General features: G+C 49.8%; 2 protein-coding genes across 3 annotated transcripts; one reads left to right on the top strand and one right to left on the bottom strand.

The window, feature by feature from the left end:
- The first annotated feature begins 41,643 nt into the window (after positions 1 to 41,643).
- Foxf1 (forkhead box F1) lies at positions 41,644 to 45,604 on the top strand. Its single transcript, XM_051201647.1, has 2 exons — positions 41,644 to 42,888; positions 44,246 to 45,604. The coding sequence occupies exons 1-2, from the start codon at positions 41,913 to 41,915 to the stop codon at positions 44,404 to 44,406; spliced, it is 1,137 nt and encodes a 378-aa protein (XP_051057604.1). The 5' UTR covers positions 41,644 to 41,912; the 3' UTR covers positions 44,407 to 45,604.
- A 9,133-nt stretch (positions 45,605 to 54,737) lies between these two features.
- On the bottom strand, positions 54,738 to 66,671 carry Mthfsd (methenyltetrahydrofolate synthetase domain containing). 2 transcript variants are annotated; one of them, XM_051201649.1, is made up of 8 exons: positions 66,591 to 66,671; positions 65,338 to 65,441; positions 64,005 to 64,118; positions 62,686 to 62,799; positions 61,004 to 61,094; positions 59,663 to 59,775; positions 58,870 to 58,995; positions 54,738 to 56,661 (listed from the first exon to the last, which is right to left on the bottom strand). In XM_051201649.1, the coding sequence occupies exons 1-8, from the start codon at positions 66,604 to 66,606 to the stop codon at positions 56,215 to 56,217; spliced, it is 1,125 nt and encodes a 374-aa protein (XP_051057606.1). In that variant the 5' UTR covers positions 66,607 to 66,671; the 3' UTR covers positions 54,738 to 56,214. The 2 variants fall into 2 exon arrangements, with proteins under 2 accessions (XP_051057606.1, XP_051057605.1); XM_051201648.1 differs by lacking the exon at positions 64,005 to 64,118 and adding an exon at positions 63,861 to 63,974.
- Between the last annotated feature and the right edge of the window lie 4,266 nt (positions 66,672 to 70,937).

Genomic DNA, 70,937 nt, shown 5'->3' with positions numbered 1-70,937 from the left:
TGGGACATACAGAATGAAAGAAAGACCTCAAGGCAAAACATAGATGAATAGTAACAGGTTAAACTAAGTTAAAAAGAGCTAGTGGAACAAGCCTAAGCTATATAATTAAAAATAAATCTCTGTGTCTTTATTTGAGAGCTGGTTATTGGCCCAAAGGAAATGCCACCCACAGACCCCTTAGCCAGTGCTGGTTGGAGTGGAAATGGATGCAGCCAGTGTGGAGGTTTCTTAAAAACCTAAGAATAGAATATGACCCCACTCAACCACTCCTTGGCACACCTCCAAAAACACCCTACCTTTACCATGGAGATATTACCCCAACCATGCTCATTGCTGCTCTGTTGACACCAATAGCTGGAAATGCATAGGCACCTAGATGTCCATCAACTGTTGGATGGATGAGACTGTGGTACATATACAGGATGGAATTTTATTCATCTTCAAAGACAAATAAAACTGTGACAGTTTCAGGATGGAACTGTGTGCTGGCTTGTTTCATGTGAACTTGACACAAGCTAGAGTCATCTGGAAGGAAGGGACCTCAATTAAGAAAATGCCTCCATAAGATCCATCTGTAGGACAGTTTCTTAATTGGTGATTGATGTGGGAGGGTCCAGCCCATTGTGGGTGGGGACATCCCTAGGCTGGTGGTCCTGGGTTCTATAAGAAAATAGGCTGAACTACCCTTAGAGAGCAAGCCAGTAAGCAGCACTCCTCCATGGCTTCTGCATCAGCTCCAACCTCCAGGTTCCCACCCTGTTGGAGTTTCTGTCCTAATTCCCTTCAATGATGGACAATAACATAGAAGTCTAAACCAAATTAACCCGTTCCTCTTCAATTTTGTTTTGGTCTTGTGTTTGTCTTAGCTAGGGTTTCTATTGCTGTGAGGTGACATCATGATCATGACAACTCTTTTAAAGGAAAACATTTAATTGGGGCTGATTTACAGGTTCAGAGGTTTAGTCATCATGGTAGAGTTCAGGCAGACATGTGCTGGAGAAGGATTGGAGAGTTTTACATCTGTATTGGCAGACAGCAGGAAGGGGTTGGGGTGGGGAGACACTGGACCTAGTTTGAACTTCTGAAACCTTAAAGCCCCCCCCCAGGAAAACACTTCCTCCAACAAGGCCACATCTGTTATGAACTATTACTTTAACTAGGTAAGATGAGTTACATTTGTTTATGTTGTGGAATATTACTTTAACTATGTGAAGGTGTGTTACATTTGTTTACGCTGCATTTGTTTAACAATATAAAGATATGTTGTTGTCTCACCTTGCCTGCCTAAGTCACCTGATTGGTCTAATAAAAAGCCAAATGGCCAATAGCTAAACAGTGGAGGGATAGGCAGGGCTGGCAGGCAGAGAAAATAAATAGGAGGAGGAATCAGTGTCAGAGAAAGGAGAGAATGAGGGAGAAAGAGAGAGAGATGCTGAGTCAGCCATCCAGCCAGCCACCAGCCAGATACTGAGTAGGACATATAGAATGAAAGGTAAAAAGCCCAAGGCAAAATGTAGATGAAGAGAAACAGGTTAGTTTAAGATATAAGAGCTAGTGGGACAAGCATAAGCTAAGGCTGAGCATTCATAACTAACAATAAGTCTCCGTGTCATGATTTGGGAGCTGGCTGGTGACCCAAGGGAAGCCTGCCACACACACCTCCTAAGAATGCCACTCCCTATGAGGCCATGGGGGCCATTTTTGTTTATACCACCTCAGTGTTTCACCACAGCAATAAAAACCTTAACTACAACAAGTTGGTGCCAGGATAGTAGGGTATTGCTGTGACAGACCTGACCATGTTGTTTAGGGAGAATTATTGAAAGACTTTGGAACTTCGGGGAAAAGTCAGTGAGTACTGAGACCTGAGAGCAGTGTAGACGATGGAGATCGGGCTTGAGAAGTTTCAGAGGGAAGCAAAGACTCTCCCGGGCCTTTTATGTGAAGATTCCATAGTGTCTTTTCAGCTGGAACTGAAGAATCAGCTGTGATTAACAAGAGACCAGAAGCACTAAAGTCAAATCTTTGTTTTGCTTGGACAGTGGGTGCTGGTCAGCTGGGGCTGGAGAATCCACTGTGATTAAGAAGAGGCCAGCATCACTGAGGTGACGTTCTCTGGGAAGTGTTTCCTCAGGGTCAGCACACAGAAGCTGTGTTCCAGAGGTGGCCAAGGTTGTACCTTGTGCTGCCAGCCAAACTGGTCATGTGTCAGAATCATACAGGAGGTACTGGTTTTACAGGTGTGAAGGGATCACGGAGAGCAGCTGAGGCTTGCACTGTGTGTCAGGGCTGGAGCTCCTGAAGAGAGAGCCCAGGAGAGGCACTTAATGGTGAAAGTGCAACCTATTTGAAGCAGAAGACCCTAGCATTTTGGAGATGTCAGTACCATGGGATGAGCACCAAGGACAGAAGTAGATATGCATTGGAGCTGGCCTGAGCCCAGGGGACAAGCTGTGTGTGCTGCAGAGGACAGGGCTGGAGAACTGACACTTTGGAGGAGCCCAGAAGATCATGAGTGGATCCAGATATTGGACATTGACTTACTTACAATGTTAGAGTTTGGTTTGGTTTGGTTTTGTTTAGATTGTGACTCTGCCCTGGTTCTTCCCTCTTGAAGAAAGTGTTTAACTTAAAAAAAAAAAAAAAAAAAAAAAAAAAAAAAACAGGAGCCCATAGTTGAGAGACAGAATTTTTAAGAAGATTTTAGGGTGGTTTGTTTGTTTGTTTGTTTTTATTTTGTTTTGTTTTTCCCTCGGGGGGTTTCCTTGTGTATTCTTGGCTGTCCTGGAATTCACTCTGTAGACCAGATTTAGAGATCCACCTACCTCTGCCTCCCAAGTGCTGGGATTAAAGGCGTGTGCCACCACCTCCCAGAGGGATTTTAGATTTCAAAAGAGACTTTGGTAATGAGACTACTTTTAAAATGTTTGAATTGGTAAAGGCTATGGAACTTTTAAGTGTGTAATGTGTTTTACATTTGTGGTATTTATTAATCTGAGATCTTGGGGATGAACAATAACAAAACCCAGAAAGGTTATGGCTTAACAGTGATGTGTTTGTATGCCAAGCTGAGAGAGGGGGGTCGATTGTCCTGGATAGTTTTATGTCAGTTTGACATAAGCTAGAGTTATCTGAAAGGAGGGAATCTCAATTGAGAAAAGGTTTAAAAAAAGGCCTCTGTAAGACCTTGCTGTAGGGCATTTTCTTAATTAGTGATAGATGGGGGAGGCTCAGCCCATTGTGGGTGTTGCCATCCCTAGGCTAGTGGTCCTGCGCTCTGTAAGACAGCAGATTGAGCAAGCCATGATGAGCAAGCTCATAAACCACCCCTCCATGGCCTCTGCATCAGCTCCTGCCTTCAGGGTCTTGTCCTGTTTGAGTTCCTGTCTTGAGTTTCTTCAATAATGGATTACAATATGGAAGTGTAAGCCAAATAAGTCCTTTCCTCCCCAACTGGATTTTGGTCATGGTGTTTCATTACAGCAACAGAAACTTTGCTAAGACAAACTGGAACACATTAGGCTGTGAGAAGATCCAGGCCCAGAGACACAAACACTATGTGTTCTCACTCTTGTGGGTCTTAACTTTGAATTTTTAGATTTGTGTGTTTAACTGAGAGTGTCTGCAGAGGTCAGAAAGTGAGAAAGAGCCTGTGAGTGTGGGAGGAGATAGTAAAACATGTGATAAACTAAGGGGATGGGGAAGTAGAAGCTAAAGTGTTAAGCCTGGATGGATGCTGGGAAATGGGAGAGGAGAGGCAGTACTGGATATGTTAACTAAAACCTAAGGATGTGTGGAAGGCCTTATGGAAAAACCACTGCTTTGCAAAAATATAATTTAAAAGGGGAGTCTGGAGATGGAGGCATCCTACATGGATGGACAATGCCAGTCCCAGAAGACATGGGTTATTAAATGGAAATCTCAGTCTTAGGGGTTGGATACCTCCCTACAAGTTATTGGTCAGGAAGCTCCCAAAACAACAGAGTATTGCCATTGCTTAGTTACCCACTATACTAGACAGTGAGACCCTATTGCTGATTGCAAACCATGGAAAAATCAATCTGGAACTGACCAGGATATTCCCTCCTGCTGGGTGGCTTTCATAGTTCCAGAAGGTGCTATGCAGTTTTCTGGGAAAGAAAATAGGTCAATGGCCTTACCCAGTGGTGGAGCCTACATGCTACAGCACTTATAGGTCAAGCAAGTTGGGTCTACCACTGCAATAGTGGCATGATACTTGTGGGGATAATCAACTTCTTTATACTTGGATCCGAGGCCTGTTTCACGGGAGGGAATTCTTGCCTGGTACTATACATCTGGTCCATTACTCAGAAAGTCATAGGTACTAGGGTAGAAACCTACTATAGTTATTTTGCTTAAGAAGAATGTTGCCAAACGGCCTTGTAAATGTTTCTACCCATAGATTAGTGCTGCTCTCAACCTTGGTCAGAGAAATTTCTTTTTGCAAGGGGCAATAATTAATGCAGACTCACACGTCATCAAAGAACTAAGAAAATGGAACAGTGAAGTTCAGCCATAGACAGGACATCTGTATCAACCCTCTCGCTGCCCACAATCCAGGGAACATCATGGAAGAGGGCATGGCGCGAGTGTAAGAGACAGAGGATGGGGAGGAGAACTGTGAATCGCTGTCTTCTGGACACCACATGGCCGTGGCTCTCGTGAACTCTCACTGCACAAGATCAAGCCAGACAAAACCCCAGCATAGATAGAGAGGGGCTCATGAAACCCCACTCCTCGATGAGTGTTTTGACAGCTGAGAGCTGCTAAGGGAGGGAGAGGCGCTGTTCTCTGGGGCATGGGCGCTGGTAGGTTGCCCGTGCTCTGGTGGATGCCCCCCACCCATGCACATTTGGGCAGCACTAAAAAAGGAGAGAAGTACAGAAGTTGGGAAAGGGACACATGGAGGAGGCAGAGGGAGATGGATATGCTCAGAATACATTGTATACATGTATGGAATTCTCTAAGAGTAAGTTTAAAAACATATAGTAAGTAAAGTTGTGGAGACTACATAAAGGACACACAGTAACTTAATGATGTCACCCTGAGTTAATGGGTAAGATAAAACACAGATTAAAAAATAAACATGGCCTGGGAGATGGGCGGAGGAGGGAGGCAGCAGATCCCAGCAGCTTTGGTGCCTGCCGTGTGTGTGTGTATGTGTGTGTGTGTGTGTGTGTGTGTGTGTGTATGTGTCGGCAGATGACTTCCTGAATCCAGCTATATTTTAAAGCCTCAGTGTCCGCTGAGGTATTCTTCTCACTTCACAGATGGGGAAACTGAGGCTTATCAAGAGTGTTGGACATGTTCACAGTACTTCCTCTGAGGTCATGACAGGGATGGAGGTTGAATGGCCTGGGTTTTCCTAGTGTATGAAGCGACTCAATTCCCCCTCCTCCAGCTACTACTGAGCCAAGAACACACTCTGAACCAAATCCTAGGCAGGTTCAGCCCACCCTTTAATAAGTTTCTTACAAACTTGGGGCCAAGACTCTGGGTGACAAGGATGTGAATGGCTCCCACCATGTCTGAGAGATATGGCCACTCCAGGAGGCTCTGTAGTAACTGGGATGTCAGGGCTTCATTCAAAAGTGTCAAGGGGTGGGGAGCTCTTGGAGGAAGGGCCATGAGTCACCACAACTCCTCCCCACCATAGTAGCAATGCCAGCCTCCGCCATGCCAAACCAGGGGCAGGCGGGGGCTACGAGTTCAGTTTATGGGTCTCTTGGGCCACTTTCGGGTCTGTATCGTCAGCAGGCAACAGGTCAAATCTATTATGACTGGGCCTTTTCCAGCCCTCAGTGGTTGGAGGCAAAGCCAGCCTTACACAGCCACTCGTCCCATGTCCCCAGCCAGCTACAGCTTTCCTCGATGACACTCACCACTTTCTGATGTCCATCTGCCCAGTGAGGGGGTGCCATGGCCCCCAAGTCTTGCCTTCCTAGTCTCCTAATTGGGTGGGTATGGATGGTGCTGAGGGAGATGATGGGTCTTTCTGCACCCCATCCTCACATTGGGGGTTGTGGGGGTTAGTACAGCACAAGTATGCCCAGGAGTTTAGGCCACAGGGGGACCCAGGAGCTTCTCCATAAGAACCAGCACCTCCCTGGCATTAGTGAGAGATCCCAGTGAGAGCTGATTTGTGGCTCTGTTCGCGGTTGTCAGGAGAGGAGTCAAAAGTGAACTCTCCACTGTCAGCATACTTCCTGTTCAGTAAACATGGGATGTGGCCAGGAATTGCTATCATCGTTTATAGTTATTTTTAATTAGTGTGCAAAGTAATGGGTTCTGGAAGATGAAGTTCAGTGTTAGAGGGCTTGCATAGTGTGTGTGAAGGCCTGAGTTTGACACCCACTACTGAAAAAAGAAAAAAAAAAAGAGCAGTGGGCTTTGCTGTGGCATTTCCATACAAACGTCTTGGTGATACTCTTCCCAACTTACAAAACTCTCTCTCAACAGCTTCTCTAAGCCAAGGGCTGCAGGCCTGGCAACCCTAATGATGCACAGATTAAGATACACAGGACAAGGGGGGGGGAAATGGGTTATATATTTTATTCTGGGAGAAGTCACTTACACCAGAAATCAATGACCAGCAAGTTCCTGCTCCAAGGATCCACACCCAGGCTGCTCTCCATGACCCAACTGGAACCAAGAGATCGAGTTGTGGTCCGACCCCCGGCCCTAGCCTCCCACAGATCATGTTTGCATCTGTGCCCGTGTCCCACAGGCGTGGTCATCGCAACAGGTGTGGGCGGGGTGTATATCTCACTATACAACCCAGCTATTCTAGAGGCTGAAATGGAAGGACACAGAGTTCAAGGCCAGCCTGAACAACCATAGGGATTCAAACCAACCCAGGCAACCTGAGCCTGGATTGAACTGTGTTTGCTGCCCACCCATGTCACATTCTCCCCACCCTGCAGGGTCAGCCTAAATCATTCCCAAGGCCACTGCAGGTTCCCTAGGACCCACTCAAGCCACACAGGATCCATGTCAGAGCTCTGGGATGGAGATGCTTGAGGTCCCCTAAAGCCAGCTGCTGAATGACAGCCCACAGGGTTCACTGCCTATACCTGGGAGGGAGCCAAGCACTGCCTTCTGCAGTTTTTACTCTAAAATATTCCCAGCTGCCAACAGTCTCCGTAGCTGTCCACAGCCACTAATGTGGCTCATGCCCAGATGCCTATGTGCAGGTGGTCTCTGGAGTGGCATCTGGGTTCTCTCCTCAAGTGGTCCATAATGGGACTTCCTACCTGCTTCTTGCTTGACACCTGGAGACCCTGACCAGGAGGAGCCAACCCAGCATCCCATCCATGGAACTGCACTTTCTACCACCAAAGGGAGAGAGACTTCCAAGGCCCGCTGTGCCCATCAGTAAGCAGAGGGGAGGCTGCAGATATGTTGGTGTTTTAGGATTACCAGATGCTTTGGGTGGCTTGCAAGCACCAGGCCGGGTTTCTCATAGTGACATTGACAGAGCTGGAGACCTGGGAGATCCTGGTGGGGCAAACAAAAAGATGTCAAACCTTTCCCCTGGCCAGGGCAGGACCTGACGTAATCCGGTGGGGGACATTTGATTTAAATAATGACATTTAGATGAAAAAGACACAACCTCACCTCTCAAGAGAGTATCGTTTAAAAAGAAAGAAAGAAAAGCAATTGTTGTTTATTAAAATCAAAATTTCAACGATGGAGAATGTAGCTCAGTGGATATAAGGCTTGCCCAGAATGCATGAAACCTTTGGGTTTTATTCCCAGCACCACAAACAATACTGGGTATGGTTGCACATGCCTGTAATTCCAGTACTTGGAAAGAGGAAGTAGAAGGATCAGAAATTCAAGGTCATCTTGGGCCACATGGTGTGCTCGCGGCCAGCCTGTGCTACATGAGATCCTGCCTCAAAAAGGATTAAGTCAAAACTGTAAAACTCCATAACAAGCAAAATATCAAATTTTTTAGAAGCAAAAAATGTGATCCTGACTTTATAAAACCCTTCCTGGCTGGTCCATCCTGATTCTGGCCCAGGGCCTAATAAAACTTTATTTATTAAAAAAAAAAAAAAAAAAAAAAAAAAAAAAAAAAGCTGACCAATTACAGCAGATAATGGTTTAGCACTTTAATTTTTGCTCCTATGCTAAAATACCATTTATCTCGATCACCTAGATTTTGAGTATACTTCTGTTTGGTTTATTTAAGATTTGCTGGAGACAGAATTCAGGGACTTGTCCATGTTCAGTATACACTGCTACCAGACTGCACCGTTGGCCCTCTATTGCATCCTGCAGGTGGCCCTGCCCTGTGCCCCACTTTATGGATCTTCCTGGCTTGATATATGCCACATTTGAGGCTCATGAGAAGCCGGGCTTGGATTTAGGGGTACAGCCATGGTCTTCTAGGTTCTGTCCTGATTGGTGAGCCTGCATATTGGCAGAGAACATTCTGGGGTCCTTTCTGCTGACAGGGCACAGCCCTTGCCAGGGGTACTGGCATCAAAGTCTTTTCAACTTTAATGATGTATGACATTTTGGAGACAAAATACGGTTGGGCTAATCATGTTTTAATAGCCCTACCTTTCTGCGCGGCCCTCCTGCCCTGCTCACAGTGATGTTTTAATTTCCCAGCTCTGATGAGCCTCATTCCAACTAGGCATTCAGTTTCCCCACTTATAAATTTCTCTCCCAGATGTCGGATGCCAGGGAACTCTCCAGAACAACTCTACAAATATAATATTTAATATTGGATGTCAGTTTGGGTGTTCCACTCAATTTCCTGGAAAGAGCTTGAACCTCCTCTCCTTTGGGTGGGACATCCAATCAGCTCCGTACTCCCAGGCTAGCAGAGTGCCGTGTGATACCATGGAACCTAGCGCTCTCATTTCTGAAAGGCAAATTTGGAGCAGATGTGAGGAAAGAGTGTCATTTATTTCCAAATGCAGCCATTATCAGGCAAGCAGGCAGGAGGCTCAGCTAGCAGGGGCCAAGCTTGTGAGCCCCTCTCCTCCCCAGTACCACAGGCTTTCTGAGCAGCCCACCTACCTCAAAGGAAAGGCAGATAAAGGTGGCTGGCATGGCATCCCACTCTCTGCTCTGGAGGAGGAATGAAGGTAAGATGCAGAGCCTTGGACAGGTTTTCCACTGGACTTAGGATTTCATTTTTATTAAGGAAAAGGTCTCATATAGCCTAGGCTGGCCCCAAGTGCACTATGTAGCTCAGAATGGCCTTAAACTTAGGCTCCTCCTGCCTCTGCCTCCCCAGTGTTGGGGTTACTGGCACACACCTTCACACCCAGCTTATGCCATCCTGAGAATGGAACCCAGGGCTTCTTGCATGCTTGGCAGGAAGTCTATCAAATGAGCCACATCCCCAGCCTCTGACTTGTAGTTTTAGAACTACATTATTGGGGTACAGATACAGGGCAGAAATCAGTAGTCTCCCAAAGCCACCCCAGCTGGAGCCCAGGCTCACAAATGTCCTCTGTCCAACTGTCTCTTCATTTCTTGAGGTCACCCAGTTCTTTGAGCCTCAACGTTTCTGTTCCTGGCAGAAGTTCCTTGGTAACTTTCTGCTGTAGTAAGCTAGACATGCTGGAAAGAGAGCCCTGGGGCAATGACATGAGTGGAAACACAGCCTCAGACATCCAGGGCCAGAGAAGCCTGGGACCAGAGGGGACAGTGTGCCAAGTGCAGGAGGCAAGATGCCAGCAGGTACCTCAGACGCCCCATCCCATGAGAAAATGAAGGATCCCTGTGTGGGGTCCTCCTCTGTTACAGACAGATACAGAGTGGCAGAATTAACAGAGCTGGGAACTAGAACCTCACAAGAGGACAGGGAACTCTTGAGCCCTGCATGCTTGCTCTGGGCCCACACATAATTGAGGCAAGATGACAACAGAGCCTTCCCAGGAAGGCTGGCTCTAATGTGGAAATAAGTGTCGTGAAGTCAGAAGGTTAGGGTCTAGTCCTACCTCTCCTGGGCCTCCGCAGAAGGCCAACTGGGCCTCAGTTTCCCCAGGGTCAAAACTAGAAGTGGGACAGAGGAGCTTCAAGGTCCTTCTTGGAGTGCAGATTTCTCCCCCTTTACCTTCGCTGAGGACAGAGAGTGAAGGTGGGGTCCTTTGTCACCTTCTTGCCAGCACAGATGGCAACCTGAGTCCTTTGCATGTGGTGGCCCCAAGTGGGACTTAAGGAGCCATCTGGGGGAAATGTGTGGGTGGTTCCTGACCACCTCCTAACTTCTTGGTCTGGCTGAGTATGCAGGAATGTGTCTGTCCCTCACAAGGTTATAGAGCCCCCCCCACCCCATCACAAGTGACTGGGCCTCCCATCTGCTGGTATTTGCAGCAGGCGGGGTGTCTATTGTTTATTGAATCATAAAAGATGACCCCCACCTCACAGTTGTCTGCAAAGCAAAGCAAATGGGCCCCAATGACTAGAGTGGGTGAGCCTGTGGTGGGGTTATCTAAGACATTCTCTGCAAAGCCTAACCGGTGTTGGAGGGGGTGGTGGGATCCTGATATGACCCAGGCAAAGCTGGGGCAGAGTCAGAGAGCCCTTGGCTTCTGGGAAGGGCAAGCCCTCTCTGTAGGCCGCATGCCCTCATCCTTGCCATGGTGAAATATGTACTATTGAGCCATCTCAGTACACCCTGACCCATCACACATCATTGGACTAAGCAGTGAGTCCCAGTGAGCCCCATGTCAGTCTCTCTGCTACCTGTACATCTGTCCACTCATGGGTACCCTCTCACAGTCCTGGCTCTAGGATGAACACCAGGGACACACAGGAACACACACACACACACACACACACACACACACACACACACACATCCCCAGAGCCAGGCCTATGGATACCTAGAGGTAAAGCCACATTTCCTAGCCTCCCTTGCTGGTAGCTGGTGTTATTTGACTGCACTATAGCTATTAATATTAAGCTAAGAATGTGGTGACCTTATTATCCCCTAAAGCATCAAACAAACCCCTGCAGCTGACTGGAGCCCCGTTCTTTCTTCTGGGTAGTCCTCCTTCCTGCTGGCTGGAATAGAGGCGTGTAATGGAGCTGAAGCAGCCCTCTGTGTATGGGGGCACAGGGTCCACACTGCAGAGCAACAACATAACTGTCTGGTGGGTGTCACAGAGGAGAGGTGCCACAGCCCTGTGGTCTTGGTGTGAGAGACAGGGGAGTGGGTGGGGGGTGTCTTAGTCTTTGCTTCTGTTTGTTCTTGTGTTATCTTCACCTGGAGAACCCTGAAATCCGCCAGAGGACACAGTGGGGAGAGAGGCTCTGGCTACACACAGGGTGCTGCTGTAACTGCCCTGTGGGGAAGCTAGGACTACTAGGGACCTGAGGGGTCCTGCTCTGCCTTATGAAACAGACCTGAGACACTTGTCTCATGTCAAACAGAAAGGTTGTGAGCCTCTGATAGAATGCATGTCATCCTGCTCAAGATAGTGAAGCCATCTGGCCACAGCTCCAAACCAGGGGTACAATGTCCATGGTGTAGTACTCACTACACAGTGCTCATCAATAGTACTCACTGCACAGTGCTCATCACATAATACTCATTGCATAGTGCTCATTACATAGTGCTCATTGCACAGTGCTCATCACACAGTGCTCATTGCACAGTGCTCATCAATAGTACTCATTGCACAGTGCTCATCAATAGTACTCATTGCACAGTGCTCATTACATCCTCACTCAGAGGTTCTCAGCTCAGACCCTGGACTGGTCCCTGAATCCTGAACCCTGAGCTCATATGCTCCTTGGCCGCTAGTCCAGCCTCTTCTCTCCTCAGGTCCCTACTGTATTCTGGATAATCAATGGAAACTACTAAAACTATCTCAAAATCAAAACTAACAGGACAAGGCAGGGCTGCTCAGTGGTGAAAATCAACTCTTGAAAGTTGCCCTCTGACCTTGACACATAGCACACAGAAGTGTGTGGGGGCTGAGAAATAAATTTAAATTTTTACTTATTTGTCTTATTACATAGGCGTGTTGCCTGTATGTGTGCATGTGCACCACATGCCTGCCTGGTGCCTATAGAGACCAGGAGAGTTACAGATGGTTGTGAGCTGCCCTGTGGGTGTTGAGAATCCAACCTGGGCCTCTACAAGAGCAGCCAGTGCTCTTACCCTCTGAACCCTGCGCTGACTTGTGTTTTTTTTACTTAACAGTCAGGACCATGTGGATGATCCCAGCAGGCACTGGAGGTTGATAAGTGCTACAGTTACTTACTTCAGCATCCCCAAATGCTGCTGTGGGAGACCCTCCACCGTAGACTTTGCAAAAGACAGCGTTGCATAGCATTCCCACACCGTGAAGAACAAACTATTTTCTTATTTGGGGGGAAAAGTGTCCTTTTATGGGAAACAGGCTCAGCCCTGTGTATGTTCCTCACATGAAAGCCACTCTGCCCTCATTTGTGGCCTCCTGACCACAAGACAAGATCTTTAATTAAAGTTGGTTTGGTTGTGTGTGTGTCTTTCAAAGAAAACCATGGAAATAGTGTTTGTGAGTCAAGACCTAACAGACGCTACCCCAGTAGCCTCCTCATTTAGCCCATCCTCCATGAGACACTGAATGGTTGGGAGGTGGTGCCACTGTGGCCGTGTGGGCCTGGGTCTGGCAAAGCCCTCTGAGCATATGTGCCCTGGCCTTCACCAAGGGCAAGAGGGCATGGCACAGGAGAGTGCCTAATGTATCCGAAGGGCAGGCCTAGCCCACGGCTGGGGAATGCCTGGCTCTGAATGGCTAGAAGGCCAGGGCCAGCCCAGGCAGATTTGTTCATTATCCACACATGGCCAGGGGGAATGTAGAATCACATGGCTTTTGGGAACTGTTTCTAGCCCAGGAATGAGCCTGCGGAGACCCGCGTGCCATCTAACATGTTAGTGAAATTAATGCTTAGCCATGTTTTTGGGAATCCTGTGGTTGGGCGTTCCATGTTTTTTCCTCTGCCAACAGCTCTCTGTGCTCTTGAGCCTCCTGATGCTGCAAAGAAAAGCCAGGGCTGCACATGACAGAGTCCTGCTCAAGCAAGACCTAGAAGCTCCAGGCTTTGCTAGCAGGCTCACCCATCCCCTCTCAGTGCTTTCCCTCCTGTTCCCAGGGGTGGCTCCTCCTTACCACAGACCTTTTCAAGTCTGCAGCATGGATCTGGACTCTGGCACTCACACATGTGTGTGGCATCTCCCAGTTCCCAGTCATCCTCAGTTGTGCTGGATTAGCTACATACGCCCAGGTGGACGTCTATGCCACTGCTACAAAAGAGTGAGGGAGCTGCTTTCCAGTGGTGGGGGAGGAGCCTCAAGATCTAGGGGTAAGGGTAGAGTCCAATCATGTGGCAGGATACACAAACACTAACTTGGGGAGGGAGGTAATTATACACCGTCAATGATAGAATTTGCATTTTATCTTGCTAACCAAAGAAACTCTGGAATAATAAAAGTGAGTTTCCAGAAAAGTGGCTGAAGGGGATGCTAAAAGTTAGACAGGTGGGATGCAGGTGGCAGTGTGTACAACACACACATGCTGCACACTATGTACATGGAAGTATGTCTATGGTGTGTTAGTCATTATGTCTTTGCTATGACAAAATTCTTGACAAAGGCACCTTAAAGAAGGAAGGGTTTATTTTTGGCTCATGGTTTGAGGGTACACAGTCCATCATGGTGAGGAAGGCGTGGGGGCAGGACTGTGAGGCAGCTGCTCAAGTTGCATCCACAGTCAGGAAGCAGAAAGAGGTGACCACTGGTGCTCAGCTCATTTCCTCCTTTATTCAGGCCAGGACCCAAGACCATGAGATGGTGCTGCCAGCATTCAGGGTGGATCTTCCCACTTCAGTGAACACAACCTAGGAACGTCTTGACAGGCATACCCAGAAACTTGTTTCCATGGTGATTCTGAATCCCATCGTGTTGACCTTCAATATAGATCAGTCCAGGGATATGCACTTTATATAACTGGAGCTATTTAAATCTCACCCTCGGCTGATGGAATAAATGAGCAAGATAAACCAGTAAAATTACAAGGCTGGCACAATCCTACCCATGGTCTTGACCTCAGGGAATTCACAGAGTAATCACTCAGCAGTTGTAGATGATGCCTCATTCTTTGTGAGTGCATAAGAAGCCTACACCAAGACAGAGCAAGACATTGTCACATGTCACAGAGAGCTGAATGTACGGCTGGTTCTCTGGCTGCAAGGGGAGCTGTCTAGAGAATTTCAGGATAGCTGGAAGTTAAGGAACAAAGCCAAACCAAGACCTGCCACTGGTGCCAAAGCGACATGACAGTTGTGGGGTAAACCAACTGCTTTCCCATGGGATCTGAGCTCTGTTTCATAGGAAGGAATTCAAGTCTAATACACCTGGCCAAAAGCTGGAGGCCAGGAGGCCATGGGCCATGGGGGAGAAACTACTACTGTTTGTTGTTGTTAAATGGAATGTTATCAAATTGCCTTTTAAATATTTCTGTTTGTATCCATAAATCAGCACTGTTCTCAGCCTTGGTCAGAAAAGCTCCTCTCTGCAGTGTAGTGGTTAATGCTGAGACTGCTGAGAACTAGTGACTGCTGAGTGCTCTGCCCTAACTGGGACATCTATATCCATCCTTTCCCTGAAGGATGCGGGACATTGTGGACAAGGTATCAGGGAGAATTTAAGAGCTGGAGGCTGGGGGAGTGCTGTAGAATGCTGTCTTCTGGCATGACATGGCCATGGCACTCATGAAGTCATAGCAGCTGTGGTGACCTACACAGAATTAAGCCAGCCATCACTCCAGCACGAATAGGAGAGAGGTTCACAAAATCCCATCCCTAGGTGAGAACCTATTGATTGACAACTGATGGCTGATAGAAAAGGGAGGTCAATTTTCCTTAAAGGTGCTGCTGCTGGTAGGTTGCCCATGTCCCTTGAATGGCTCAATACCCACATGCATTTGGGCAGCACTAACTAGACTCTGTTATTTTAAAGAAAAGTAGGAGGAAAAAGGAAAAAGAGGAAGAAAAAGAAATATTGAGAAAATCTAGGGGAATAAGAGGAGTGTTGACATGGATATGATCAACATACACTGTGCACATGTATGGAACTGTCAAAGAATAAAATAAAACTATTGGCAAAAATATTCACAGCTCACAGAAGCAAGCACAGAAGAGAGATCGTTCCAAGACCAGTGGCAGCAAAGAATAGCAAATTCTAACTTGCTGTGTGGGACTAACATAATCCTTGGAGAGAGAGCTTTGGTTGACACACCATGTCAGCTATGAATGACTTTCAAGTGGGTGGTGTGAGCATCTGTGTTAAGGAAGAGAAGAGGGAGCAAGTTAAACACAAGGCCAAATGAAGGGTTAGCAAAGGTGAGAAATAGTAAAGGGCCAGGGCCAGCAAGATGGGGCAGCAGGTAAAGGAACTTGGCACGAAGACTGATGACCTAAGTTCAGTCCCTGAGACCTATATGGTGAGAGAACAGACTCCACAAAGCTGCCCTCTGATCTCTACATGCATGTGCTGGCATGCAAGCCAACAAATATAATAAATAAAACATTAAAAATAAGAAAATCAAAAGAAGAAGAAGAATGGAAGGCCAAAGCAGTGTCTTTGAAGTTAATGCAGGTGATGCATCTCTGTATCAAATAACCAAAAAAGAAACAAAAAACACAAGTCACAGATAGTGAGGACAATGGATGAGACATCACTACAGATCTTATGTTTTCTTTTTCTTTTCTTTTTTTTTTTTTTTTATGACCCTCAAGACATGGGAACAGGTTTACATCAATAAGTTCAATGAGAAATAAAATGTAGAAACACAAACACTTGAGAAAAGCAGCAATAGAAATAATCTCTCAACAGCTCTGAATCCACTGAGGTTAGACACAGCTTCCATCCTCCCTTGGCTCTCAGGCCTTGGGTAAGCCTGGGCCCCAACACCCACACCTACCAGGTGGCAGCTGTAGTTCATTCACACTGGGCTCTTGGCAGACACCCTTACGGCATACCCTCTTTCCATTCTTATCTCATTGAGAAAAGAAGACAACAGGGGCCTGAGAGAGAAAGGAACTCTCCCAAAGCCACACAGCTGTACCAGGGCAGGCTGGCAAGCTTGGGTAGTCCCAAGGCAGCATATGCTCTAACCTCTAAATTCTATAGTCTCCTTCCTTCTTCTAAATATGATTCTGGCTAGCCAACCTGACCCACAACAAAATTAAGCCTATAGGAGTCCTGCTGGTTAGCAAACAAGACATGCTAAACGGGTTAAGTGACCCACTCACCACCACACAGCCAGGATCTGCATCCTGGTCATGGAGACTGTCCTTTTTGTAACAATCTATCAAGTTGTTCAGACAGTCAAGCCACCCAGAGTTAGACATCACAGGGTTCCTGGAGGAATGGTGCTGGCCCTGGCATCATGATTCCTTGATCAATGAGAATAAATTGTCCCAGATGACAAAGGCAGCACCTGCTGCACCAAATCCACCTGCCAGTCCCTAGCAAGTCTCACTCTACCCACATAAGCTGCCCAAAGGTGGCAGGTATCATTATGTTAATGTTGCCCCCAAAAAGCAGCTCAGAAGAATGTAATTAACTTGCCTGAGGTACACAGCCATAATAAAAACAATTCTATAAAAGTACCTTTAGGAAGCGCTAAAATTTGTGCCAAACTTTTACAGATTATGAAGGAGCAGAATCCAACCCACACTCCCTTCACATCATTTCCAATCCCTTCTGGAGTGGGTCTTAAATCTCCTGTGGCGGTCTGAAAGAAAATGGCAGGCAAAGGGAGAGATACTATTAGAAGGTATGGCTTTGTTGGAGTAGGTGTGGCCTTGCTGGAGGAAATGTGTTACTGTGGGGGGTGGGCTTTGAGGTCTCCTATGCTCGAGCTATACCCAGTGAGACAGTTCACTTCCTGTTGCCTACAGATCAAGATGTCAGACACTAAGCTCCTTCTCCAGCACCTCCTGAATGCCAGCATGTCCCACCATGATGATAAGAGACTAAACCTCTGAAACTGACAACCACCCAATTAAATGTTTCCCTTAATAAGAGTTGCCATGGTCATGCTGTCTCTTCACAGCAATAGAAATCCTAACTAAGACATCTCCTGTGTGGCTTTCTGGGTAGAGCCATGAAGCAGCTTCACCGTGGGCCAGTCCCCAGGCTCCAGGGGGAAGACTCTACTTCTACCCTACTGCTTGAGGAGTTTAGATATTTGAAGTAATTTCTGTTCATTTTAGAGGGGCCAAAGCAGGCCAGGCAGCAGGGATATGCTACATAATGCTGGCTCTGACCAGATCCTTTTTCCCAGGTGGTGAAGCACAGGAGTTCAGTCACTGCACTTTGGGGACACCCCCTTCTCTCCCACCCTCCATCTTTCCTTCCCAGAAGCCACCAGTCAGAGCAAGCATCTCACCAAGGCAGCAGGGAAGGCTGCCCTTCCTCCTGGTCTGGGAGCCATTTTGTATGGGAAACGGAAGAAGCACTTTCATCCAAGGGAAGGGACAGAGTAATCGCCAAGGGCACACAAAATCATTTCTGTGCTGGGAGCTGAGCCGCCAGCACTCAGCTTAATTACACAGTGGGTCATGCTCTGCAGAAAGCAATTACACTGCAGAGCTGCCCCCAGAGCATGCTCAGGGGCACACAACATTCAAACTTGGGAGGTTCCAAGCTTCCTTTCATCCCAGATGCCTGCCCTCCCTCCCTCAGGAGCATGTATCTGGATCTTTCCAGGGTGAAGGAGTATTTCAATGGGCAACTTGTCACACAGCTGTCTGATCCAGAGTCCATAGGACTCTTGTCTGTTTCCACAAGTGAGCTCAGCTCAGAGGCTGGCAGCCTCACTTGTATCTTTCAGGAATCCAGTCATACCATCTACCCATCCTACTATGTCTGGTCAGACAAGGAAATAACTTTGTAATGGAGAAATCTGTTAGTTCTCTGTTCTATCCTAGTTTATAGCAAATACACAAACCTACCTCTCTGTCCCCATATGTGCATACATACACATACATGCACACACATATACACACATGTGCACACACATGCACAAACATACATACTCATGCACACACAGATACACATGCATACACACATGTACTCACATATACACATGAACAGACATATATGTGAACACACTTATGCATACGCATGCATACACTTGTGCACATATACACATACATGCACATACATGCAATTTCCAGTGCATATGTAAGATAGGGCATGTCCCCAGGAGCCCAGGACACTGGGGTCCTGCCCACCCCATCAGCTTCTCTGAAAGGCCCCTTTGTGACAGGAGGGCTTTGACCCTACACAATACTCTCTTGTCCACTGGCCTCCAGAGAAGGAAGGGAGTAATTTTGCAGCGGTTTCCCCAACGCTGAATTCTGCTAGAGACTCACGTTTCCCAGACTGATCTGCAACACAGACTATGTCCCCAAGGAGACCCAGCCTGGGCCTGGAGAAGGCCAGCAGGGTGGAAGAATACCATTCTCCCTTGGATGCTGCAAAGCCCAACAGGGCTATGGCCACACTCTAGCAGCCACTGGAAGCAAGGTACCCGGAAGGAAAGCCCAGCCTGCAGGCCAGGCAGCTCGCCTTTCTTCCTGTGATCTGAAAGAAAAGCTTTGCATGTTTGAGAAAGCTGATTAAACACTGGATGCTCTGTGGTGGGAGTGGATTTCTTCTCATCACTGCATCATCAATCACAGAAACTCCATCCAGGTTACCACCTGCAGGTGCGTTTGGGGACACACTGCACCCGTACTGTGGGACTGCACGTGGTTCATTTCTCTAGAACTCCTACCTCAGCCCAGCATTCTCCCTAGACACCACTGGCCTGTGGTACCCAAAGCTATGGCATGAGCCCCCAAAATCCAACTGAGGGATGATTTGTGTTGGATTCAGCAGAAAGCAAGTTGGGGATTTTATACTGTCTTTGGGTAAGCCAGAGGCCAACCTATAGCTGACTGAAATAAGCAGAACTGGTATTTAAGGCATTCTTTTCATGCTTCTTCAGAGTATGCAGCAGGGGTGACTAATCAGAAAGTTCCAGAGAGGGGATCCTGGGACCAAACCCTCCTGCTGGGTAAGAATATTTGCCCTCCTGATTGTACTTGAAGGTTTTTGGAAACTTCCTGGCTGTCAGCATAGTGTGATGAAGAGAAGTGGCATTCCGAGATAGCATAGACAACAGCTGCTTGACTTTGGTCTTCTCCATGTAATGGTCATGTGCCTCAGCAGTATGTGTAACAACAGCTCCTGGGCATATATAAGGGGGTTAATACTTACAGTGGCTGAAGGCTATTGGTGCATAATAAATGCTCAGCGTGTTACAGTGGCTGTCTTCATTCTCTGCATATGTGTGATGGCCTCACTATCATCCTGCATGCAGGGCTCAACTCCACCAGAAGGGCACAAAGGCCAGTGGTAGAGGCTGGGACTCTGTCACTTTGCCAAGCTTGGTCCTGGATAATGTCAACATAAACTCTAATAAACAACACATGTAAGTACACTGGCCAAGAAGCCATGGGCCAGGCCTGATGGCCAACACAGTTCTGCACAATGGCATAAGACTGAGCTTACAGGGCGGATGAATAGCAACCATGGCAGGTCCAGCTATAACTACCTAACAAGTACCACCTCTGGTGGGACAGAAGAGTTCATTGGGCTCCCTTCAGTGCCTCCCAAACCCCACCTTAATCCCTCCCTCCACCATCTGCAGAATCAGATACTAAGCCTTCACCAGGACACAAGCAAGTCTTCATTTTGCTCTTGAACTTTGGTGCCTGGACAGGTGAGAAGTCAGTCTTTCTGTATGGAGTGATGGGATCCGAGGCATCCTCCTGTTAGGGACTACTACCCAATGCATGTAAACATTGGTTCCATGCTTTTGCAGATCCAGGAAGGTCTAGACACAAAGTGTCAATCACCATTATCATTCCTTCAATATCGGCCCCTCATGGGATGCCATGAATCATGTGATGGTTTGGTTCTGGTCACCCTGGACCCTGTTTGCCTGTAGGTCTGTCTTGCCATTTTCCTCAATGTGTGCAATGCCTGGTATGCTGGACAGAGAATCTGCTGGGCATGGGCATGAATGCCAGAAATGTGCCCTGTGAGTAGGTCTCAAGATTCCCAGAAGCTTGTACCTGGACTATATGTGTTCCATATGCTTCTTGATTCTGTTTCTGTCCCTTAGGTAGACAGGAAGATTGAGGCCCTGGAGTTGATACTTCCCTTCCTCCAGGTTCATGCGCTGGAGACTAGGTCATCAATGTTGCAGGGCTGAAATACGGTAGGACCTTTAATAGATGGATCCTAGGGAAAGGTGAATGGGGTTACTGGGAGCATGGCATTCGGAAGAGATCCATAGGAAAGCACATTACAACCAAGACAGACGGCCCCTCTCAGCACCCCCAACTGCTATCTAGCCTTGCCACCTCCTCCCTCCCAACCACTGCCACTATGATGCCATTAGTCACATCATGGCACAGCCAGGGCTTTCACCTCGCCACACCCCATGCTGATTAGTTGTTTGTTTTTTGTTTTTTTGTTTTTGTTTTTTTGTTTTTTGTTTTTTTTTTTTTTTTTTGTCAGCTTAATACAGGACAGAGTCATCTGAGAGAGGGAGCTTCAGTTGAGGACTTACCTCTACCACACTGTCTGCAGACAAGTCTGTGCAGCATTTTCTTGGTTGATGACTGACCAGGAGGGCCCAGCTCACTATGGATGGGGCTGCCCCTGGGCTAGTGATCCTGTATTATCTAAGAAAGCAGGCTGAGCAAACCAAGAAGAGCAAGTCAGTAAGCAGCACGTGTCCACGGTCTCTGCTTCAGTTCCTGCCTCCAGGTTTGCACCTTGAGCTTCTGCCCTGGTTTCCCTGGATGACAGACTTTGACCTGGGATGTGTAAGCCAAATAATCCCCTTTTCTTCCCACTCTTGGTCATAGTGTTTATCACAGAAATAGGAAGCAAACTAGGACACACACACACCAACCTCTTCTCTTTATAAAGTGCAAAGCTTCCAGTGTGTTATCATACCAACAGCAGATGCACTAAAACATATTACAGGAGGGAAATCTGTCCCCGAACTCACAAGAAGATTCCGGGGAGGCAAAATTTGCATGAACTCTCTGGGCTAGCTGTATCAGCCAGGGCAGGAGCAACATGGCCACTATGGCACACTACCATGGGGCTCATTTCTCGGAAAAGCTCCACACCCATGCCTCAAAGGAACAAAACCCCAAACCCCACAGATCCGCCCCCATGAAGTTCTGCCTTATGCTGTCTCCACAGTACTTGGAAGTTCATCACTGAAGTGGGTTGAATCCTTTCTGTTGGTTTGAAGAAAAAATAACTTCTCTTGTTTGTTATAGCCACATTTGTTATTTAGAGGGATAAAATAATTAAAACAAGTGGCCCCATGCAGCGTCGAGTTTTATCTTTACCATCACATTTGACGTAATAATCGTACCGTCACCGGGTTCCATGAACTTTATCTGTCACCCATGACTTACAAAACGGATCTTTTATTTAACAACACATGGAAATTGGGTTCTTCATTGTGCCAGTTTCCTGGGATCAGCTTCTCCATTTCCCTCTGACTGACTGCCTTAGACAGCACAGCCTATTTTCTCTCTGCTCTGGAAGGTGAGGGCACACCTGGTCCTTCTGGCAATCCTGGGATGGTTCTGCTTCACTTCAACATCCTGTGTCCCTAGCCATCCTATGCATTCCTCACGGAAATGACCCCTCCAGTGTCTACATCTCACCATGAACCCTTATCTAAAAAAAAAAAAAAAAAAAAAAAAAATAGGGAGAGCTAAACCCATGGCTCAGCAATTACATGTTCTTGACACCAAGCCTGATGGCCTGAGTTTGATCCCTGGAACCCACAAGGTAGAAAGGGAGAACCAGTTGGGCATAGTAGCACACACCTGTAATCCCAGCTCTCAGGAGGCAGGGACAGGCAGATCTCTGTGGGTTTGAGGCCAGGCTGGTCTACATGAGTTCTGGGACAGCTAGAGCTACATAGTAAGTAAGACCCTGTCTCAGGAAGAAAGTAAGGAAGAAAGAGAGAGAGAGAGAAGGAGGGAGGGAGGGAGGGAGGAGGAAAAGAAAAAAAACAAATGAGGATCAATTCCTGCAAGTTGTCTTCTGGCCTCCACATGTAAACAAAAATTTAATAATAAACTTTTGTGTCCACCTTTTACTAAACTGGATAAAAAGCCAGGATCATAAACCTTATCTGAGCTGGGCTGTAGTGACCCCAGCTGTGTGGGTCCTGAAGGATGTGTCATCGACCTCCAGCCCATCACATTCAGGGTCTGTCCCTCCTAGCTGTTTGGGGACCACACAAGAAGATTCAGCCACATGGCTGCCTCAGTGTCTCCTTTTTAGTAATTTCAAACATGAAGTTTCAATTTTTGTTTTATTGTAAAGAACAGCACATGAAATCTTTATTGTATAGTTTTTTGTTTGTTTGTTTGTTTTAAGAGTCTCATTCTGTAGCGCAGGCTGGCTTCAAACCTACAGTGATCCTTCTGCCTCTGCCTCCTTCCCCTCTTCTCCATAAATAGTCACCCCCTCCTGTTTTCTTGCCTCATACATTCTAGGATGCAGAGAGCATGAAAAACTGTCCCCCCTATCCCAGGCAGTGGACTCTTGGCTCCAGGTCTGGTCTGTGTCTCTGAGGTGGCCCCTCTGCCCTGGCTCTACGTTGGAGCATCTCTGCATCTCACCCACTCCTCCTGCCTGCTGCATGATGCCCTCCTCACCGCAAGGTCCCTCAGCTTCCATTCCGAGCTGAGAACAGGTATGACCCTGGCCAGGTACCCAGGGGTATGTGGTCCTGCAGTGCTGGCAGGACATTCACAGGAGAGTGGTTCAGTGAGGGCCCCTGCTGCTGCCTCAGGGACTCCAGCCCAGCCAAGCCTCTAGTGGTGACATTACATGGAGCAGAGGGACTCCCAGCCCAGCCCAATCAGTCCAGAGAACCCTGACTTATGGGGGTGGTCTGTGAAGCATAACTCCATCAGCACAGAACTGTGCACAGATGGTCACCCGAGGCTCCACTGCCCAAAGGGATACTACACGGCAATGAAAATGAAGGGATTACGCCTCTGTGTAGAAGCCTGGGAGATTCCTACTCCCAGTACAGAGTGTCCAGAGTCAGCACTCTGTCTGCCAGCTTCTACTTACACATGTCAGCAGGCCTGTCAAGTCTAGAGGGATCACCTGTGGGTGGCAGTGCTTTCAAGTGCCTTTGACCCTTAGAATTTGTTGACCTTGAGAAAATCACCCAGCTTGGTGATAGCTGCCATAGGAGATGGGACAGCCAGAGTCACCCCACCAGCAGACACAGGCTTCTGGGAGTGTGTATGCGTTGAGGGGGGTCTGTAGTCCCAGAAGAGGGGACCTGTATCTGCTGTGATTGGAGGCTCCAGTAGCTATGCCCCTTTGCCAGATGGAGCATTGTTCCAGACTCTAAACAGGATGTAAACAAACTACATTTCCCAGAATCCTTTGCAGCATGTGCCCCACTGGAGAGGGTCAAGTTCAGTGGTAGCCCCTAGGTGTTTTCTGCACCTCCTGGAGTTCCAACCTCCAGGCTCCAGCTAGGTGGCATGCTGGGGTACTCTGGAATTCAACAGTCCTCGTGGCCATGTCCTGGTTCTCTTCAGAATTCTTTCTACAAGCAGCTACAGAATTCAGGCCTCTGGTCCTTTAGCCAAACCGGTATTAAATCCCCATCTGTGCAAATTACCTAGGGTGGCATCAGTCACAGCATCTTTTAGGGCAGGAGGAAGTGGTGTGTGCATGTACCTGGAGGCATTGAGTGACCAAGTATCTGGCTTGACACCCCAGGCTCTGGCACCAGCTCAGGGAAACATCCAAACACTTCCACTGAGGCACAACCGGTTCCCCATTCTATTCAGGGTGCAGGTGTTGCGAGTGGTACATCTCTCCGAATGGCCACATGAGCCAAAATCCATGTTCCGTAACCCAGGTATCCATAAGGAACCCCTCAAACCCCAATGATGGCAACAGATGCTAGAGCCTCTAGGAGGAACCCTGTAGTGGCCCTAGAGGGCCCTTGAAAAGGACAGGAAACAACTTTGTCCCCTTTCTGCCACATGGGACGGTGGAGAGAGGCAGAGCTCCTGGAAGGGGGCCTACATGTAGCTCCTGGGCCTGAACCTCTTACCCTCTCAGAACTACAGGGTACGTGTCTGTTTTCAAGTCACCGGCCACTGCTGATGGCACTGAGCTAAGACAGTACTGACTGATGAAGAAATAGTAAGCTGGGTTAGCACAGTCCTCTTCCAGGAGGCAGGATTTAAATAACAACAACAACAGCAACAATAGGAAACTGGGCATCTGCATCAGCTGAATCATCAGACAAGCTCCTGGGCTTTTTGGTTTCCCCTTCTGGTCCCCTTATTCAATACACACACACACACACACACACACACACACACACACACACACACACACACGCGCGCGCGCGTGCGCATAATTATGTATGAGGGTACATGTGGAGGCTAGAGGCTGACATTGATGTCCTCCTCAATCCCTCTCAACCTCTTTCTTGAGACTCCATCTCTCACTGAACCTGGGGATGTTCAGCTAGGCTGCCTGACCAGCAACTCAGACCCACTGGTCTCCACCTCCCTCCCCAGTGCCAGGGCTGTAGGGCATGTACATATCTGGCTTTTTGTGTGGGTGCTGCAGATTAAACTCAGGTCCCCACACTTGCACAGCAGGCACTTCACTCACACAGCCATTTGCCTCCCTAGGTCTTCTTGAAGCTTGAAGCACCCACAATTTCTTCATATATAGGGTGCCTTTAAAAAAAAAATAATCATCCTTTGACCTGTGGTGGTCTGAGTGTATGGTACCCAGCCAGTGGAACTGTTTAGGATTCAGAGGTGTGGCCTTGTTAGAGGAGGCGTGCCACTGTGGGGAGGGGTGGGTTTGAGGTTTCAAAAGACTGCCATTCCCAGTATGCTCTCTGCTTCCTGCTGAGGGATCCAGATGTTCCTGCTGCTGTGACTTCCTTTGCTTGGGCATCATAGACTGAAACCCTAAGCTCAATTAAATGCTTTCTCTCATAAATTGCCTTGGTCATGGTGTTTTGTCTCCACAATAAAAAAGAAACTAAAATCACACTGGAGGTACACGCCTTTATTCCTGTACTCAGGATGCAGAGGCAGGCAGATCTCTGAGTTCAAGGCAAACCTGGTCTACAGAGAGAGTTCCAGGACAGCCTGGGCTTCACAGAGAAACCCTGTCTCAAACAGTAAAAAAAAAAAAAAGTAAGAAAGAAAGAAAGAAAAGAAACTAAGATACCTCCTCGGTTCACCCTATGTGGGTCCAGCTCAAGAAAATAAGTTTAGGTTGTGCTTGGTGGGACACACCTTTAAAACCAGCACTCAGGAGGTAGAAGCAGACAGATCTTTGTAAGGTCAGCCTGTAGCAAGTGCAGATGAGCTGGAGCTATATAAAAGACTCTGTTTCAAAAATTAAAAAAAAAGACAATTGTATTCATTTTTAATCACAGAAAAATGAAACATAGCAACATGAATATGACATTCACCCTCCGTGCACTGAGCCCAACATCAGCCATGCCAACTCTGGCCTGCCTTGCTCTGTTTAGCCTTGTCCACATTCTCACCCCTCACACAGGGGTTTACCTGTATCTGTGGACAGAGCTTGGCTTCCCTGGCAATGCAACTGCTGGTCAAATGTGGGTCACATTCTGACATATCCTGTTTGGAAAAGTGTCCCTATGAGACACAGAGGCCTGAATTTCTCAGAGACAAAAAAAAGCACAGGTAGGAACACACACATTCACATGTGCATACTCATGTACACATGTGTGCATACACATGTACACAGGCATGCAGAAAAGACGTGAACACCTGCCACATATCCTCATGCTTGTGCACACACAGGCATACACACATGCACACAGGTGTGCAGAATGGGCATGCATGCACACACACACTGACTCGAGATGCTTGGAAGCCCTCAGTCATCATGTACACAGATTAAGGACTCACCTCAGCACCCACATACCCTGGGCCCAACTCCTCCAGCACCTTCCTGTGGGAAGTGAACTCTAAGGCTCAAGCCCAACCCCTGAAGGTCACATGTTAAAAGCATCAGAGACTTAGCCTGCATATTAGCCCCTGGTCTGGACCCTGGTTCTATCATTCCCTGGTGTGAGACTCTGGGGGTGGGGGGGTGGGGCTTTAACTCTCCCATGTGCTCATCTGATGCCTCCCTCATCAGCTAGTCTCTGTCAGCCTGTCTGATGATCAGGGATTGCCCCTAGTCAGGCAGTTGCAGTAGCCAAACTAGCCAGATGCCCTCCTCCTCAGCCCCGTGTGTGTCAGCTGTGATGATCCTGGAAAATCAGGAGAATGGGCCAAATCCAATTCCAGAAGGGCACAGTCTGCCTTAGGAGGCCTAGTTCTGAGTCTTCTGACTGTCCCTGGGACAGTCTCCCAGAAAATCCCACTTTTAATCCCACTCTCAGAGGGAAGGAAGTACGGAAAACAGAAACCCCTTTGGAACAGAAAGCACTGCCTTCCTGATGGAGAAGTTGGAGGTAAAACAACTCTGAAAAGAGTCACGGGCAACAAACCTGTCATCTCAGACTGAGAGAGACTTTCCCAGCCACCAAACAGCCCAAGTAGTAGTGAGGATGAGGAGACACTGGCTTCTGATATGAGGAGCAGGTGGCTCAAGTCCAGTGGCTGGACTCCAAGCCTGGCTGGTACCAAGGTATGGAATTCTCCAGCAGAGCTGTAATCCACTGTCCCCTGGAGGTCCTGAGCAATTCAGGACCAGCCTAGCCATCTGGGCCACTTCCTGCTCATGATTTCACAGCAACAATTCATATATCTACACCAACCACTGGAGAACACACCTGATAACATGACAGTGCAAACTCAGACACAGATGGAGCACATGGAGAGATGATTAAACCAAAGCACCTGATTCTCCTGAGAGCAAACCCTTCGCTCTGATTCTTTTCTTTGTGGGGATTTTTCGAGACAGGGTTTCTCTGTAGCTTTAGAGCCTGCCCTGGAACTAGCTTTGTAGACAATGCTGGCCTCGAGCTCACAGAGATACACCTGCCTCTGCCTCCCAAGTTCCAGAATTAAAGGTGTGAGCCACCAATTCCTGGCCTATTCCGATTCTTAATCTCCAACCAACACAAGCCCCACCAGCTTCGGAGGTTTCAGACCTTCTCTCTAAGCTGAAAGCTGTGTGTTCTTCAGCTTACCTCTTAAATTCTTTAATCCTCAGTTGTACCATCCGAGAAACAGAGAGAACAAGGACATCTGCCTCTAAGGGCTGTGGAGACTACCTGTGAGGGACCTAGCACGCACTTACTTCCCAGGGTTGCACAGTATTGCCACCTCAGAGTCACCCTGAAAAAAGTGTGTGTGTGTGTGTGTGTGTGTGTGAGTGGCAAAGCTGCCTCTCCTCATCAGGGCTGAGGTTCAGACCCAGCCCCATCTCTAGTTTTGAATGGGTGCTAAGGGGAAGGCATGAATGTTCTGGCGGCCAAGAGGCTCTGTGTATGTGTATATGCATGTATGCGACATGTGTATGTGGTATGCTTGCCCAGCAGGCAGAACCTAGAAGATTTGTTCTCTAGACAACACAGCCCACACCACTGAGGCATTCAGGATCCACAGGCAGGATCATGGTGTATGGTAGAAGATCAGCAATCTTGCCTGACCTGGAAGCTGAAAGCTGAACCATGGCTAGTTGGACCACTGACCTAGCCCAGGTTCCTCTAGATCACAGCTGCTGTGTTGGGGGAGGGGCTCAGCCTTATGACTAATCTGCAAACATTTAGACTGGGGACTCCCTCCTCTCTGATATGTCCAAATATTTGTAGCTTGTGGGTCACCCAAGCCACTTCCTGAAAGGCAGGATTGGGATGCTCCTGCCCACACAATCCCGGTTAGAGGGAGGCTCACAACCTTTAGCATGCCTGGAAGATTCTGGTTCCACTGGAGCCACCTGTGCCCAGGATGGTGAGGAAGGGGGTGGTAGGTTGAGAGAGGAGGTTGAGAGGAGGTGACTTAGAGCATCTTCTGAGGAGTCCGAATTCTGAGACAGAATCCTGCGGCCTGGACTGGGAGACAAAGTCTAGCCCTCTAACCAAGACCACAATTCTCTCTCCTCTCATGAGAGGTTCTTGTTCATTCATTCCTCCCAGCAGCCCTGAGTTACCCTTTACTTCCTCCCCAGTCTCCTCCCCCAACCCCTGCCTCTTCTCCTCCTCTCCTCCATATCACCTCTCCTCTCCTTTTTGATGGGATCCAACCCAGGGCTTCAGGCAGGCGCTCCCTCTGAGCTGCACCCCTAATATGACTACTTCTGGAACTCCCTCCATGGTCTGCAGCCTTCACTGAGTTCTCTGACTTAATTCTCCTCAGGGTCCTGGGAAGAGTTTGACTTCTCACCATTTCACAGATGAGGCTGTTGAAGTACAGAGAGGCTGGGTAACCCACCGAAGGCAGCCCAGCAGCAGGGGCCTGCAGACCCAGTCCACTCTCACATTGTTGCTGACCTGGGGGTGCCTTCCTGCTGCAGGCCTAGAGGGTCATTTGTCAGAACACCAGCTCCTGCTCCACAGTGGTACAGCAACTCAAAGGCAGATGCCAGGCCTGTGGTGGGTACAGGCAATGCCAGAAAGAGCCTGGAAGCCGGCTACTCCTGCCTGGGTCTCCTGGAAAGCCCAGCCTGTACTTAGCTCTCGCGGTAAATAACAGTCCTGGTTTCTGCTAAAAGGATTCATTCCCAGAACGCAGTCATTTCCATCCCCTGCTCCCTACAACCCGTATTTTATGGCTAAATATACGCCATAATGAGGCTCTGGCCTGATAGCGTCGTTAAGCAGATATTTGACCTTGGGTTTAATTGCAGGATGGAAGAAATGGCTGGGGCGCACACAAGGGACCCTGCCAGCGCATTCAGGACTCCACATCTGCTGTCTCTGGCCCAGGAGAAAGTGCAGTGGATGAGAAAGCTATGCCTGAGGCCAGTGGTGCTCAGCCAGCACCCATCCTGGAATCCCCAGACCAGCCACATGAGGGCCACCCTAATCCTGAGGGGCTCAATCTCTTAGTCCTTCCTTATTCCTGACCCTGATCTCACCAAAGCACAGGGGGGGGGGGGAGCAGAAGCAAAGGGAAAGGTTGGCCACCTAATAGGAGAGAACTGAGAGACCGAGAGAACTGAATACCAATACTGTTTGAAGCGGCACAGGGTGCACCTGCCACAGGTCAGGCAGAGATGGACACAGGACCTGCTCACAGCCCAACTAGAAAGGGGTGATGAAGCTGTAACCTAGCTGGCCTATGGGGGGCTCAAGGCCTGCAGCACAGAGGGGCTCCCCCTTCCCCACCCCTTACACTGAACCTCTGGGATTCTTCTCTAAGCTGCTCAGTGTCAATGCTCCAGAGCCTGTCAGGCGGGTGTCAGTGAATGCTCCGGTTTGAAGAATGTCTTTGGAAGATGGCTGGCTGCAGATAACTGTGGCTTATGCCCACTTTGTTCTGTTTTGGTGGATTGGGGACCCTAAGCGTCTGGGGAGGTCAGGGCGCTGCTGTTCCCCCAATACAACCACACACCTACCGTACCACCCAAGATCTTTTGATGACCAATTAAGAAAAACCTGATAAGCCAGGCATGGTGTCATATACCTCTGAATTCAAGGCCACCTTGGACTACAGACTGAGTTCAGTCTAGCCAGAGCCACACAGAGAAACCCTGTCTTGAAAAGCAAAACAAAATAAAACGAAACAAAGCAAATAAAAGTCCAACAGTGTCACTGGCTCCATTACAGAAGGTGGGGACACTGGGGGCCAGCCAGTCTCAGTCCTGAGATGGCTGAGCAGAAGAGTGGGGTCAAATCCTCAGCTTCCCAGGAGTGTGTGAGCCTGCAGGATGCCTAACCCTAGAGTGGTGGTCCTTCTGGCCTTCAGAAACTGCAGCAGGAGAATCCCAGTGAGTTTAAGCTCAGGGCCCAGTTAGGCTATAGAGTGAGACCCTCTCAAAAGTAAGTACATTGGGTGTTTTTGTTTTGTTTTTTGTTCTTTAAAAAAAAAAAAGATAGGGTTTCTCTGTGTAACAGTTCTGTCTGTCCTGTATCTCATTTTGTAGATCACCCAGACTAGCTTGCCTCTGCCTCCCAAATGCTGGGATTAAAGGTTTTGTCACCATCGCCCACCTCCACTCATAAATACATTTTTAAACCTAAACCTCTTCTCTTGAACCCTCCATCTAAGGATGTGGTCATGGCAGAACTTCTTATTGAGTCCCCTCTCCCTTTGGAAGGTTTCTCCTCAGCTCAGTTGGGCTCCTCTCTTTGGTGCTGAACTAGCCGGGTCCCCAAGGCCTGCTGAAATTATGTAAGTGTGCTCTACACAAGGGAAGAAGCAAAGGCCCCAATTGAGTCGATTGTGGCACCCCAAAATTGACGAGGTCCAGCTCTCTAGGTGGGAAGCCACCAAGGTGCCTCGCCTTCTCCCTGCAGGCATATGCAGCAGAGCTGAACTCAGGCCATGCCCATCTTGTCTGCACAAGCAGCCACAAAAAAGCAAGGGAAGTGTGTCAGATAACCGGAACGGCCCAGTGCACTGCCTTCCAGGAAAAGATTAGACAAGGCTGGGAGCTGAGCAGTTGGCTGGACAATCTTTGACTGGGTCTGGCTTCATGGTATGGCCAAACTGCTTATTCGGTATACTGTTCAGGCACCCACAGCCCAGAGGAGCCCTGAGGCTCCTGTTTTGGGTTTTTTAATCCTGAGTTCTCCTAGGACAGAAGAAACTGAGAGGTGGAAACCTGCTCCACTACACCGGGCTTTTCCACAGGCAGAGCAGAGGCCGGCAGGGTGCAGTTGTTGAAAAGGTGGGGAAAGGTTGTCTTAGGAAGGCGGCTCCAGTATGTGTTTGGAAAGACCAACTGCTTTCGGGGAGGGAGGCACCTGGGTGGGGTACTGCAGTCAAATCACTGGCAAATTCTGTTACAAAAAGAAAGGGAAAGTCGGGCAGGGAAAGGTTATCACTAGTCCCAGGGCCAGTTTGGTAAGAACCCTTTGCTTCCTTAATGAGCCCTTTCCCCCTCTGCCGCGCCTCGGACAACATGGTTTTCCAGGACAACACGGTGTCCCAGTCTGGAGGGCACACAAGTTGGAGTAGGAGTTCCTGTAGCAGCATCCCAGGCTGGGGTGGGGTTCCTGCTAAGTCTCCCAAGGCGAAGCTAGAGCCCTTCCAGCATAGAGTCCCCAGCAGCCCTTGACTTGGATGGGATTGTGTGCTGTTTGTAACCCCATCCTTTTTCCATTAACGTAAACACCACTTGAACAAAAATATACAAGGCCACCTACTTAGCCGGGAAGATGGTCCAGTGCCCACCGACCCGGCTTCTGTCCAGGAGGTGCTCAGGGACGCCAGGTCCCCCCAGGCCACCGCACCTCAGGCAGCTTTGAAGCCTGGGACTCCAGCCCCTCTGGTCTCACCCCCCACCATCAAACACCAGCTGGCGGAGTCCAGTTGGTGGTACAGGGTTGTTAGCTCAAATTCCTGATTAAGCCACTTGCTGATAACACTAGGCAAGATGGCTCCTCTCTACCTGCCCATGGCACAGACCATGGTGCTCACCACCAAGGAACTGTTTGAGTTGGAGTTAGCAGGACCTTCCTTCAGCTAGAGGCCAAGGGAGAAGTGGGTGGAGATAAGCCCAGACCTGGAACCTCAGCTAGGCATTGGCCACTGGACCTTTTGGTGGAGTCAGATCAAATGCAGGGTTGAAGGGTGTCTGCAGTCCTGGGTAACTGAACGCTAAGGCCTTTTAGGGGCTCCCTGGCTTCCCTTTGATGGCTGAAACTGAAAACTGAAAGGTACTGGAAAAGCAGCCAGACACCACCAGCTTCCAGGGCAGGTCCACAGAGGCCCAAGCGGGTAGAGTTTGAAGTCAACCTTGCCATCACCGCATTGGGCTAAGTCGGGATATGACAACACCGTGCCTTCTTAGCCTGACCTCTAAGAATATTTTCATTACTGGAACCACTGCCTCCCAGTTTAAGAGCACCTTCTAGATATTCATGGGCAAAATCAGACAGAAGCACACCCAATTCACAGACACCATCACCTCAGAGGCAGTCTGAGCTGCAGAATCCAGCACCGAAACCTTCATCCTTGGCTCACTTTTCCCTCCTGGCCTCAGGGTTGGCCACTCAGACCACGACCAAAGGGGGGTGTACAAGGCAGAAGTTGCTAAACTACCCCTGCTCCCCAGAAGGTGGTTGGTGTACGTCCCTGTGTCCCGGCTCCCTGGCCCCCCTGTTACTGGGACAGGAGGAAAGAAAGGCTGAAACCTACCCTAAGCTACTGCTGGTATGTGTGGAGAAGGGTGCATTAGGAGAGTGCCTCAGGCAGCTTCCCAGCCAAACGGTGGGATTTGGGGCCTGAGGGTCGTTCCCCAGCTCGCACTCCTCCCCCGGCTGGTGGAGGGAAAATAAACACCGAGTTCACAAAATCAGGACCCGTCATTAGTCCAACCGCAGTAAAAGAACTCTTCACAGAGCAACAGAAACCAGCCTGGACTGCGAGGGACCCTCCTGCTGCCTTGCCCCAGGGGACTCAGATCCCGCTGCAGCTGGGGCCACCAGGCCGAAATCAAGCGGACTCTGTCAGCTACTAACGGCACTTTCTCTGCCTCCTCCAGCATCCAGATCAACGATGTACCGCCTCGGCCGAAGGCCAGCCAGAGATTTTTTTTTTTTTTTTTTTTCCCTCCTGGGAGACGACGATGGAAAAAAAAAAAAAAGTTCCAGACAGACTCACAGAATCGAGGGAGTCTCCGATGCTTAAAAAGGAGAGAGAGAGAAAACTTAGGATCAGGTAGGAGGCGGCCAACGGCAGCGGGACTCTCACCTCGGCAGGAAGGGACTCCGAAAACCAGCAGAAAACCCGCTAAATTGGTAGGGAGGGAGGGAGGGAGGAGAGAGTGCTCGCTCGAGCCCAGAAAGAGCCAATTCGATTCCTAATTAGGTTGGTTTTCATGGTGAATTAAATAGGTCTCGGCCCAATTTGCAGGAAAAATAATGACCCCCTCCCAGTGCAGCAGTAGAAGGCTGTCTTCAGTTCTTCACAGAGAGAAGGGAGGAGAGAGGGGAGATGAAAAATGGAACTGACCTAGGGATATAAAGAAGTATTTGAAATATGTTTGGGTTTATATTTTCCCAAAACAGCTAATTGTGAACATCCTCTCATGCCAGGGACAGAATTTTTGCAGGCAATTAATGGAGAACCACTAGGAACACGGGTGTGGGAGCTCCCTGCACTGGGACAGAAAATGTGAAGTACGAGTAAGGCGGGGAAATTCCGTTCAAAACGAACAGGCACTGGGGTCTGTAAGCGATCGAACTGTAAAGAACCGGGGTACTTCTGAGCTTTGAGAAAATACTTTTAGAAATAAAAGGATAATGCAGCTTGCCATTTTTTGCTGTGCTTTTGACTCCTTTTGTTTTGCTTGTCAATTTGCAGGGTAGAAAGTGGCTGGCTAGGCTGGGGGTGTGTGGTGGTGGTAAATACTGCTGGCTGGGAACAGGGTGAAAGTTGAGTGGATAGCAAAAAAAAAAAAAAAAAAAAAAAAAAAGTAGCCCTAAATGGGTAGAGAAAGAGGCAGAGGAGAAGGAGGAGACAGAGACAGAGAGAAGAGAGGGACAGAGAGAATCTTAAATTGCCAGGGACTAAGGGGCTCTCCAGGTACTAGTGGGTTTCTGTAAAGGCCCTAGGTGGAGAATATGGTTCCTAAGCAACCCTCCCTGGGTCTGTTTATGAAGGAAGTGGGAGCTTTGGTTTCTAAGAAGCTAAGCCACAGTGGTCAGTCAAAAGCCTTTGCTCAAAAGTCCTTCTCTTCCAAGCCCATACCTCCATAGCAGCTTGATAACTCTCTTAACTCCCCAGAAAAGGAGGTCAGAGGATGAGTTCCCCTACTCAGCCAGACCACCCCAGCTCTGGGGACACCGTGGCTCCTGAGGTGGCCACGCAGCCCCATTCCACTCCCTCCCCGGCACTTCTTAGGAACAGAGCCGGAGAGAGTGGCGCCGGGAAACTATTGCTCCCCAGCCTGCTGGTTCTGCTCTCTTGCCAAATGAGGAGAGGAAACCAGTGGATGGGGCTTGGGGAGGGGGATCTGAGCTATGCTTTTGTTAAGAAATGTGGCAGAAAACTAGAGCACCCTCATGGAGCTTCCTCACACCTTGGCAGAGTCGGGGACACTGTATTTCCCACGTCCTCACACACGCTGGCAGCTCTGAAGGGACCTGCAAAGTCGCCAGTTCCATTCAGAAGGGAAGCCCCTCCAAACAGCTCTCTGGGTACTGGAACCCTCCTGTTCACCCCTGGGTGAGCTGTGCTACCCTGCCACGAACCAGGCTCAGGGCTGCCAGGTGCTCAGAGCTTATCCAGGGTCAAGCTCGTCCTCAGGACAACCTGAGGGGAAGTCAAACCAGCTGCCACGATTCTGCTATCAGCTACCTGGAAATCACAGCCTCTGAAAGGGGAAGGAGACTGCTCCAAGACACTCCCCCAACCCCGGGGGGGGGGGGGGAGGTGTGGAGCTCATCTAGAGGTTCTGAGGCAACAGACTAAGGCTAGCACTCAGGTGAAGAGGGCACCTGAGATGTCACCAGCTCCCCTGTGTGGACTACGGCCTCACTCCCTTCCCTCAGAAATCAGGTGGGGATACTAGTCCCTGAGAACCCCTCACCTCCAATTCTTCTTCCTGTCAGCCAATGTCCCAGGCTAAGACTCCACAGACTCCCAGGCACTGCCTCAAAAGGGAGGTGTTAGATCTCACCCATCACTCATGTGAACAGCAAGGTTCCAGGGATCTCTGCACCTTAGGAAGAACATATCTGCTCCCCCCAACCACACAGAAGAGAGGCGGTATACTTAGTTTTGTTTGCACAGAGAGGCAAGGCCACTGGCTCTGGGCCACAGAGCAGTGGAATCAAATTGTAACCATAAATCGTTACTATGGGCCCCAAGTGGTTATGTTTGTTTGTTCGTTTAACAATTTGACATGGCTTGAGTTTACAGTCCGTTTCTTCCCTCCCTGACCCATCAGGCTCCTTGAACACTGTAGTTTTGACCTTCCTCTTCCTATCCATGGGTCAGCTCAGGGATGAGTACCAGCATGACTCAGTTGTCAAGAAGGGGAAACTGAAGTGCCCTGACAGGTCTATAGTTTTGCTTATGTGTGCCAACAGTAGGTACTTAAAGCAAAGTTTCTCACCAACACACAGGCACACACACTCAGAGACCACACAAGCACATGCACAGATGCACAGGAGTGTTCACACACATACAGGCAGGTGTGTCTCACCAACACACACACACACACACACACACACACACACACACACCTTTTCCCTTGGGGTCCCATCCTGCAGCAGACACACAGACTCTTCCTGAGGGTTCTCCCTGTATGGATACCTTACTCTGCATTGCTACTGCTCCAGGTGAGCCTTAGTCCTCATCTCAGTGAGAGCCTCACTCACCCCTTGTCCCGGTTTGGAGCGAGCACCCCCACTTCCTCCAGGTGACTCCGCTGACTTCCCATCCCAAATTTATTTTTTTCATCTGCCTCAGCCTTCTGGGATTGAAGGTGCCAGCCATCGCTCCCCAACCCCCTTGGCAACCTTATTTTTTTCTCCGATTCCTTTGAAACTGTCACACACCTAGTTCATTGTTTTACCTAAATGCACAAAGCAGGTCTGACCTTAAGCCCAAATTTAAATCCTTCTAACCCGGCTGGGACAAAAAGAAAAGAAAAAATCCAAACTGTAGCTGGCAGGGGGTGTGAGAAAAAGGTGTCACCCCCACTTTCTCAGCAGAGCCCGGGCCTCTGCTGGGAGCTGGCAGGAGAGCCCCCTCCTCCCTGAGGGCCTACCAGGCTGGGTGGTGTCTGCTTCTGTCTGCAAAGGCAGTTTCCACCACCCTTTCCAGTGTCCTTTAATGGAGGCTGCTGGCTGGAGGCCCCTTGGGAGTGAGACCTGTGCACCAACAGGTTCCTGGCAGCAAATTGTTGTTTTTTAAGGAACAAATCTGAGACTGTTTCCCAGTCCCGACTATTTTGGCAAGAGGGCTATAGCCTCTCTCGTTGACCCTCATGCAGTTTGTGTGTGTGTGTGTGTGTGTGTGTGTGTGTGTGTGTGTGTAGGCATGCTCTGTCTTACTCTAACTATCTCTCTTAAACCTGAACAACATAAAATAATACACATATAATGTGTGCTTTCATGTTGGCTTGTTTTAGAAGCTCATTCTCATCTTCCTCTCCCTTACCCCCCATCTTAGTCCTCTCTCTAGGAAACCCCAAGTCCCTCTCCATCCTCACTCCTGTGATCAGTGATCCTGTGCTCAGATCCATTCTCAGAAACTGACTCTGATGACCTCAGTCTCTCTCTTTCTCTCCCTCCCTCACTCTCTTACACACACACATACACACACACACACACACACACACACACACACGAATGAGGCGGCAACATTCCATCTTTCTAAGTACAAATGTTCAGGCAGCCAGAATAAAAAACGCTTGGAGATATTTGGGGTACCTCCATGGGAGGGAAAAGCTGTCTCAGAACCAGGTGTCAGAAACCAGCCTGCAGGAGGCTAGAACCTTCTCGTTCTTGAAGTAATAATCATTCAGGAAAGCTCCAGTCCATTTCTCAGGGAAGAGCTGTAAATTCCGGAGCTGCAATGCCACCAAATATTTCACTAAGGGACGTCATGGAAAATGACGCTTTGGGGTAAAGGGCCAGTGGAAGAAGCAAGCTCTGGCTTTGGCACCGAGTGCTAACCTTATTTACTTGTTTAGACAGTTTTCTGTAGCCCAGGCTACCCCTAAACTCATTGTGTAATTCAGGATGACCTTGAACTTTAATCCTCCTGTCTCTGCCTCCCAAGTGATAGGATTACAGATTTGTAGCAAGCCTGGTTTACCTGGGTCTGGGTATCATATCCAGGGCTAGGCAAGTGGGTGTTTTGTTTTGCTTTTGTTTTACCAATTAAGCTATATCAAGCTATATCCACAGTCTTTATACACACACACACACACACACACACACACACACACACACACACACACACACACAAAACTAAGGTAGATTGCATAGGGGAGATAGAGGTTTCTAGAAGCTGCTAGTAACCCTTGGCAGGCAGGCCTCAGACACTGTGAACCCACTGTTCCCTTCACTTCCACCAAGAGCAAGACCCTTAATGCTTGGCTAGGCAGAACACCCATCAGAACATCCATCAGAACCTTCTCCTTTTTGCGAGGTGCACCCCAGTAAATGGTGGCATCAAGCCTTGTTTCAAAGGCACCAGTCTCACACATCTGACAGAAACCACACATTCTCTACTTCCCAGAGCCATTTTTTCCCCCCTGTGGTCTGCAGAGTTAGAATATTCTGCCTGCTGGGCATGTATTTAGAACACACTCCAGAACATTCCACCTGTAACATGCAGTCCTGACCACATCTCACCACTGGGCATAAAGCAGGCTCATTACAGTCCAAGATTCTGCGCACACAACCCGGCGTGATATCCATACTGCTATTTGAGGGAGCAGAGTCTCTGATATGCCAGGCTGGTTCCCAACTGTCTAAATTCAAGGACGACCTTGAACTTCTGATCCTCCTGCCTCCACAACCTGAGCGCTGGAATTACAGACCCCTGCTGTCTTGGTTTACCAGTGCCGGGGATAGAATTGTGTGTTTCATTACACACTTTATTAGGTCACTCTACCAACTAAGCCCGGTGGATAAAGGAGCCCTGCCCAGCTAGAATCTTCAAATGCTGATTGCATGCAAAACCACCATACCAAACCCAGGTCCTCCTGTTGTGGGCAGGACTGAATGGATGGTTTGTTTGCCTTTCGTCCTTCTACCTCCTACTCTCGAGTTTCCAGGGCCGTCCTTGCTGCCTGCTCCACGCGCGCACTTTGCCCACGGGTCAGTCTCGGCAGGCAGACAGCACTCTGGATCTCGGTGCCTGGAGGTTCATTTCCACCCCGTCGCCACCCCTGCACTTCGGCTCACGTCGCCCGTGTACCCTCCGGATTCTCTGGGATGCGCAGTCTCTAGTGGGGGTCCTGGCCATGCTAATGCGCAGCAGGGCTGCCGGCCTCGCTGTGGGTGGTCGGCGGCGCCCGCAGCCCGAAGGCCGAAGCAGGATCTGGTTCCGCGCTCGGGTTTCGCCGGGCGCGCTCTCGGCCGGCGGCTTCACTTAAGCAATTAGCCTATGCAGATACCTGAGGCCCCGAGAGTGGGGGCATCATCCCCGAAACGGAGGCATTCCTGGGGCCAGTGCTGAGCATAGGGACTTGTTTTGAGATGGTAAGGGGCGCCTTGTAGATATCCAACAACCCGAACCCTGCCTCCCTGGGGCTGGGCCACTGGGGACTTTGATAGGGTCCTTTTCTGTATTCCCAACTCATTGCTGCCTGCCACAACCCTAAGAAGTGGGCGCTGCAGTTGGAGTCACGTATAAAGGAAGAAACTTGGTACAGTAGAAAATGGTCTAATGAGCATCCCAAGTTGTAACTATAAGTTCTACACTAGGAATATTTTGGGGAGTGGCACCCCTAGTATCTCAGCAATCCTCACAAGTCTGTTCCTGCAGTCACACTCAATCCTGGTTACACAAAATGACCAAGGGCCTGGCATGGCCTCACCCGTCCATCTGAAAAGGAACCGGTGGTGTGGTTGATATTTAATAAAAGCGTTGGTTGGTGGTAATTTATGGGGCCTCAAGTAGTACTTGTCCAGCATGGGGAGCCCCTGATAGACCCTACCACTGAACCTGTTTCTCCTCTTCAAAAGCGCAAGAATTAGGGAGACCTAAGGAGTGAGAGCTAACTTTTCTCAGAACTCATAGGCAACCCCCATTTCTATAAATGTAGCTTAACTATAAAAATAGGGGGTCCTCCACGCTACAGGGCCAGCTCTCAGGCTTCCTACCCTCTTGGGTACCCACTTTCACATCCCTCTTTAGTGGAAAGTAGGTACTGGGGTGAGGCTGCTGGACCCCTGCCTTTCCTGTCACAGGGACTGCTGCTATTGGTCCCACCCTCACTGGCACCGTTAGGGTCTAGGCCTGAAGGCTGAAGGGCAAGTGAAACTCCGACTTCAGTTCACTCCCTAGGGAAAGGAAACTACTTCACAAGACCTAAGGAGCCTCCAAGAGAGAGGGTCTGTGAAGGACAGTGGTCTGTGGTAGTTCAGGAAGGAAGGGAACAGAACTGGAGGTCACCTAAGGGTAGGGTTTGTGCCTCTGTTTTTGGAGGGCTCCTTGGCCTATGCTCAGGGGCATGGCTGCTACCACTTTCCTGGGCAAAATGCAGCCTGTACTGGCTTAGAAGTTGGTTACCTCCCTCAGCTCACCTCATGCTAAAGGCCAGATATGTAATGCCCTTCTGGAAACTTCCCTCCCTACACAGCCCAGAGACCACGGGTCTGGAATTGCCAGTGGAGAGAAAAATGGGGAGAAAGAATGGGAAAGAAAAGGAGAGGACACACACACACACACACACCACAAACAGAAAGAGAGAAGGGGGAGGGAGGGAGAGAGAACAGAGAGAGAGAGAGAGAGAGAGAGAGAGAGAGAGAGAGAGAGAGAGAGAGAGAGAGAGAGGTGGGAGTATGGGAGAGTGGCTTGGGGTGGGGGTGTGCCCTGACATGTAGGGCCCATTCTCGTGATAGTGTGGTTATGTGTGGGCGTAGGCACAGTCCAGTAGCGTGCAAGCAACATGCAGTGTGTCCCCCCCCCCCCGCCGTGGGGCCCCTAAATTTTACAGAAGTCTCCTGAGAAGGTTCAGGCCAGTCTGTGGATTGTGCTGAGGAATATTAGCTAGGCCAGCTGTGTGAGCAGAAGCCCTTCTCACGGGGCAGCTATGTGTGCGAACACATAAACACAAATAGGCGCTCATGTCCCCCTCTGCCCTTTTCCCCTGGTTGGACCACAGAGTTCTCAAGCCCGTTTGGAGAAAATTCCGGGAAGGCGACTCCAGTCTCCTGCGAACCCGGCCCTACCAAAGGAGGTAGCGACAGAGCCGGCAACCTAAGTCAGCAAACCCTCAGCTCCTCTCACAGATGTGCCAGGCGCCTAGAAGGCGACAAGGCGCCTTCCACCAAAGCCGAAGAAGTGGGGGTGGGGAGAAGATGGGGAACTATGAATCCAAAGAAACTTGAGGCCGGCAGGCTTTGAAGGAGACCGGCGCACACCTCTCCCTAAAGCTCGCGCTAGGGCGCAGCCGCCTGATTCCCGTGTGCCTCGCACAGACTCGCGAAAACGTCCTTCATCACCCTCCCTGCCAGCAGGGCTGGCGTGCACGTTTGTGCTGCGGAAGGCCCGCACTCACCTGGCTTCAGGCGCGCAGAGTCCAGCCGGGTCTCGCGCACTGTACTGCGTCACGCATCAGCTTTCCACGGCCGCAACCCCGCAGCCAGGGCCGCTCCCTGCCGCGCTCCCCGCCAGCGCCGCCCGCTTTCCGGAACCCGGCCTGGCGCGCAGTGTCGGGAGGCCCCGCGGCAGGCCGAGCCCATAGGGGCATCAGGCCAACTCCCCCCGCGCCCGCAGGCTTCTCTACTCTTATTATTAAAGGATCCCCCGGAACGTGTTTACGTTGAGCCTTGTAAACTTCCTGCCCGGGACTTTGCCATCTCTCAGGAAATCAGAACCTGCGCTTGTAAAAGGGGACTCGGGGCCGCGGGGCCAACTTAGCGGATTTCAGAGTTGAGCGTGGGGGGAGGGGGCTCCGAGGAGACTTTACTGTTTAAGTTCAGATCTGAGAGTGGCGTGTGTGTGAATGAGGGCGATCGCAATGGCAGCTCCCGTGGGACCCTGGGGTACATGAGTGGGGTGCGCACTGGGTGCAAGTTCGTTCGTCTGAGTTGGGGATTTGGGGGTTCGCTTGGGTCATCACTGCTTGTGCGCTCCGAGCGCGCGTTAATGCACGCGTGTGTGCGTCTTCATGAATGAGTGAACCGGCCAACCTACTAGAGAACCTGTGCGGTTCGTGGCGCTGCAAGAACTGAAGACACTCGCCAGGTCCCGCTTGCAGCGCCGGAGACAAAGCGCCCGCGAAGCGGCCTGCGGTTTCGTTTTCCGCCCGCGCTCGGCCGGGGCAGTGGCTGCTGCACGGCTGGGCGAGTCCGAAGACCGCCGGGCGCCGGCGCAGCGCTTCCCAGGGCGGGGAGTGAGGGGAGGCGGTCCCTCTCGGGAACTTACGCCGTCCTGCCTCGAGGGCCCGGGAACCCAGTCGCTTACTCTGCCTGCGCTGGTCACGACCCAAGGCCTTCGCCACCGCCGCAGCCCAGTGTGCTGCAGAGACCGGGGCCCCGGGCGCGTGTCCAGCCCACTCGTCCGGGCCTAGGAGGCGGAGGCCGGCGCACCGGGTCCAGGTCGGCAAAGGCGGGGCGGGCTGCGCAGCCCGGGTAGGGCGGGGGCCGAGGGGGCGCGCGGGGAGGGACGTGGGGGGCTCGCGCCCACTGAGTAGCGGTGGGGGACCCGACGCTGCAGGCTGCTGGGGCGCAAAGGCGTGCAGCCCGGAGTGGGGGGCGGTGCCGGGCCCCCTAACGCGCGTGGCCTCCAGCAAGGAGGAGGAGGAGGAGAATCGCGCGCCTGGGGAGGGCGGGCGCGCGGGGGAGGCGCGCTCGGGAGCCGCAGTGACGGCAGAGGTGCAGCCGCCCCGCGCAGCCCCCTCCCCTCCCTCCCCTCCTGCTCCTCCTCCTCCCGGCTCGGCGGCGCAGAGCAGCGGCGGCAGCGGCGGCGGCAGCAGCCACCCGATGTCCGCGCCCGACAAGCAGCAGCCGCCGCACGGCGGGGGCACAGGAGGAGGCGGCGGCGCGGGCGGCCAGGCCATGGACCCCGCGGCGTCGGGCCCCACCAAGGCCAAGAAGACTAACGCGGGCGTGCGGCGGCCGGAGAAGCCGCCCTATTCGTACATCGCACTCATCGTCATGGCCATCCAGAGCTCTCCCAGCAAGCGCCTGACGCTCAGCGAGATCTACCAGTTCCTGCAGGCGCGCTTCCCCTTCTTCCGCGGCGCCTACCAGGGCTGGAAGAACTCTGTGCGCCACAACCTGTCGCTCAACGAGTGCTTCATCAAGCTGCCCAAGGGCCTCGGGCGGCCCGGCAAGGGCCACTACTGGACCATCGACCCAGCCAGCGAGTTCATGTTCGAGGAGGGCTCGTTCCGCCGGCGGCCGCGCGGCTTCCGAAGGAAATGCCAAGCGCTTAAGCCTGTGTACAGTATGGTGAACGGGCTAGGCTTCAACCACCTCCCCGACACCTACGGCTTCCAGGGCTCCGGAGGGCTCTCGTGTGCGCCCAATAGCCTGGCGCTGGAGGGCGGCTTGGGCATGATGAATGGCCACTTGGCGGGCAACGTGGACGGCATGGCTTTGCCCAGTCACTCGGTGCCACACCTGCCCTCCAACGGCGGCCACTCGTACATGGGCGGCTGTGGTGGCTCTGGGGCCGGAGAATACCCGCACCATGACAGCTCAGTGCCCGCTTCCCCGCTGCTGCCGGCCGGTGCCGGCGGGGTCATGGAGCCGCATGCCGTCTACTCCAGCTCCGCAGCAGCCTGGCCGCCTTCGGCCTCCGCAGCTCTCAACAGCGGGGCCTCCTACATCAAGCAACAGCCTCTGTCCCCTTGTAACCCGGCAGCCAACCCCCTGTCTGGCAGCCTCTCCACGCACTCCCTGGACCAGCCGTACCTGCACCAAAACAGTCACAACGGGCCAGCAGAACTGCAAGGTGAGTGCAGGGGTCCCCAAACCCAGACCCTTGACAGGTAATGAACCAGTCCAGCTCCTTAGAGGGTAGCCCCAACTCTAAGAGGAGACAGCAACCCACTAGGGTGCCTTTGGCACTGCTCCTCTCTCTTTGAAGAGTGAGTGCAGTTTGATACCTTCCTGGTTTAGGCTGGTTCAGTTTCTGTTCTGGCTTCACTTTGCTGGCTGCCCCAAGCCTGACCAGGTAGGCCCCATTCTCACCCCAAAGATTCAGAATAGAGCACTCTTAAGTCCATTGGGACATGCGGGTGCCTTCACATTTAGCAGAGGTCCTCTGTATCTAACCAGGGGCCTAACCCTGGCCAGTGTAGGCCTACCTTTTTGATAGTCCCCCTGCAAAGAGTCTGTGTTAGGCAAGAGCTGAAGAGGTAGGCCCAAAGCAAGAGTTAGGCCCAAAGCGGCCTGGGCCTGACACTTGGAGGCTCAGCCAGGCTCTTCAGGAAACCTGGCCTGGTGAGTCCAGGGGCATTTTGTGCTGGCAGAAGCTGGCCTGTATAGTGACCAGGCCTGGAGTTGGAGGTCTGAGTTATAAGCTCCAATGCTCTTTGTCTTTCGTGATTTAGGCTCCAAAGTCCCTCAGTGCCTACCCCAGACTCACCCCACTGAGAAAGGAGATAGTCAACAGCATGCTCCACTCTTGGCCCTTTATGGGTAGCTTTCTCCTTCCGGGCCTAGTTCTGGAAGGAGAAATGGGTAGAGGGATGGCCAGAAATAAACTGTCAGAGCCCCTGGGAGGCAAAACACTAGGTTAGACATGGTGGGCCACCTCTCCACAGGGTCACCCCCAGCTTATACCAAGTTAAAATCCCGTTTCCACTCATGCTGGGCAGGCGCTGCCTGTCCTCCAGGGAGACTGTTCTAGGTTGAAGCTATTTGAACCTCTGAACCAGGCTCAGGGCTCTGAAAGCGTGTTGACCCCATATTAGGCCTCCCACTTCACCAGGGTAGAAGTAACAACTTCAGAAATCTCAGTCTCCCAGGCTCTGGGGCATCAAAAGCTGTAACTGCTTCCTCTGCCTTCCTCTTTGGGCTCAGGGTCCAGGCCAGGCTGAAGAGGCCCTGGGCAATTGGAGCTTCCCCAAGCAGGACTTTTAGCCAGTGATCTAGTATGGGTCTTGGATGTACAGGGAGAGGCCATTCCCCTTCCCCAGTTTGGACCCCCCCTGGGGGGCTGGGAACTCTATGGGGAGTGGAGGGGACAGTTGTGCCAGAAAAATGCTGGAGCCGGGCAGCAGTGGTGTGCTTGGTCAGCAAGGGGCTTCTGGCTCTGGACTCTTGCCTTAGCCGCTAATTTTTGCTCCTCACCCTTGCCATCACAGGAATCCCTCGGTATCACTCACAGTCACCCAGCATGTGTGACAGAAAGGAGTTTGTCTTCTCTTTCAATGCCATGGCATCTTCCTCTATGCACTCCACTGGTGGAGGATCCTACTACCATCAGCAGGTCACCTACCAAGACATCAAGCCCTGTGTGATGTGAAGCCCAGGCCATGGGCCCTCCAGCCCAGGGACCAGGAGCCCACCACCACAAACTGCTTTACTCTGGAGGTATAACCGGCAGCAAGAGAAAAGGGCCTGTCCCCTTCCCTAACGGATTATTTGGAAAGAAAAGCCCAACACAGACCTAGCGATGTGGTTGGCGACTCCACTCCCTCACGAATTTCTGAAAAACAGTGGCCAGATCAGACTGCAGCTGTCAGTAAATAAATACCTATTTTCAACCCCACTGAAAGCAGCTATGAAGGTGCTGTGTTGGGGGAAGCCAGCTACATGGAAAGAATTCTGCCGAGGTCTCTCCACCCGCTCCCCACCTCACATCAAGGGACAGTTTTTAAAAACACGAACATGTGAGACCAGTCATTATCAAATACGTTTATTTTTGATTGAATATTTATCTTTTAATTTTTAACTTTTTGAAAGAATGTCTTGAAATGCACCTCTCTCCCCTCAGCCATCTTTTTTCCCCTCGGGGAGGAGGAAAGGACCAGGTTTGGCACCCCCTCTCCCAACCTGGGGTCTCCTCCAGCAGTCACAGGTGGATCTTCATGGGAAGGATATCTGGAGTCACTGTTTGTCTTTTAAAAAAGACAGCAGGAGCTGAGAAGCCGCCCCAGCCTCCAACCCCTTCCACCTTCTTCCCCCAGCGTCTTTCACTTTGTTTGGAGTTGCCTTTTGACTTCTTCAGTGGGTGTTTTTCTGCTTCCCAGCCTCTACTGCAACTCTGAAAGGAAATGAACACAGAAAGCTGCAGGGATACAGAGGCTCGATCAGGTGGTGTAGTTCAGGCTCCCTGACACCGTAGACAGGCTCAGCCTGTTATTTATTCTGCTTTCTCTTCCTAATCAAAACACCACGTAGCTCTACCCTCCCAGTATTAATGGTGTGACTTGGTTGGCAATATTTGCCATGTAGAGTTGTTGTTTTTTTTTATTTGATATCCATTGTAAATTTGAAACAAAGACCAATCTGTGTAAAAACAAATTTCCATATGTTTTATATAAATATATATAAAATGAAGGACTGCCCCCCTTTTTAGTATTTTGACCGCAGAGGTGCGGCATCTGTGACACATATTTTAAACCTCCTTCTGCACTGTATAAAAGGACAATCCGAGGGTATGCTTTTTGTGTATTTTTTCCTACAAAAAGAACAAAAATAAAAAATGTATAACATTTGTATATGGTTTCTAAAACTCTTGTCGATAGAAATAAAGTAGAATGGCTACTTTGTTGGGGTAATAGACCAACTTATTGCCCACCCCAGGAGCTTCTGCTCTCTGGACAAAACTAAACTAAATAGAGGTGAATCTCAAACCCCCTCCACCTCCATTAGCCCTCTTTTTCTCTCTTCATTTCACACTGGAGTAAAAACTGAAGTAGGGGTAACAACAACCCCCATTGTAGGTTTAGAAGATGAGCCCTCCCTCCCTCTGAATGTCATTTCTTGGTCTGAAGAAATAACCAAACATTTAAAGAAAAATGGTAGTCTTTCCTCGCTGGGCAAAAGCAAGTGTGTGCATGCACACACAATCTTTACATATATTTACGGTGTTTTTTTTCCTTTGACCCTGAATCCGATGTGCCGTTTACTCCAGGCATGAACCTTGCCTTGTATTCTGTTGTAGATAATGAAGCAACCTCAAAGTTTTGTTTGTTTTATTTTGTCTATTTTTAAAAAATTGCCTGATGCTCTTTCCCGGTGGAGTCTTGTAAAACCCAGCCACGAAGAGACCTTCCGTCTTTGGGTGCCGAGAGCTACACCCATGCTCCCGCCCCTAACGTATTTCCCTTCTAAATCGTATTTTAACCCCTCTCCTGGAGACAACGAACCGCTAAGCTCTGGGCTCCCCTGACCACCGTCTCCATCACCAACCGCCCACCTAGGAAAACAAACACAATAAGGCGCATTGTTGGTGCTGGTCCTGACCCACCGCAGTGTCTGTGCACCGTAGGGTCGTGCCTCAGAACCTGCTTCTTCTCCGACTTGACATTCTGGACGGGAGGGTAATTTCTCTGGTGCTCTGTTACATCAACATTATCAATAAACTCGTCCGGGCAATTAATGTCCCAAACTAACAGCTGTCTATAAAACCCAGATAAAGAGGACAGGGAAAGGCCAGAGCAGGAGTGTCTGCAGCTTTGGGCGGGGGCTGCAACCTCGCTGCTCTCTCGGGCCTCTGGTCTGGAGCAAACGGAGACCTCCACTGGGTGGGGGGGGGGCAGCGCAGAAAGCAGGTCCAGGGGAAAGCTCTCAGGGCACCTAGAGCCGGGACCACTCCCTCCCCAGGGCCAATTGCGCCCCATTGGGGACAGGGGAAGCACGAAGACATCCTCCCCCACCACACACACACACACACACACACACACACACACACACACACACACACACACATCCCAGTGCAGTGGCTTCTGCGCCCAAGGTCCGCGTCCCCCTGTGCGGCGGTGGATCCCAGCTTACGGCTCATCATCAGAATCTTGTGCGAGTTTCATGTGATTTCCCAGCTCCCCTAGATCAGAGCCAGATGGGTGGAAGGCACCCTGAATCGCTCCCGCAGAACTGACCAGGGCCCGGGGGATGGGGCCTGGCCTCTGCCTTTCCCTGGATTTGCTGCCTGAGGGTAAAAGGGAAAGTCCGGCCTTCCCCAGAGGAGGGCCTGGCTCTGGGCAAGCTAAGAAGGTCTGGATTCAGCCCTTAAAATGGCCTAGCCGCGACCCGAGGTTTCCCGCCACCGCTTTGATGGCGCCAGGCTTTCTCCTGAACTCATTTTCCGCTTAGGTTCGTACATGCCGCTGTGCCCAAGAAAGCACTCTGGCACGTGCAAGTCACAGGCTTTAGTTGACACAAGGGCCTCCAAGTGGCACTGAATTGTGAATGCTTACTTATCATTAGCGCAGACTGAGCTGTGCGTTAGTTATCTCCAAGCATCTTTGTAGAAGACCCTGAGTGTGTGCGATGCCTAAGGCAGAAAGCCCAGAGATTGACAAGGCACTGAAAGGCACAAAGCTCCGCTGTAGGGGTGAATTGAAGAGCCCTCTCCACAACCTCTGCCTGCCGACCTGGGTGCTTAGCCTCCTAGGCCCTGACTCTAGGTTCCACTCTAGTAGGGAGGAACTCCAGGGCCGGACCACAGGGTCCCACCGATCCTGAACCCCCGGCCCAGTGAGACCTCAGCTCCTAGGGGCTAGATGACAACAGGGTATGAGCTGTGATTGTAGGTGCCTGGGCCCAAGAGGTGTGATCTCTACACTGGTGTCCTTTCTCTTTGTGACTGAAGGGTTCAGGGCAGAGAAGGGCTGGTGCTGTACCAAAGCCTGGCTCCGGGGCCTGTCAGACTCACCAGGCACTGTATTCCTAGGAGGGAGTAGAACTACTGACCTGGAGTCCTTGCCCTGGGGCCACCTAGCATTGTGCAAACAAAGCCACCCCTCTTTGCGTTCCTCATCTCTGCCAATGTCCCAGTGAGATGGGGCAGTGCTCAGGTGGAAGGGCACACAATATCCTGGTACCCAGAAAGGAGAGCAGCAGCCTTCAGCCCCCTGGTGTTTCTCAGTGTAGGGATGGGGGGAACTCACCAGCCCACACTTGCCAGGGGCCACCTCTTGGGTGCTTCTTATGAACTTCCAGTTTGGGCCTGAGACTCCCACACAGACTACCAGAAAGAATATTCTGACACTTGAGGGTCTGTGGTGGGGAGAAGGGTCACTTCACTCCTGCTGGTGGCTCTGAGTGACCCATCACATCAGGGTTCTTTCGCAGCCGGTTGTTCTCTAGAGGAGGGACAGACAGAGGTCCTCACAGCTTGACCAGGGTCCTGGAAGGGCTGAAGTGTGAGCTCCTCTTCAGAGTCCTCAGCCCCAGCCTACCCTGCTGAGGTGGCTTGGACTGGCCTCTGCTGCCCTCTCCTGCCTGCCCTGGCTCCAGCGGCAGTTTGGGAAAACTGGTTCCCCAGGTGAACAGGAGGCATTTGGAAGACTTACATTCTGGCAACCTTCTCCACAGAGGACACCTCATCCACCCTCACAACACCCCTTAGGTGGCTCTCACTGCCCCCCTCTACTCTCAGTATGGAAGCCAAACTAGGAGAGGATGCACAGGTCCTGGGGTAGGAGGGTGGGGGGTTGGGGCTCAGACCCGGACTTTCTCACCGGAAGCTCACCTGTTTCTCTGGGTAACCCATCGTCAGCAGAGAGGGAATGAAGATGGGTTCCTGACCCAGCCCAGGCTGGCCTCCACTCTACACAAAGGCTGCCAGTCCCTGCCCAGCTTTCCGTTCTCACTCAGTCCAGGAAGGTTACAGGCTCCCAGTGTCCTGTCAGACAGGAGACTCTGACTTCCCTCCTGGAGTTATAGAAACTGCCATTCCAATTTTCACCATGGCTCCCTGCCTGCTCCCCTTTCTTCCTTCAACCCCTTGGTACAGTGGAAATAAACATCAAGCAAGAGTTGACACCAGACCAGAGGAGCTGTGGGCAGCAGTAGGGTGGGGCTGCCTGATTCTGTTTCTCTGGGTAAGGAGAGGAAGGAGCATTCTTTCCTGCAAGCCCAGGTGGGGCCATTGCCAGTCACTGGCCTTTTGTAGAAATGAGTGGATGGATCATGGACCTTTAGCTGTAAGGGTGTTTTTGGTTTTTTTTTTTTTTCCCTCCTGCCTGCATTTCTTCACTCCACTCCCCCTTCTCCTTCTCTCCCTCCCTCTCCCCTCCACTCTTTTTCCATTCTGAGTATTGTACCCAGTGTCTCACTCTTAGGATGCTATCTGCCACAGATCTCTACTCCCACTCTTACAGGATTTTCTGGTGCGCTGTGGCAGTCCAGTGAGGAATGCCATCCTTGTAAAACAACGGGATGGGTAAAGAGTGACCACAGCTGTGCTACCCACCCACACCGAGTGCCTTCAAAGACCACACTGGCAGCTGTGGATGCTTGCCATTAGACTTATTCACAGTAGACAGGTCGGCATAGCCCTGCTTTTGCCACAGTGTCCATAAGTCACCTGGCTGGCCGTACGAAAGAAGTCCACTTTGCAGAGAGCATGATGGGAAGGTGGGGTTAGCACACCTGTTCAAAGCAGGCGTTGTGTTCTGCAGCTGTTACTACTACTAGGAAGACTCACATGACTCCCCTGAAGGGATATCACTGGGCCTGGGCCACCCAAGGGACAGTTTGGTGAGGTATTCTGAACAGATCTGAAAGTCCTACTGAGCCAATCAGAGTGCCTGCACAGTCTGGCCAGGACAGACAGCACCGCTGGGACCCAGCCCACATTACTCTAGCATAGTTCTAGTGTTGAGTGTCTTCATGGTGACACAGCAGTGGTCTGGGGAAGGACCATGTGCTAAGCCTCTCTGAGCATCTTATTAAAACTAGGGCCCCATGTTCCCTGACTGTCCCGGGTCATGGCCGTGTGGAAGAATGCCAGGTTCTTAGATGTCCCTGAAAAAGGACAAGTTGTCTGTCTTTGGGAATGTGTCCGGAAAGCACGTTCTAGATAGGCACATAATGTCTCTGGGTTTATGTGTGACAGGGGCCTGGCAGGACCCAGCTCTCACTGGACCCCCCCCCCCCCAGCACTGGTTCCAGTGGTCAGGCTGGGTCAGAGAGGTAGGTCTGTGTGTGTGAAGGAAGGTAGCAACAGAAGCAGGCCATAGGAGTAAACTCCAGGAGGGCAGGGCAGCAAATGGACAAGGGGCAGGAGGTGGGGGTGGTGGCAGCCAGCTGCAGTTCATCGTGATGTCAGTACAGGGAGAGGGAACCCAGGATACTACAGGAGAAGCACCAAGACTGCCCTGGGATTTTTGCCCTTGGTTATTTCTCATGAGGAGACAGCGCCATCTGCTGTCCATTTCTCACATATTTCACCAGCCAGTAGTAGGCTCATATGTCCCAATGAGTGAACCCAGTATCAGACAGACCCTTAGTCCTCAGTTTAGGGAAGATGGATTATTTTTGTGGGGAGTTGAACTAATTCTCTTTTCCCAGGTACACAAACAGTGGGGTTTTAGAAAAATGGACTTTAGAAAAGTCATTTCCAGCCCCATCCCAGGCAGTTTTGTCATCCTCAAACACATCCCCTTCACCGAGACTGTGTGGCCCTAGAAAAGCAAATAATGGGCATGCTGCCTCAGGGCTCCCAGCCACAGGGTAGGGTTCCAGTCCTAACTCTGCCTCTTCCTAATTTTGTTTGCTTCCCTCCTGTGATATGTGGGTGATGTGAGAAGTGTATTCTGAGTCTCAAGAGTTAACTCGAAGGAACTCAGGCACAGAGAAGGTGAGCCCAGCCTGAGGTTACACAGCCAAAACACACAGCATTCTGCCCCCTTTCCCCCAAGGTGGTGTGTGACTCTGACTCAAAATTCTTCAACTACTCAATGTTCTCTGTGTTCTGACAAGCTGTGGTGGCTTCCAGTTGGCCTAGAGGTCCTACTTGTGGTCAGGAGATGAGCAGGTCAGTGTTCCCTCAGAAACAGCCATTTTCCATCCCACAAGGCCAGGCTTAAGGGCTCCAGACAGCTCTGGCCTGACCCTTATCTGGAAATATGCTCCTACTGGTGGGTTTGTTTGACGGGCAGGTATGAAAAATGTTGGATTCACTCACAGCTCAGCACCTCAAAACCAGTGCTTACTGCTTCCAACCACCAAAGTATGGAGCATCCACACCACACAGGCTCATGTCTGCTCCCATTTCAACCATCCTGATTGATGACCCTGGAGGATAAAGGGCTGCATTCACAGGGGGCAGCCTTGCCTCTGTGAGGGAAAGAACGCAGCTCCTTACTTAAGTCTGCTTGTCTGCACATCTCTGCAGCAGGTCCCAGGAAAATCCTTGGGTGACCCAGACTCTCTGGGGCTTGGCAGCATGGAGGGATCAGGAAGAGATCTAGGGTCCTTGGGACCTGCACTGTTGCCCACAGGAACACCAGAGACGTAGGAGCCACACCCTAGAGGCGAGAGGGTTGAAAGATGCAGGATGGGCCCAGTACAGTGGGTCACCCTGACACCCACGCCACAGACCCAAGTCCACGTTTCCTCTGCTGTGGGAAGACCTTAGTCACCTCACAGGGGGAGGCTGATTTTTCTTTCCTGCCAAATGAACCTGGCTTGAGCCTGCTCACTGGGGGTAAAGAGCAACTTGGCTGCACTCCTGGGGCCTCAGCTACCTGAGGAACCTGCATCTTCAATGAAGATGAAGATGGTTATGGTAAACCCTCTATCTACTCTTGTGAACTGTTCTTCAGAGGAAATGTTGATCTATACTTTAATATGATTTACATGTGCCTATCATTATCTGTGACAATAAATGAAACTGCATGACTGGTTACCAGGGAATCAAACACTTGCCCCTAGTGGCTTAAAACAGTAAGTCATCTCATTCCTGAGGTTACAGGGTTGCCTCAGTGGGGCCTATGAGGGCTCCTCCTCCTGGCCTAGGATCCCTTCCAAAATGGCACATTGTCCTGGCAGTGCTGGGTGCCTGTTCCTCTCCACAGGACAGTCCAGCATCAGCACTTTGTGGAGTTGGTCCCCAGGTGACAAGCCAAATGTGGTGTAACTTTAGCTGGATTTGGGGTAAGTTTTCTGGTTGGGAGAGCTGAAGAGCTTCCTGGGAAGATGCACCAAGCTCCCTGGGCACTTCAGATCCTCGGGAGAACAGAAGAAAGCTCCTCCCTCTCCCCCAACTGCAGGGAAAGGGAGTTCAGAGTATAAGAAAGGCAAGGGGCAGTGCCCACTAAAAAGTGCAGGGTGTCGCTGACATGCCGCCCATATACATGGGTCCTATGAAGGATTTACTTTGCAGAAAGGCTCTGATACTTTGAAATTTGAAGCTGGGTGTGGTGGGAGACAGAGGCAGGCAGATCTCTGTGAGTTTGAGGTCAGCCTGCTCTATGTAGCTACTTCTAGGCTAGCCAGTGCTATGTGGGGAAACCCTGACTCAAAAACTAACAAAACAACAAGCAAACAAACAACAACAAAAAAGAACCAGAGCCAGGAGTAATGGCTGCATGCCTTTAGTCACCTCTGGAATCAGAGGCCGAGGAAGGTGGATCTCTTGAGTTTGAGGCGAGCATTGTCTATAGAGTGAGTTCCAGGACAGCCAGGGCCACAGAGAAACCTTGTCTCAAAAAACAAAACATAAAGAGACCAAAAATAAATAACAAAATAGATGTTCTCTTTGCTTTATAATCTATTTGGGATGCTGGTCATGGAACCTAGATAAAGGTATACAAGCACAGCGGCCTCCTTCATCACTTTGCCAGGAACTGGGGCTGTGAGAATAGGAACCTCAGAGGCAGCATCACATATAGAACACATGTCCAGAATCAGAGAAGGTTACATTAGGCCCACATGTCCAGGACAATGCAGGGCAGAGCATCAAGCCCAGATGATGGGACCCAGAGGACAGCATCAGGCCAGGATTAGGAGGTGAGCCTGCACGTTGGCTCCTGCAAAGTCAGAAAATTTCATCTCACGCTTCAGAAGACCATCAGGCCTATGACTTTAAATGTGTTTCTGTAGGTCTGGCCATCCAGAGTGCTAAGATAGCCTGATGGACAGACATGCTTCCCCTAATGTGACTAGTTTTACATCAACTTGACACAAACTAAAGTCATTTTGGAAGAGGAACCCTCACAAAAGTCTCCACTAAGATTGGCCCGTGGGCAAGTTTTCGGAGCATTTTGATTGATGACTGATAGGGTGAGGGGATTCATTATAGGCAGTGCCACCCCTAGATTGGTACTAAAAGCCGGTTTAGCAAGTCATGAGGGGTGAGCTGCATCAGCTCCTGACTCCTTTTGATGACTGATTATGATATAGGAGTATAAGATGCTTTTGGTTATGGTGTTTTATTAGTAACAGAAATCCTAACTAAGACACCTAAGAGTGACCCCTAGGCTCAGCAACCTCTTCTCTGGCATTCTATTCTTCAAGCCATCTCACTCCTCAAAATGATGACTGCTGCTGCTCTGGCCTCTTCCCTCGGGACATCCTGGCTTCTGTATTAAGCGTGACTTCAACATGACCACAGGATGGGAGATGCCACCAGCATCACCTGGAACTTTGAACCCTGTAATCCCAAACCTCATCTTTAAACCAAGGCTTAGAATCACCTAGAAGCCAGCATTGAGAGGGTCATTGCCTTGTGGCTCCTCTGCCAATCCACTTTATTCTGTTCCCCAGTTCACGTGTGCGTGCATGTGGAAGAGAGCAGAGGTCAAATTCTGCTTTCTTGCTCTTGCTTGCTGCTTGGTTCCTTGAGGAGCTTCTGCAAGGGTCTTGCTGGAACTGGGGCATCTCTGTGGACCTCTAATCACTTTCTATAAAACTCATTTCACCTACAGGAGGCTGAGCTGCTCATCAGCCACAGACCCAACTACTTATAAGTCGTTATCTCGTTCGTGTGTGTGTGTGTGTGTGTGTGTATATGTTGTATGTTCAGTATCCATGGAAGTCAAATAAGCTTTGTTACATAGGTGGTGGAAGCTGAACTCAGGCCTACTGGAAGAGCATAAAGGGCTCTTAACAGCTGAGCATCTCCTCTAGCCCCTGCTGTTAGATTTCTAAAAGCCAGTTACAATGGATGCTGGAGAAGCCATTGGTTTGTATCTTCCTGAATTAGCCAGCTTTTCATCACTGTGAAGATGCCCAGAAGAGTTTGGATCAGCTTCAGATTGAAGTCCCAGTCATGGCAGGAGGATGAGGCTATATTCTCATCAGAACAAGGGATGCAGAGAAAGTATACACAGGAAGAGGGCAAGGTGCTGGCTAGTTCTATGTCAACTTGACACAGGCTAGAGTCATCTGAAAGGAGGGAACCTCAATTGAGAAAGTATCTTCAGAAGAGTAGGCTGCAGGCAAGCCTGTAGCCATTTTCTTAGGTGATTAATATAGTAGGGCCTAGATCATCATAGGTGGGATTATCCCTTGGCTAGTGGTCCTGAGCTCTATAAGGCAGGGTAAGCAAGCTGTGGGGAGCAAGTCAGTAAGCAGCATCCCTCCACGCCTCTGCATTAGCTCCTGTCTCTAGGTTCCTGCCATGCTTGAGTTCCTACCTTCACTGCTTTTGATGATCAACTGTTATATTGAACTCTGAGCAAAATAAACCCCCTCCTTCCTAAGCTGCTTTTTATCATGGTGTTTCAACATACCAACAGTAATCCTAAAACAGTCATGGTGAAGTCCAGCCCAAAGGACCAATTTCTTCTAAACAACCCAAGTCTCTACCACTGGTGAAGCTGAATATCACATGGGTGGATAACATGGAGGGGTCCAGAATCCTGAAGCAACACTTACAGCATCTTTGCCAGCTCAGCACCTGAAAAGTTTTGTCAGTTTTTTATTGTATGCTACACAATCACAGCCTCAAAGAATGTAATGACTTTGTCACCCGTGGCTCACCAGCCACCTGGGGAACTAGACCTCGAGGGCATCCTGAGACAGGGTACAACACTCTGCAGCATCTACCTGGACTGAGACTGAGAGCACCTGGGCTTCAGTGCTGATGCCACTTTACACAAATACACAAGGGGCTCAGACTGTGTGTCAACACATCTGGATTATTCTGGCCACAACTGACAAGAGGCCCACACCATCTGGGTGACCTGACTGATCATTTGACGGAGTCAGGCTTGGCTGATATTTGGGTAAGGGTCATCTCCCCATTTCCCAGCTCTGATGGACAGCTCCCCTAACATGGGATTTCCTGAGGTGCTCATGTCCTGGTCTGCAGCAAGAGGGAAAAGATAGCTCCATGCTGCTGCAGCTGCTGTCCCACAGGGGGCACTGAGGATCAGAAGGGACACAAGGGCAGGTGAGGACCCTGGGGAAAGCAGACTAGGGAGAGGACAGGATGAGCAGTGGCTGTTGGAAAGGAGTGCAGGGAAGGCTAGGCTAGTAGGTGCAAGGCCAGAGGCAGCTTGAGGCCTGCTTCCCATAGTGCCAGTGACAACTTGGAAGGGTGGTTACTAAACCAGCAGTTTTCTAAGGCTGGGTCCCTGCAAGGAGACATCTGTCATAAGATTTTTTTCCCCTCTTAATATGTGAACAAGGCCTGCCCTTCTGGGGCAAAGGACAATGTTAATGGACACTGTAGAAGACCCATTGGTAAAAAACAAGAAACTTCTCAGGCATGCACATGTGAATAAAACATACTCTCCACCTAAGTGCTTATTTTGACTTTTTGCCTAGGATCAATGGCACAAGTGCTATGTCTGGGAAAGCAGAGGCAGCTGCCACCCCAGCCCCTCATCCTCACCGGGGGACAGTGAGGCCCTAAGCCCAATGACTACAGCTGTACAGCCTGGGTAGACATGACCGCGTATGTGCACAATGTGGGGTTTCTGTTCTCTGGATGTAAACTCCCGTCCCCACTTCTGTGCTGTGGGACTGGGGGGTCTGCAATGATTACGAGGACCATTTTCTGGCTCTGCTGCCTGCCCTCAATCCCTGCCCCAGCCTCTTCTCTGTGAGCCTATGGTCACTTTCTCTCCATTCCCTACCTCTTGTCCCTGTTGCTCAGTCCCTAAACCTTCTGCACCCAGAGAACATCACACGGACTTCAGAACCAGAACTGGAATGGGTCAGAATGAGTCAGAGCTCACAGTATCCTGAGAATCATGATGTGTTGCATGCTACCATCCTTACCCATTAGGAAAGTCTGCCCTCTTCCCAGGAAGAACAGAGCATATGCCTCACACAGCAGCAGGCCACCAACAATGGCAAATTGTCACATGCCAGAGGCATCCCAACAACAGAGAGGGCATGGCTCTTCTGGTGGGAGCTGCTCACCAGGTCACGTATCCCTCTGCTGTCCCAGTGCCACTCTCAAGGTGTTGGCACCCAGGCGTAGGCCCTGAAGGAGAGAGGCAGCCTGCTGGGCAGCAGCTGAGTCTGTGTAGTGTAGAATGGCCCTGTGCTGTGGCCCCTGCCAGGTAAGCCTCAGGGGAACTGCCCCCAGCTCCTGGAGGGCTCTCTTTAACTCACGAACACGAGCATTGTAGGGCAGGTTTCCCACACACACAGTGGCAGCTACGTGGGTGTCCATGCTCTGCAGGGGGCTATAGGCCCCTCCTATGGAACCTGCTTGTGACTGTGGTATATCCCAGGGTCTACTGATAGTGCTTGGAGCCAGGTGCTGGCTGCCAGGCTCAGCTTGAAGAGTGACATCCTTCCCGGCAGGCTTCTCTCGTTCACGGAGGATCCTTAGTACTGGGATTTTCGTAAGCATCTCACAACTGACCTGAAAGACAGTGACCTTAGTTGTCTTTTGGTGTCCACGGGGTAGTCACACTGAGGCCACACCCACACACTTAGGAGGAATTCTGGCAATGTACTACACCATATGGATGAAAGGATGCTGAAGGGCCCAGTGCAGTCTTGGGGGAGACAAGTAAGAACTCCACTGCATGTTTAATTTTATTTATTTCTGTGATGCTGGTGGTGAAACACAGGGCCTATACAGTCTACACAAGCATTTTACCACTAGGCTATAGTCCAGCCATTTCTTTTTATTTTGAGACAAAGCCTCATCATATTGCCCAGGCATCAAACTTGCCTTCCTCCTGCCCCAGCATCCAGAGTGCCTGGATAAGTCTGCAATACCAGGCCGGTCCTGGATTCTATTTCTTAATAGAAAGTCACCAACCTGCAGCTCTGATCCCATGGCCTGCAGCCTAAATGAAATTGTCCCTTTATGTGCCACAGTGAGGGTGGAATGGACCTTTATCTTTCTGGAGGAAACACTGGGGTTCCCTTGTGGGTCATTCACCCAGAAGAGGCCCCTGCAGTTAGTGGTATTAACATGGGCCACAAGGCAATTCCCTGCTATCTCCAAGTGAGTGATGGCTCCCTATGGTACCTGTGGCTGGGATGGGGTCCTTTACATGCCCAGGAGCATCTCTTGGGTCAAATGGGGCCTGGCCCTACACACAACCAGACAGGTCTGACACGGAGAAGGACTTATGCAGGATTCTGTGGGTCACCAAGTTGCTAAATGAACAGCTTGTTGAGCTCAGTGTCAGCCTGTGGGGCTTTTGCACAGGTCACCTGAGGTCCTACTGAGTTGCTATAGTTGGTCACCAACATCCCAGCAACCTGCAGAGGCAGTGGAAGCACAGTGGGGCTTGGAGGATGAGCTGGGTGCCTGATCTGTGTGCACAAACACAGCTGGAAGCATGCAGGCAGCAGCTGCCTGGACTGAGCTGGCAGATCAGCCTGCAGTGGGCCAGGAAGGAGACCTGTCCAGTCCATTCTGACTTCTCATCCATCAAAGACAATTTTTTCTTTAATTTTTGTGGCACAAAGCTGGTAAACAAGGAGTTACTGAGAGAAAAGCCATGGCTCCAAGGCAGGGTTTCTTGTTTATTTTTTGTTTTGGTTTTGTAGTTGTTGCTGCTGGGTTTTTTTGTTTTGTTTTGTTTTTTAAGACAGGGTTTCTCTGTGCGGCTTTGGAGCCTGTCCTGGAATTTGCTCTGTAGACCAGGCTGGCCTTGGACTCCCTGAGATCCACCTGCCCCTGTTTTCTGAGTGCTGCAATTTAAAGCATGTGCCACTATGCCTGGCTCAAGGCAGAGTTTCTGTAGTGCACACATCAGATCAGCACTCAGACTCTAGGGCTTCTTTCCTACAAAGCCTGACAGCACAGGAGCTACAATGATGGCATATCCTGATACTCAGGCTACTATGGAGCCAGGTGTCACTCCTGTCTGGAACACAGTAGGGAGTAATGACACCAGTATAGCCTTGGCTTGGCTCACTTCTCTACAAGTCCCAACCACATTGGCTCTGCCATTTCTGAGCTGCTTACATTTGGGCTAGCAAAGTGGGGTTGATGTCACTGCCCAGGCTGACAGGACATTCTGTTTTTCCTAGCTGGCAATTAGGAATGGTCATTATTTTTTGCCAATGTGCCACATGAAATAAAAATTCTACTTTTTAATGAAACATTTTATGCTCTGTAATTAATCATCTATCCTCTAAAAATTATAACTCAGATTTGATTTTAATGTGTCAATCACCTGGAAGTTTGCAGTCACTTGTGGGGGTTGGCAGCATAGGCTTGCAATTTTGGCTACCTGAGAGATTTAGACAGTGAACCCTGCCTCCAAACTAAAAATAAGCAAAGGACTGGGAGGTAGCTCAGTAGCAGAGTGCTTGCCTAACATCACAAGGCTGAGGGCATGGTGGCACACATCTTGAGGAATGACACCCAAGGTTGACCTCTGGCCTCTACACATGCACATGAATGCACGCACACACACACACACACACACACACAAGCAAAGGAGCCACAATGCAGTGACCCTCTCATCACTGCTTTCTAGGTAGACCCTAAGCCTTAGCCTGAAGATGTGACTCAGAGCTACACCATTCAAAGTCATAGGCAATGCACACAAGGAACACATAAGAGCCACTAGAGTAGGCCATGTCAGCCAAAGTAATGACCCACCTTGGACCAGATGATCCCTGTTGGTTTTGGGCGTGCACAGCCTGTGGCAATGACCCTGGTGGGAGTGATGATGTAGTCAACAGTGAGATCGTGGTCCTCCAGAAGAGCCTCAGGAATGTCAACAACCTGGACAGGGTAAGGCACTGTCTAGTCAGGTTACAGCAGGGCCCGGAAGGAAGTGACCAACTGGATAGATGATCGTCAGTATATGAGACTTGGTGCCTCATCAATCAACACCTTTCATAGCATGATGCAAGGAATAGGTATTGTGGAATATTACTTTAACTATGTAAATATGTTACATTTGTTTATGTTGTGGACTATTTAACTAGGCAAAGATGTGTTACATTTGTTTATGCTGCATTTGTTTAATTATGTAAAGGTATGTTGCTGTTTTACCTTGCCTGCCTAAGGCACCTGATTAGTCTAATAAGAAGCTGAATACTGCTAATACCTAGGCAGTAGCAGGACTGATAGGGCAGGTGGGCAGAGAGAAGTAGAAGGAGGAATCTAGGCTCAAGAGAAGAGAGAATAGAGAATGAGGGAAAAAGAGAGGAAGACACCCAGCCACCAGACAGACAGACATGGAAGAAGCAGGAAATATAGGACATACAGAATGAAAGAAAAGTAAAAAAAAGCCTCGAGGCAAAATGTGAATGAAGAAGAACAGGTTAAATTAAGTCTCTGCATCATGACTGGGGGCTGGTGTCCGAGAAAGCCTAATACAAATAAGTGTCCCTCCCTCTCCTGGAGTGGCTGAGAGGGGCACCAATGACACATCTGCAGTACATACCTGGCAGTCATGGACAATGGTGACAACTGGTGTCCCCTCACGGACAGCTCCCATTGACACCATCATGGCATATTCAAGATCAGCATAGCCTTCTCCCTTCCCAATTCGCCAGCCTAAGAGACAAGACAGGGGTGCAGCAGAAGTGGGTTCCTATCAGGCCTAGGTGGAAAGGATGAGATCTCAGCATTCCTGTTGTCCATAGCAACCCATAAGTGGCCCCAGAACATGAACCCATGGGTACAAAACACTGACAATGCATAGTGAGTAGGTAAACCTCAGATGCCATATGGGGTGACCAAGCTTGCACTTGTGTGCCAGTCACGTCAGCAAGACATAGTGAAAAGCAGTGACAGTGGCCAGGTGCTGAGCCACAGCTGCATCAGAGGCTAAGGTTGGGGGATGGAGAGCTAAAGTCAAGTTCTGAAATCAAAAGCCATAAGTCACAAAAGGTCAGTGTGTGAAGACAGAAAAGAGAGTCCTATTTCCAAGGGCAGGTGTTTGATCTGCCTGCCTTAGGAAGAGAAGCCAGATGCAAAGAGGAGGCCAGGCTAGGTGGGGCTGCATGGTCACAGGCCCTTGCATGCAGAAGCACAAAGGACTATAGCAGTCAGCAAGCAGTAATGGTCTTTGGCTTCCAGTGTGGACTCTCCTCACTTGGAGTCTGGGTACCAGCATCAACCCAGGAGGAAGCACACCACCAAGATGTGTGCTCTCTAAGATTCAGACCTACCTGAGCTCCTCTGACAGAAACGCATAGACAAAGACAATGGGACAGAAGGGCAGCAGACAGTATGGGCAGGCTACATAGCTGGGGATGAGCTGAGAGGAAGTCAAAAGGTAGGCAGGAAACACTATGTGGTGGCACACATACATAGTAGGTGGGAATCTGGGAAACATGGGAGAACCCGGAGCCTAAGAGGAAGACTAATTCTGAGGCCTGCACAGGTCATACAACAACATGTTGTTAAAAGATCACTATCAGCCTACTAACAATTCAAGTTGGATAATCCCAGCCATGTGCAGGGGACAGGCAGAGAGATGATGGAGCTCCTGTGAGCACCTGTGACTGTTACTTTTAACTTGACAGAATCTAGGATCACCAGGGAAACAGACCTCAGTGAATGTCTGTGAGGATTATCCAGATTGTATTAGTTGAGGTGCAAGACTCATTCACTATTCTATGGCACTCATGAGATTCTGGACTGACAAAAACAGCCTCTATAAGTGACCAGTGCAGCGGCTGAGGTCAGGCACACAGAGGGGAATGATTGGCAAGGGGAGAGTACACAGGGCAGCCTTCAGGAACACCCGGACACCCTGTCTCTAACTTACCTAACTTACCTTTCTCAGACACAGCAACAGATCCCACTACAATTAAATCCACAAGGACGTTGGAATCCAATCCTACAGGGACACTGAAGTTCCGCACACCCTATAAAGGGAAATACAAGGCTAAGCTCATGGTCTCAGAGCAGTCAGAGTGGATATGACTCCCATACTACCTTACAGGAGGCAGTATCCTAGAACAGTTAGTTCCAGGAACAATTTGAGGGTGTATCTTCTACAATTCCTATCCCAGGAAGATGGTCAGAGGGAACTAGCCACTCAAAGTTACAGAACACTAACACTAACGTCAAAAGGACACCTTAGGTAGAATCAGGTGGGAGCTACACATAAGCAGGCCAGAACCTGCTGAGTCACAGAAGCCTCAGGCTCCCCAGCACAGGGACACCAGAACAGATGTTAGAAAAGAAGGCACAGGGGGTTAAATACCTTAAACTTAAACCAGAGCTTCACACAGGGCACTCTTGCTTCTGGATATGTACCCCAAGTTCCACCACTCATTCTGATGATCAGAGGCGGTATAGAAAGTGTGAAGGGACTGCACCCGTGCAGCAGGTCAGAGACCTGGCAAGTCTCTTCTGGGATCAGTGTAGAGCCAGGATGGGTCTCTCCCTGGAGCACATCACAGTGCATGCCTGATGTACCCTCCCTGTTGGGAGTTTTGTGCCATCCCTCTCAGTAACCATGGAACTAGGCCCCTCACTGACAGAATTGGGGCCCAGGACTGATCAACACCCTGTCTTGGAACTGATCACTGCCCCGTCTCTGAGAATCCTGAGCTGTCGGCTTGGGATTGACCAGAACTATGGCTTTATCTTACTTTTCTTTTTTTTTTTTTTTTCTTGTTCAATTTTCTTCATTGCTGGGATGGAATCTGGGGCCTCATATAAGATGGAGAAGGACTCTAGTGAGCTGCATTACACCCCACCCCAATTCCTTTTAATACTTATTCTGAAATGTAGTCTTGCTATGATGCCCAGGCAGGTTTGCATCAGCACTTCTGCCACCCCTCTTTCCCAGTACCTGATTTCAGATGCCACCACCAAATCCAGCCCTCCCAAACTTGCCCCTCTACATACACATACTTTATCTTTACAGCATACTGTACTCGTTCTTGTAAGCTGTAGTTAGTTCTATTTTTTCCATAAGTTATCAGAAAATAAAAAGTCATTCAACCTTTACATATTAGATTCAAGGTAAAGTCCCTTTAAAAGGGTTAAGTAAAATGGCATGGGGTTTATGGCTCTTTAAAAAGCTACCGAATGTTATTTAACCTAAGATGCAAATCCTGGTTCTCTAGCAGGTCAATGAATTTACAGACTCCAGTTTAGCTGGACTGTGAAGTGTCTGATGATGTGCAATCCTGCTCCTGTCAGCAGTGATCACTGACAGCCGCTTTCCAGCCCATCCTGCCCTCCAAAGCTTCATCTAAACAGGTGGGAGCAAGCACAGGCACACAGCACCAAATCTACCACAAGAGGGCACCAGAGTGCCTGATGCTGGTCTTACCAGCTGTTGAACAAGCATTTCTAACTAGCCAAAGCATCTATTTAAATATCTACTGTATGGGCAGAACTGCTGAACACTGCTCTCGTGGCTTTGTGTAAACTCCATGTTCTATTTTACACTACAGTGACTCCTGAGGACGGTCCTCCAGGGTGGGGGCTTCTAGCACTCACCTGGGAGGTGGCACATTTCCTTAGTATGTCTTTAGTGGCTCCAGGAGGTGGTGTGATCTTATTAAACAGCCCTGTCCTCAGTCGTGGTGTTGGGACCAGCAGTGTCTTTTTGTTCTTTGAGGGAAAAGACAACCAATTACACAACAAGTGCATGTTTTCCCCACTAAGAAAGGGAATCTCAGCTAAAGAACCCCTGAGCACACCTGGGCTACTTCCCCTCTCGTGCCTGGTTCCCCTGAGAGCCACTTGAGGACTGTTGGTGACAATACAGTGTCCATCCCCAGTGTCCCCTCCCATCAGCAATGTCCCCTGCTGTTCTCACTGCTGTGTGGGGTGTCACACTAGCTCAAACACCATCTCTCTGCCTGGGAGGTAAGGCAGACACTTCTGTGCTTCCAAGAAGGCTCCAGTTTCATGGGACAAATCCTGCTCAGTCTGGAGAAGCAGAGGAGTGTTTCATGTCACTGCTCTTCTCAGCACAAAGGCCTCACGACCTTCCTTACTGCACAATACAGCAGGCATCCTGTGCAGCTGCAGCTTCTTCCATGTAATGTGACAGCAATGAGGAACCATCAAGTTACTCCATGACCTCTGGCAGTCCCAGACTGATTTCCAAAGCCATTGTGCCTGATGTTCAGTGCCAAAAGCAGCAGCAGACTTAGTACAGCAAAGCTATGTCAGTCATCATATTACAGTAACTGTCATTCAGTGATACCTCTGTGGCTCTGCTTTGGTTACTATAATTGCTTAAGAGCTATGTGCTTTAAAATGCACGCCAAGCTCTCTTCTAAGTGAGATGATATAAAGTAGTTTGAATCAATGCCAAAGGTGCCCTCTTTCCTTTGAAAAGTGGTCCACACATTTATTTATTTTGGCTTTTCAAGACAGGGTTTCTCTGTGTTGCCCTGGCTAGCCAAGAACTCTGAAGAGATCTACCTACCTCTGCCTCTCCAGTGCTGGGATTAAAGGTGTGCACCACTACCACCTAACACAGTATCAGATTTCTGAGTAGGTTTTTTGTTGTTGTTTCAAGGAATTAGAACAGTAAAAATATAGTGAAGAAATGGACTGTTGTGAGTTGCAGTCACAGCAGTTTACCAGCCACTGCATGCACTCAGCAGTCACCTGGAGGTTGAGCCCTCATTACAGAGTGCAGCTTGGGAACATGGAGTTACCTGCAGTGCCAGCAACCGGACACCTTCCAAGGGCTTATCAGGGTCCACTTTCACTTCCTGTGTCCCAGCAAAGACTTCCAGGTCTTTGATGCTTTGGCAAGCCAGGTAAGACCCCTAGTTAGGCAAAGACAGTGCTGTACTCACCTCTAGCACGAGGAATCGGGCATTTCTCTGAGGAGCATCAGGATTGACTTTAATGGTTCTTGCCACACTGAAAGCATGCAGGTGTGGGAAATGCTCCGAAGCCCGAGAAGCACCCTGTGTAAACGTGACTGCACGTCACCATGAGGACATAGGCCAAGTATGGGTCTAGGCATCACAGCCCAGCATCCACCCAGATACTGGAGCCCACATTTCCCTAAGGAGATACCTCAGAAAGAACACAGGATGGAAAGGGACTAGCCCAGAACTCAGGTTCGTTTTTTGGTTTTTTAAAGATTTATTTATTTTACATATATGAGTGCTCTGTTGACTTTTTATGCCAGAAGAGGGCATCAGATCCCATTATAGATGGTTATGAGCCACCGTGCAGTTGTTGGGAACTGAACTTAAGACCTCTGGAAGAGCAGCCAGTGCTCTTAGTCATGGAGCCATCTCTCCAGCCCCAGAACTCATTTTTTAATGGAAGAAAACTCTAAAAAGAACACAAATCTCACATGCTGAGCCTGAGGAATTTCCACAGAAGAACAGAGCTCACATAAGCACCATCCAGTCAAGGAGCAGGATGTCCAGAGGTCTCCTTCACTCCAGAGACTATGAGCTCATCCTGAACTTCTTGTACTCTCTTCTCTGCACTCCATGTCTGTCTCCCACAAAAGCATAGAAACAACTGAGACCTCAGGGAGGAATGGTCTCCAGGGGCCCTGCAGTCTGAAATCAGTTCAGCCAGAACCCAATATGGGGTGCTGGTGGGCACCAGGTCCTACACCAACCAGGGCCTTGGTCTACCTTCACAAGCACATCAGTTCTCTTCAAAAGAACAAAGCAAAGGTCACAAACAATGTCACACTGCATGCCCTCCTGCCCCCATCTCTCTGTCTGTGACAGGCTTTCTGTCTGTCTGTGACAGGGTTTCATGCAGCCTAGTTAGACTTCCAACTCACAATGTAGCTATGGATGACCTTAAGATCCTGATCCTCCTGCCTCTGTCTTCCCAAGTGCTGGGATAGCCAGTGTGAGCCAGCACCTGGCTTACATTGTCTCCTTCAGGCTAATTATTTTCCATGCAAGCTATCAGCAACATTCATCTTGGGTTGACAAATATTTTGAACAGTTATGAAACAGGATGCTTCTCTGAGCACTAAAGGCTGGGCTTCCCTCTTGGGGGAGGGGTTCCATAAGCCCCTCCATAAGTGGCTGAGGGAAGACAGCTCTGTGAAAATCAATCCTACTAGAAAGCAGAGGAGCTGTATTACTGACTTGACTCTCCCAGGAATAGCTTGATCCCCTTCTAACAATACCAGGAACACTTTTGTACCTTAAAGTTGGGAATCCTGTGATGAACAGGTCGGGGAAAGTCAGCTAAATCATGTGATTCCATATAGTCCCAAATTCGTTCACGGATGCCTTGCTTGGAGACACCTATGATAACGGAGGACTGTGACTTACTGATAAAAGGCAATTCCACAGTGCATGTGGCCACTTGTATACCTGCTCTTGTGACAACATCTGCCCAGGAGTTTGTGTCCATACCAGTACGGCTTAGGTGTCAAGTCTCTCTTCAAAACAATGGAAATATTAGTTTTCCTTCAAGCTCCCTCACCAGTTGAGAGAAGAGCTCCTATTTTGGACTCCATTTCTGCAGTACTAGGGGCTCTGGCATACTAGGCAAGCATTCTTCTGATGAGCTACACACACCTTTTTGAGGCAGGGTGTCACTCTGTTGCACAGACAGGCTTTAAACTTAACATGCTCTTGCTTCAGCCTCCCGAGTAGTAAGGGTTACAAATGTGCACCACTAGATTTGGCTAGAATGTAGTCTTTTCAATTATATAGCGGTGCAGTGGGTCAAATTCGGGGCTTTAAGTATGTTAAGCAAGCACACTATCACTGAGCCACACCCCCAACCTGTTCTTTTACATCGTTAAACCTCACAAGACTAGTGTGTAGAAAGCACATTTGTCTTTTTTTTTTAAAACATAGTGTGTGTCCGCCGTTTGTTTACATGTTTATGTGCACCACTACCAACTGGGTTGGGGGGGGGGATGCGTGCAGGTGCCAGCGGAGGCCAGGGCCCCTTCCCTTGGAACTTTAGTTATGAGCTATCGAAAATGCTTCCTGGGGCTTAACTCCAGTCCTCTGCAAGAACAAGCGCTTTTAACCACAGAGCTCTCTCTCTCTCTCTCTAGCCCCCAACTTTTGTCCCTCGTAAACTCCGTGGCATCACAGCGTTTGCATGGGCAGACGCCACTGACGGGCAAGTGGATGCGTTCCAGACTTTCGCTGCTTGGTGCATATGCTCCCTAGTTCACAGCGAGGCAGTGAACACGCTTTGCGGGTGCTCGACGCTGAACGACGACCCCCAACCCCAAACCCCACCCCGCTCTGGCTATTTTAAACGTGTCTAACCCCGCTGGGCGCGGGCCGGACTGATTCTCCCTTGCGGCTGTCAGCCTGGACATCACAGCCGTAACGGGCCGAGTATCGTCCTCCACACGACACGTTCGGACCACGGGGACCACTGCGCCGTCCCAGCCTCGCTTCCCCCCCATTACTCTATGAACTCCTCACCAGCCAGCGACTCCATGGCCAACACACGTCACAGCGCGACGCCTCTTGCCGCCCACGCTGGCGCTCTTGGTGACGTCAAACACCTGCGCTTCGAGCTGCGCCTGCGCACTGAGGTTAGATGGTCTTGGGGCACACGCATGCGCAGGCGACTCAGCGGGCGGCGTTCCCGCTCTGGGTTTGTGGTCTTCATTAACTTTCCATTTGCTGAACACTGCAGAAGTATCCAACTCTTCAGTGGGTTTGAGATGGCTGCTGGAGCCGCCTTAGAACGAGGATGCCCGAGACTTCCAGGGGTCACATATGCACGCAACGAGCATGCATTTGTGTTATATGGAACATATGAGATATATATATATATTTCATATGGGATTGACAACATGGCTCAGCCGGTAAAGGCGCTTGCTACCAAACCTAACGATTTAAGTTCCATCGCCTGTATCTGCTGTAAGAGATCAGTATCGGCTTAGGACACCCCCGAGACCAAGTTCTCAGCACAAAGGAGATTTATTTGCCCCAGAGGGCCAGGGGCCAGGGAATGAGAAACAAAGACAGGAGACAGAGGACGAGGGAGAAGAGGAAGAGATTTGTGGAGTCTTTGAAATGCAAAGTTAACAAAAACTTTATATTGGAGTGGATCTGAGACACCCACTAGAACAATTAATTATACTAGGGACACGCGTTTGGATGTAGAAATAAATACTGTTTATTAAAGAAAGAAAAGACACTCCTGAAATGAAGAGGGTGGTAAGCTGGGGACAGCCAGAAGCTCAAAAGTGCTGGCCTGAAGCTCCAGACTCCTCATGGGTTATTAACTTCCATCCACTCCAGCCTTTATCCATTTCAGGCTTTTGGAATCATGTTGTGTTTTATGCTTGTGTCCAGGTAGAGAAAGGTCTCCAGTCTCTCTTTTTCTTTCTTTTTTTTTAAATCACCAGGCCTCGTGTGTGTGTGTGTGTGTGTGTGTGTGTGTGTGTGTGTGTGTGTGTGTGTGCGTGCGCGCGCGCAGATGAGGTCAGGAATAGCCTCAGGCTCTTTTACTCCTTCTTAAGCTACTGTAGCTGTACCTGCTGGTTTCTTGCTGTGTGTTTTAAGGCAGCAATAAAGAAACAGGCTGGCTCCTAATGCAAAAAGAAGGAACAAAGGTGCCTTAAAGGGTGACCAAAGATGCCCAGTGTTTGCATGTAGTCAGTATATTGCGTATCTGGAGCACCTGAGTTACTAAGGGATGTCAGTTCGAGTCTATGATGGCTGCCCAGTTCCTGCCTATCACAGACTCTGATGGAGGGTTCTGTTGTTTGTTTTGCAACTTACTTTTATCCATACCTTGAAGAAATAAGGCTCCCCTGAACTGTTCCCTCCTTGTGAAATGTGGCCTTGTGGCTGCCATATCCACTGATTCCCCAGTTGGTTAGAGTTTGTTAGCACTCTGCCCTTCCTGCCTACTGACCACCAGAATTATTGGTGCTTGTTTTTAAATTTTATTTTACTTTATTTCTTTAAAGACATGATTACACTATGCAGCCCTGGCTGACCTGAAACTCATGTAAACCAGGCTGGCCTTGGAATCACAGATCCACTAGTCTCTGCCCCCTGAGTGCTGGGATCAAAAGTGTGCATAGCTTCACCTGGCAGGATTCAGGTTTTACTGCTTATCATTTTTTGAAGTTTTGACCCCACAGCAAAAGCCACAGAGAGTCCCATATGCTCTTCTCTATGGAAGCAGAGCCTTCCCCATTGTCACATCTCTGTCACATGATCAACCCACACAGTCAACTCACTGTCACCCTGGTACACAGCACTCTTGGTGGGGTAATACTTTCCTGTGAAAATTGGAGTGGGGGAAGGGACAGTTTTTCAGGGATGGGAAATGGGAACAAAATGAGAAAGGAAGAGAGCAAATTTGAATTTGGATCCAGCAGAGATGTATTGTGGCTGAGAGCTGAGGGTGTGTCTGGACATTGGGATGAATCAGGGCCATGGTTACTCATGGACGATCACCAAAAGGAAGCTGCTAAGTCACAGCTAGAAGGTTTGGTTGTGTCCAGGCAAGGGGATGGGGAAGGGAAGCAGAAAGTCAGGAGAAAGGAGGAGACTGGCTGAGTTAGGAGGCTGATAGACTGAGGGGTGTCACTACATAGGCTGGCTGATGGCAGCAAGAACATCTAGCTATCTTGTGATGCCTCAGGATTCCTGACCTTGCCAAAATGTAGAGTCTCCCGTGGCAAGTCAGGCACTGATGGCTGTTGCCCAGAGTCCAGGAGAAGAACACCATGAAGAGCAGAACAGGGGGATGGAGTGTCCAAGAGGAACATCCTAGTGTCTCAGGAGCTGGGCTTGCTGTTAGAGTTCCCCAAGACTTAGTGTTTTCTCTCCTCCCCCTTTTTCTTCTTCCTCCTCCTCTTCCTTTTCTTCTTTTATTGAGACAAGATATCTCTACATAGTCATGGATATTATGGAACTCACTAAGTAGACCAGGCTAGTCTGGAACTCAGAGATCCATTGTACCAGGCTTTTGGGCCACCAGCCAATTCCCAAATCATGACATGGAGATGTATTATTTATGAATGCTTGGCCTGAGCTTAGGCTCATTTCTTGCTATTCATCTACATTTTGCTTTAGGGATTTTTACTTTTCTTTTCCTCTGTATACCTTACATTCACTGCTTCTCCATGTCTGGCTGGTGGCTGCTTGGCTTTTGGCTCCAGGTGTATACCTCTCTCCCTCATTATCTTCCTCCTCTTCTACCTCTCCTCTCTTCCCCTCTTCTCTTTTAAGCCTATATTTGTTTCCTATTTATTCTCTCTACCAGACAGCCCTGCCTGTTCCTTTCCCGCCTAACTATTGGCTGTTTAGCTTTTTATTAGATCAATCAGGTGCCTTAGGCAGGCAAGGTGAAACAAATGTAACACATCTTTATATATTTAAACAAACGCAGCATAAACAAATGTAACAGATCCTTACACTGAAACAAATGCAGCAGAAACAAATGTAACACACCTTTACACAGTTAAAGTAATATTCCACAGCATGAACAAATGTAACAAGTCTTTACATAGTTAAGTATTCCACAACAATCCATCTGATTTTGCCTCCCAAGTGCTGGGATTAAAGGTGTGTGCCATCATGCTGGGCTAATGTTTCCTTTTCTTGCCCTCTTCCTCCTGGTCTTCTGCTTCCTCCTTCTCTTCCTCCCCCTTTCCTCCTTTTCTTTTGTCTCTTTCTGCTCCTTTAGGTGACAGGGTCTTATTCTCTGTCCTGGCCTTGAATTCACAATTCTCCTGCCTCAACCTCCCAAACTCCCAAGTGCTAGCTAGAATTACAGGCCCCATGTCACCACACCCTCACACTCTAGCGTGTGTGTGTGTGTGTGTGTGTGTGTGTGTGTGTGTGTGTGTGTGTGTGTAGGGAGAAGTAGGCAGCGGTCCTCATCGGAAGCATCAGAGGATGACACTGGGGAGCAGGTACCTGAACTTGGGGATAGCCAAAGGCTCATTGGGCACAATGGGCCTTAAGAGGGTTCTGGTGGAAGCAGGGTGAGGGAAGCCCTAGCTTTGCCTCCACCTAAAAGTAACAGGGACTCCACGGTATAGGACAGGGGTTCACTCTGCCCCTGCTCTACTCAGTCCATGAGCATTCTGTTGTTCCTGTGAGGTCCCAGTGTCTGCCTAATGGCTGCTTTGTCACCAGTGTAAATTGGGGAATCTGAGTCTGGCTCATGCTCAGGGCTACGGATGTCAATTTGGTAAGCTACAAACCCACAAACACAAAATATCCACCTCCTTACTTTTTTCTCTCCCTGTCCCCAGGGACAGTCAAGTTCCTTTCTCACCTAGCAGTGCTGGCTCCCACAGAGAGCCCTTTAATCTGGAGGGTGAGTCACAGAGGTTCACAACATCACAACCATTCTTGGCTGGAGTTATAGGAAATCCCAAAACAGTGGTAGAGGAGACACTTGGTGATTCTTGATGAACACTCTCCACTCAGTGCTATAGAAAGATCTGTGCTGTCTGTAATTATTTTTTTTCTGTTTTCAGAGTTATAATGATGCTTTGATTTTGAAAATTTACAAATTTACAGAAAAAATGCCAAGAATGCTACAATGGAGTATTTAAGAAAAAAACCACCACTTTGTTGCAGTTATAGAACTCTCTTTCCTATTCCTGTCACCTGTGTTAGCGCTGATTGTCAACCCTGACAGACCTATGCTCACTTGAGAGAGGGGACTCTGAGCTTATCTGTGAGGGTGATCCAGATGCCATTAACTGAGGTGAGAGGATCCAGCACTGGACATCTCCAGTCTTTGACTGGGGTCCTGGACTGTATGAAACATAATGAAGTTGAACACTA

Source organism: Phodopus roborovskii, unplaced genomic scaffold (genome assembly GCF_943737965.1).
Source record: "Phodopus roborovskii unplaced genomic scaffold, PHOROB, whole genome shotgun sequence".
Lineage (NCBI taxonomy): Eukaryota > Metazoa > Chordata > Mammalia > Rodentia > Cricetidae > Phodopus > Phodopus roborovskii.
This window is presented reverse-complemented; position numbering and strand designations above follow the sequence as displayed.

Coding starts and splice junctions, on each gene's coding strand:
- Foxf1 (XM_051201647.1), top strand. CDS start 41,913: ATGTCCGCGCCCGACAAGCAGCAGCCGCCGCACGGCGGGGGCACAGGA. Junction 42,889..44,245: donor CGGGCCAGCAGAACTGCAAG/GTGAGTGCAGGG, acceptor TTGCCATCACAG/GAATCCCTCGGTATCACTCA.
- Mthfsd (XM_051201649.1), bottom strand. Junction 61,095..62,685: donor GGAAATGTGCCACCTCCCAG/GTGAGTGCTAGA, acceptor TTCCCTTTATAG/GGTGTGCGGAACTTCAGTGT. Junction 58,996..59,662: donor CCATTGTCCATGACTGCCAG/GTATGTACTGCA, acceptor TACCCTGTCCAG/GTTGTTGACATTCCTGAGGC.